The 53495-nt window shown below is 34.1% G+C and overlaps 1 protein-coding gene across 2 annotated transcripts; it reads left to right on the forward strand.

Annotated features, from left to right (window-relative positions):
• Positions 1 to 7338: 7338 nt before the first annotated feature.
• Positions 7339 to 38978, forward strand: LOC148941136 (uncharacterized). Of its 2 annotated transcripts, none has more exons than XM_089104304.1 (3): positions 7339 to 7619; positions 13078 to 13280; positions 38809 to 38978. In XM_089104304.1, the coding sequence occupies exons 1-3, from the start codon at positions 7453 to 7455 to the stop codon at positions 38961 to 38963; spliced, it is 525 nt and encodes a 174-aa protein (XP_088960430.1). In that variant the 5' UTR covers positions 7339 to 7452; the 3' UTR covers positions 38964 to 38978. The 2 variants fall into 2 exon arrangements, with proteins under 2 accessions (XP_088960430.1, XP_088960431.1); XM_089104305.1 differs by having other exon boundaries at positions 7361 to 7619; positions 13135 to 13280.
• Positions 38979 to 53495: the final 14517 nt, after the last annotated feature.

A 53495-nucleotide genomic window follows, 5' to 3' on the forward strand; every position in this document is an offset into this window, starting at 1 on the left:
ACCGGAAAGCTCCAGCTTTTGCGAGGCTATATTCAGAATGGTCGACTTCAAGTCAACATCCGGCTGCTGTTTAATACCATGAAAAACTAGAGTTCCAAGCTGTTTTTCTTGCTCATAATCATAAATTTTCACTTCTAATTTTGCAATACGGTTCTCTAAATTTTCAATCAGTCCTTTGATATTCTTTACTGATACCAACAATTGCTCTAGCTTCGGATTAAACTCAAGCGACACTGACGAGTATATTTCACTCACGATAGTCTCAACAGAAGTTTTCAGAGTTCGGTCGTTTCCGCATTTATCTTGAACTTGCCTAGTAATCGCGCTCATCATTGATTCTTTTGTCTTAGCGATTTCTTCCTCAGTTGCGACTATTTTAACTTGTAAATACGCGGTAGATGGTTCAGAAGAAACTGTTCTCAGCGATGCGAAAGTTTTGGAAGCCGTCTTATAAATGTCTGGGTTTTGGTTAACCTCTTTAAACGCACTTCCAACATTTTTATCAGTTTTTGTAGACGCTTCGCGGTAATTGTCCTCAAACGAGATGAGACTATTCTCCGTTAGGCGTGACTCTGTGTGATCTCCATACGCAAAAACTAAGTAGTTGAAGATTCCTTTTTTATCCTTTGAAACTTGGATAATTCTTACGGGCCATAGCGGGAATCTTTTGAAATTCGCTAACGCAAGCTGGAACTGTTGAAATTTTGACATTTCTTCGCTACTTCGAGAAAAACCAAAAAAGAAAAAAAAAATCAACTTATCTTTCAGTGGGCAGGCCCACGGCAGCAGTGGCAATCAGCAATTGACGGCTGGCCCGGTGGTCCGCGGAACCTGCTTTGTTATTCACCACCGTACTCTGGCATCCTTAATCAGCTAATCCAAAGTAATACGAACACCACACAAATAATAGGATAATCTGTTGATTGCTACCGTAATATAAGTCCTTTTTCTTTTCACAAAACGTGAATTAATTCACTTATTGCGAAACTGTCCACTGTAATTAATTCTAAATTTAATCCGGCTTAAAAATAAAACTGATGTTTACAGGTACTCTTGAGATAGAAACAATAGAATTTAAAAATGTTTTATAATTGAATTTTTTCTTAATAACTCTCCCTAAATACAACCAGTACTTACGTATTAGCCAGAAAACACGCGAGTGGTGGAGTTTGGTTAATGCTAATGAAGTAAATCAAAATATGATGAAAATACAATAGCTTAGAAACAAATTTGGGCTATACATTTGCACATAGGTGGGGTGGGGTTGGGGGTAAAGCATAGCATGAATCAAATACATAACCTAACCTAGGTACCTTTTTTTTGCCCCAAAACCCCAACAAACTAAAGTTTAAATATTGTTCACGGAGTGAGAAACCCTTTTTGCCTAGAGCGCCCAAGGAATTCTCTTGATAAAGAAGCTGCTTAACTAGTTTTGTTGTATCATGTTCCCTATACAATTTCTCGTGTGTTTTCTGGCTAATGCGTAAGTACCATACAATTTTCTAACCGTAAATATCAAAAAAGTTTTTTATCATCTGAAAATAGGCCTAAGGAGCAACATTAAAACGAACAAGAATTATTACATATATCAGAGGGGGGGGGGGTCGTTGTCTCCTCTTTAAAACCAAGTTATTTAATCTAAATTTTTAATTTTGTGCCTATTATGTTAGAACGATTACTGAAACACAACTGTTATTTAATTAGAACAATAATAAGCTTTTTTAAAAGTACTAAAAATCTTAGCGTGAATAGTCAGGTGTTTAAAGGTTCATTTCTATTCGTTTTAAGTTTTAATGCTGCTCCTTAATTTCAGGTGAAAAAACTATTTTTTTTTATTTAATTCCTGGTATTTTAATGTACGCTTGCCGAAGAATATTCATTGATTCGCAGAAATCGTTGCAGATGTTATTAAAAGCCCTGATGGCTTTGATTAATGGCACCTACATTACTTATTTGCTAGTTTGCTGTTTTCTATAAAAATTAGTTCCATTTAAATCAAAATCATTCCTTGCTCAAACAAAACCCTAACTCCAAATTACTAATGAGGCAGTTTTAATAGATGTATTTTCTTTATTTTTAGAAAAATGTATGTCTGTAAGTTTTTTGAATCAAAAAATATAAAAAGGCTAAGTTTGAGAAAACCTCGCCTCCAGAAAATAAAAAAAGATCTGCAGTTGCCTGATTTAGATGTCTCGTCATCAACAGCCAAAGAAACTGTAATGGAACAACCTTCAACTTCAAGAAGATTTGTTGAGTTTCAGCAATCCTTACAATCCAAAAACACGAATGTTAATGACAGTGCGGTTGAAAGTGTTGATTTAGGGAGCTTTTTGGAAAAGCCAGGTATTTCTGATTGTAAAAAATAGAAATTACTGACAAACCCGAGTGTAAACTGTTATTCTCATGATTTCAAGAAAGATGTTTCTATTATTGGTAAAGATACCCATAAATTTAAGGAAAGCTGGTTGTATGCTTATCCATGGTTAGTGTATTCGACTTCACTAAAAGGCAGGCTTTGTAAATATTGTGTGTTATTTACCAGCCTTGAAGAGAGGTATTTTTGGCTCTTTCGTGATAAAAGCTCACAAGGACTTCAAACATTTTCATGAAGACGCACGGAATCATGCCAAATCCAAGTGGCACCACGAAGCTGTAATTGATGCTAATAACTTCTTTGATTCAATGACGATGAAGAAAAACGACACCAAAGAACTACTGCATTCTGCTGTATCTGATCTTATACAGATAAACCGAAGTAAACTTACATTAATTTTAAAAGCAATCATAGTTTGTGGTACTCACGACATTGCTCTTCGTGGAAATCATCCAAAGAGAGGAAACTTTCAAGACCTGCTTCGTTTTCGCATTGAAGCAGGAGATCAAGTCCTTAAAGACCACATAACGACATATTCAGGAAAAGCTAAATATACATCTCATAGAGTCCAAAACGAGGTAATAAATATTTGTGGTACTATACTACAAGATACAATAGTCAAAGCAGTAAATGATAGCCAAGCATTCTCTTTGCTAACAGATGAGACTGCTGATAGAAGTGGGAAAGAACAGATGTCAATAGGGGTACGTTACATAAAACGGATTCAAACGTTGGATGGGTGATCAAAGAAGAATTTGTGGGGTTTGCCGAACTTGAAAAATTAGATGCAGGAAGTATTGCTGATGCAATTTTGCATTTCACAGACAAGATAGAACTAGACATGGCAAAGCTAATTGGTTTAGGATTTGATGGATGTTCAACGATGGCCGGGAAAGATACTGGAGTTCAACGAAGAATCTGGGAAAAATATCCAAAAGCTGTGTATTTTCACTGTGCCTCTCATAGACTAAATTTAGTTGTCAATGACCTCAATATTGTACCAGAAATTAGAAACACAATAGGCACAATAAAAAAATGATCCAATTCTTCAGGGAGAGCACTCTTAGAAGGAAAAAGATCCCGAAAATTCCTATTCTGTGTGAAACAAGGTGGTCTGAGAAGTACAGATGCATACGCAAATTTCAAACAATTTTAGTGCCATCAAGGAAGCTTTGAGTCAACTTTCCACTGACAATGAGGCGAACCAAGAAACGCGTTCACAAACTTTTTAGTTGGAGATTGCAACATCATCAGCAGTTTTTATGGTATGTCCAAAAATCATTTCCAGATACTCTTCATACCTTGAGCCAGTTGTAAACAAAATGCAGTCCGTAGATTTTAACCTACATGCTGTACATATGCACGTAAAAGAGAAATTGTTAAGGGTTTTTCAAAAGCACAGAGTAGATGCAGTCATGGAATTTGAAGGAATTTTCACGGAATTACAAGAAACCTGTGATTTAACTGGAAATTGAAATCAAAACATCTAGGACAACCGCAAGACAAACTCATCGCTCAAACATTTCTATGACTAATCCAATAGATTACTATTGGTTAGCTGTTTTTATTCCTTATTTGGACTCGTTAATTGTGTCACTTGAATCGAGATTCAATGACCACAACAAAACCCCGTCCAAAGGAATTCTTATTCATCCCAACATTTTAAAAACCACGGAGAAGGATACATTTGTTAATGCTATGAAAGATCTATTTAAGTTCTATGACAATGAAAATTTAGAAGTGGAAGCAAGAACGTGGTACGATGTGTAGAAAAACAAAGACTGTGGTGAGGAAGTGAAGCTCATAGATCTCTTCTCTGAAACTACATTTTTCCCTTCAATTATGAGAGCCCTTGTTAACTATCGAAACAACCCACCAACAACATGCACTGTGGAGAGACCCTTTAGCACCCTGAGGCGAGTTAAAACATGGCTGAGGAGCACTATGAGTGAAGAACGCCTATCATGTTTGAGCTTATTAATCATTCACAAATGTAGAGTAAAAGAGCTCAATTTGAAAGAGCTGGCTATAGACAAATTTTCCAAACAGAAGCGAAATCTACAATTTGCTTTTTCTGAAAAGTTATAATTTTGTGATTTTAAGATTTTATGTAAGTTTCTTTTCATGAGTTAAATCAATTTTTTTGAGATTTAGATAAATCAAAATCTTAAATCCGTTTTTTATTTTTTGAATTTTTAATGATTAAAAATTTGTGATTATGTTCCGAACTCTAGTTTCACTCATTTCACTTTCATGTGGTTCATTTCATTTCACTCATGTGGTTCACAACAGAGAATTTTGCTAAGAGGGCAAATGTGATCTTTAGCAGAACCCAACCGATGTTGACAAAATTTTCTGCCACCATTATGTTTTTTGTCTGTTTTTGTTGGTTTTGAAAGCAAGGCCAATATAAAAACTACATTTTAAATTTTAAAAGATAAAATGATTTTTTTGTAAAATAAGGGGCTCTCGACTTAAATTGTAATAATATACGGACATTAAAAGATATAGATTCTATTTCAATATTTTGCCCCCCCCCCCCCTAAAATTAATCATATTGGCACCCAAGGGAGGGGGGGTACAAAAGGAACATGAAAAAACACAACAAAAACATTTTATAATGTTTTAGAGGTAATTACTAGGCTAAAAAAAGAAAAACAAAGAGGAAAGAGAGAGAAGAAGAAAATAACTGTCATCCTAATCCAGTAATTGAGATAAATATGTACTTGAACGAGGTTTTAACCTTACTGATCTATCCAATTACCTAGGACAAAACAGTATAACTGAACCGTCATCCAAATCAAAATTTCCAAATCCATGTTGTCATCAATAAATGTAAGCCGTTGTAAATTTACAAGCAAAAGCACCTTAAATCTAACGAAATATTTCCAAGTAGTAACCTTTCATTAGGGCTCATCAGAAGAATACCACCTGCCTTAATGGGTTTCGACGCTTTACTTATTTGATACGTTTTTACAAGCTGGACAAAAATTTTTGGGGATGGGAGAGTCGAACCCTCTAGTCCCTCCCCCTGGATACAGTCTTGCTATATTCCCTTTCAAATAATTGAGTGATTATGTTTTGTATTTTTATTATATTTTACATTTAATTAGAAAATCCAGAAAAAAGTTGGGAATTCTTCAAAAAATTTTATTCACCCTTAGAAATCAAACGAAATCAAAAGTTTGGCTACTGACAATCATTGGCAATCCTGCGAAATGAAAGTTCAATACCCTATTAGGATTTTTTTTATTGATTATTAATTTCAATTTGTTGAGAATCAAATCTGTTTTATTTCCATACCCATTCTTAAATTGAATGTGAACCTGCAAAACCCAGAGGAATTGACACTTAAGAGAGCCAAGGATAGAAGGTAAGTCAAGATCATCCCTGTAACCTCTTCACAATTTTTCAACTTTAATATTTTACGGTTTAAAGTAAGTTTCTTAATTTTTAAGATATTTTTTCTTACTTCTGGCTAAGTTTGAACAAATCATAGTAGGCTCGATGGACCAATTATTTGAAAGCATAAATATATAGATAGTGCTTATTCACAGTGATGTTTAAGGCTCAGTACCATGATGTTCAATTTCATATTTGTACTGTTAAATAATGAAGAAGATCACGAGGATAATGAAAAATTAAAATATGAAGAAGCAAGCAAAAATTTATTAATGTCTTTATTTTTATGTTTCGTAACCCTGTCTAACTGAGTCCCGTGCAACTGAGCCCTCGGGCAATTATACCCCCGTTTAACTGAACTCTCGTGTAACTTAACACCTGTTTAACCGCACCCCATGCAATTCAATCCTCGTTCAATTCAATATCCGTTCAACTCAACCCCCTTTCAAGTCAACCCTCTGACTGAAAGAGTCCTTCCTCGGTAGGCCTGTTTATCATATTTTGGGCTTTCTATTTAGAGAAAATAGAAAGCCCAATATTTTGGGCTTTGTTGGGCTTTCTGTTAGGCTTTCTATTTGAGCGAGCGTATTCGATGTCAGTAATAGTTAATTTTTACACTGAGATGGCAACACGATCACCTTCCTTCAATCCTGTTTTTGCGTTCAAATCAATAATATAGTTGAAAAGAATGGGTGACAGCGGCATTTTTTGACTGTTCAGTAAGGGTTCAGCTGGTAGTGGCATCAGGGCTAACACCGGTGACATAAGAATTAGTACACTGGTGGCAGCGGTGGTGCTGAAAGCACTTAGTGTTTTTATTGCTAGGTATATTATACAATGTCCATAAGAGTTTTTTGTTCTTTTTTGTTGTTTAATTTTTTCCATGCCCCGAAGAGACTTTAAGAGCAATAAATATCTATCTATATATCTATCCATCTATGGTAATGAATTAAGAAATAACCTATTGGAAAAACCAAGGTTTTTCTTCTTTGTTTTTATTTAGTGGGGGAGGAGGAGCAGGGATTCGTAACCTGGTGCTTATGGTATTCTAAGGTATTGTTCATTCTAAGGTTGAGTTCATTACATTATTTGCTTGCTTGCATATTGAATTTCCTACAACAAAACTGTTTATCTTCTTACATAGTGTTACCTGGTGTCTGGGCCGTATCAAAAATTCTGTTTGGGGGGTGGTGGGTTACAAATTGATTTTTCGAGGGTATTCAAAAAAAAAAAAAAAAAAAACGCATAAAAAATTATTTTATATTCATTTTTTTTACGTTTTTACGAGTCGGACAAACATTTGTTTTGGGGAGGGCATTCAAACCCCTTAGACCCCCTGGATATGGCCTAACTTGGTGCTTATGGTATTCTAAGGTATTGTCCATTCTAATGTTGAGTTCATTACATTATTTGCTTGCTTGCATAATGAATTTCCTACAACAAAACCGTTTATCTTTTTCCAAATAAATCTGTCAAGAAACAAGTAGGCTTAGTGGTGTTGTACTTTATCATAAAGAAAACGAGCCAAGATTTATTTTTTTCAAAGGAAAGATAAGCGTTTTCAGCAACATAAAACAAGGTTCCATCATATTAGAGCAAGAATCTTGAGAGATTGAAAACACTTATAGCAACACATTTGCGTTCTTTCTTAGCATACGCATTCACTAAGTGTTATTATGACGCAAGAATATAAAAAGGAAAAAGATGGAATTATATATGAGATTGCAAAGCCTGAACATTTTGAGGACATGAGACGATTGTTCTTACATGATTTTATGGATCGTGAGCCACTTTCGATGGCTGCTGGCCATAATAACGAATTCAAAACGGACGAAGAAAGAGAGTAAGTGAATCAGTAACTTTTCTTTGCCTATCTAATTAAACCCAAACTTTCTCTCACTCTTTCATTTGTCTCTATCTTACTACCCCTGCCCTTTCTCAACCATTCTCTCCATTTTAACCGATTCAAATGAAATTCCAGTTTAGATAGCCTACACTATTAGCATAATTGGCTTTAAATAATATGATATAATTTCCATTGAAAAATCCGAGGACCATACAAAAGTCGTTATTACATACCTCTAACAGCAAACGCATTAAAGTCGAAACAAAACTCTGTTTACGTCTAATTACAAAGTTCCGCCTCAACTCCATCGTCCTCGACACCAAATTTTCCACCATAACAATCGTTTGCGTAATTCGTTGATGTAAGAAGACCAAGAAGAAGCTCATCAAAATTTTCCTCCTACCAATTGACCCTAATTTGAGAAAGCTCACGGCACCCCAGGGGAAATGGGTCTAATCCATCGTCCTTCACATGGCTGAGTGGGCAATTTTTCTTCGTTTAAGTTCTTCCCCTAAATTTTCAAAAGCAACTTCCTCCCAAAAGGACGAATTTTTTGACGCATTGTAGAACCGGTCTTTTTCGTTAGTTTCTTTCAGCTCAGCGTGAGACAAGACAGAGAAGTGACAAAATAGATGGGAAATATATAATTTAGGCTATATATTTGCAGATTAGGAGGGGGGATAATTATTTGGACAGTGTGAAGCTAGGAAACAATTCTTACTTCATAATTCTGCGGAATAATTCTGCGGAATAATTGTACCTAACAGCATGCAGACCCGCTATACTTTACCAGACCCTAGTGTGCAAATATATAGCCCAAATTTGTTTCTAAAATATTATTAAAATAAAATTAAAATTAAAAATAAAATTAAGGTAATTCAGAATTACGTGATAAAACTAGAGCTCCTGGATCAAGAATGGGCCCACCTTCTCAAATAGTTGTGTTATTATGTAGTTCTTTCTGTTTGTATTTGTTTTTCTTGCCACTTTTTGCTTTTTCTATCTTTTCTAGTTTGTGCTCTGTCTTTTTCTGTTTATTGTAAGACAGGTTAATAATAAAATTCATTCATTATATTTTTATCTTACTTAGGTATATTTCACAAGGATTGAGCGTCAAAGAAACAGGTTCTACTTAGATGAAGAATATTAGGTCGGTGCTACATCATACAAGTACCTCATGTCCTTATAAATATTCTCTGAAAATCCAACTTACAGGAAACCTCCATTCCGTATTAAGAAATAACTTGTCTATATAACACTAAAGTCTTCGAAAAATCTAATTCACACCACTACTTCTAGGATTTTTGCTATTCTAGTTTTACTCTAAAGATTTTCAACAGATAAGTTACATCATCTCATGGATTCGTAATATCATTCCATAAATACGAAAAACCTGCCCCATCAAGCAGCTTTTCAACACAGAATGGCTAAGGTACATGTTTTCTCATGCTTAGTAATTCTTCAAACTCTGCACTAGCTAATTTATCGTCTCGTAGCTTTATTGCTTTAAGCCCATTTGATATTACTTGGAAAGCAATATAAAAGGAATATGAAAGCATTTTATATTTTTTATTTTTTTTTTCAACTTAATGGAATATTTACCTAGGTTTCATTTGAGTATTAACATTGGTGCTGTCGTATGGAGACCAAGTGCTCTCTTAAAGAGCACTTGCACTCCAATTGCTCTTTATTAATTCCACATTAGCTCAAACGTTACCTTGTGCAAGGTGATAAAAAAATATACATTTTATTCAAAAAAAGGAGAAAAAGATAGGATATCAACAATTACAGGAGTTTGAGTGAGTCTGTATAACGGACAGTGAAGAAAATTTTGGAAGGTTGATTATTCGTTTTTATTTGAATGTGACAATAAATCTGGTTCAAAATATATCAATATTTTTTGGTAGTTTTGAAAAGTATTAGTCTCCTTAAGGAGATTGATCTTACTTGTATTAACAATATGTACATGCTAAAATATTTCTTATTCCATGTAAAATATTCTGTTAGCTCGTTCATATTAATTCTTATTGTTAAGGTATATCCTTATAACTGTCTGCATTTGGACTAAAATCTGGAGAATATCATAAATTGACCTCTAAAAGGCTAATATTATTGTTATATCGTTCTCAAGTTAGCCATTTTATTAATAACGTATAGTAGAGCACAATATATAAGAAAAAACTCACATGGTGATGGCCACACAATCCCGAAAGAAAAAAAATACAATTTTTTTTTTAAAACATCAATTAAACAAATGTTTAAAAATAAGCGAAAACATGAATATTAAAATAAACATTCTAGAACACCCTTCCAGTGGGTCATGCTCACACGAATAAACCACGCCATAATATTAATAATTAACATCTAATCCCAATATCTCATTCTTTATGCATATGATTTCTTCAACCCCAACCAAACGGTACTGGCGTTTGAGAAAAATTTCTCAATTTCGGATCGAGAAAATTAAAGATAAATCTTAGTGGTACTTGTAAGATAAACCCCCTACCGCTAAAGTTGTTCATGCAATGACGCTCTGTAAACCAGTTTTTGTTGTTAGTTTCTTTCAGCTTTGCGTGAGACAAGACAAAAAGAAGCGACAGAATAAATGAGAAATACATAATTTGGGCTATATATTTGCACATTAGGGGGTGGGGTGGGGAGTTGGTAAAGTATTTCGACTGCGTGAATTTAGAAAACAATTCTTACTACATTGTAGAATATGCAGAATATTTGTACCTAACACATTAGGCGTGCAGACCCACTATGCTTTACCCCTCCTCCCCCCCCCCGTAATGTGCAAATATATAGTACAAATTTGTTTCTAAAGTATTATGTTTTTATCATACTTAGGTATATTTCATTAGGATTGAGCATCAGAGAAACATATTAGATGAAAATTAGGTAGGGGTGCATCATACAAGTGCCATTTGGTTTAATGCCCGTGCCACATCATAGTCACATTTATCGATAAACAATGCCAAATATCATGAATGACATGGCTATTTTCTTGATTTTAGCGTCACACTTGTATTTAAAAAGCAAACAATTAAAATTGCACGAAATTAGTTTAAAGAGTTTGTACCAACAGTAATTTGTATCCAACTGTTCTCTGCTAATACTAAGTCTTCTTAACTTTTGTCAGATTCCTCTCACAGATAGAAAAACCGCTGTTCTAAGTTTCCATCTTTTCTAGTTTTAAAAATTATGCCTTAAACAATGACTCTGATTGGTCAGTCAAGAAATTTATGTTTGAAAGTTGAACGACGTTCAACTTGAGAAATTCCGAACGGAGAACGTAATTGGTGCTATAGTCGTGCGTAATTTTGATTTTATCGACAAGTGTGAATATAATGTGGCACGGGCATAAAGCTGAAAAGTCGGAAGTTGTACTATTCAACTGGGGCCCAGTTCCTGAAGGATATTGGATCTTGATGTAGTATCGATTGTTCCTAAGCCTGAAATGTAATATCAGCCTCCCAAACGATGACTCTCTTAAAGCAATTTTAAAACTCCTTATCCATCATTTCCAACGCTAGACGTCCAGTACCTGCGTCAGCATAGTATCTAATAAACTTTGTTTCAATCGCCATCTACGTCCTACCTAAACTGGATAACTCATGTGCACTTCATAATCTTTTATACCTTTCACCTTTTTGGCGTACTTTCGGCAATTGAAATAAAAAATGCGGCAAATTCATTTCCGGTATGCTAAATATCTCCTCGGCCTCCCATCTTGGGAAGCGGAAGCCTAATGCTGCCATTTGCAGATGCATTAAACCTTATAATAAAGGAATCAATCTACACTTATGGTGTTCCCTTTTAAAACAGTAAATGTGTAGTATTTTTTCGTAATTATTGTGCTTGCTATGCGTATTGTGTTTGTGTAATTGTCTGGGCAAATATTGCGCTTGTGTACTTACTTTATCAATTTTAATTTTGTTTTATTTGTAATTTTTTGTCTTTCTTCTCTTATACTCCATTTGTTTATTGCAATTACAAGGGGCCGTAACAAATTCATTTGTATTCTTTAAAACACGAATTCCCCAGGAGTTTTTTCACCCACAAGCCTTCCCCCTCCTTCACTCTACAAATTTTATTTCTAAAATCACTGAACCCTTCACACTTACCAAGAAAACGCAACAGATTTTCCTCCCTCTCTCCATACATCGAACAACTGTAAGGACCACTCCTAGTTCTAACCCTTTCGAAACATCTCCTTTTCCTAAGTAGCATAAAATTATCTTACCAAGGTTAAAAAATACTACTACTACTAATAACTCACCGCAGCACCAAGCCACCTGAGGCCAACACAGCTACGCACGATCCTCCTCCATCCCAATCTATTCAAAGCCTCCCTTTTTACACTCGCCCACGAAGTTCCCATTTCCTTTAAATATTTCTTTATGACGTCCTTCCACCCCAGACGGGAACGATCTGCTTTCCGTTTAGCCCTAGATGGTTGCCGAAAAAAACAACCTTTGGCAATCTGTAATCCTTCATCCGCAAAACGTGCTCTAGCCATCTCAACCTTTTTTTCATTATTGCCCTAGAGAGTGGTATTGAACCACATTTTTTGTACAGCCTATTGTTTGAAATACGGTCAGTCAACCGGGTAAACAGAACAATCCTTAAGCAATTTCTCTGGAAAACATGTAGCAAATCTTAATCTGCTTTTCGGAGCGTCCATGCTTCAGAGCCATATTTGACCACTGTCATCACTGTAGCTTCTAATATTCTAATCTTGGTTTGCAGACTTATCTTCCTATTCTTCCAGACTTTTTTTAACTGTGAAAAAACACCCTGAGCCTTGGCTATTCTACTTTTAACATCTTCACTGCTCCCACCATCTTTACTAATAATTCTACCAAGGTAAGTGAAGCTAGTAAAAATTCGGCAGAAACGCTAACTATTCAAATGCAGAAAATAAAATGTGAACTTTATTGAAACCGTAATCATACACTATTTAAAAATATTTTTTTGATGCTTGTTAATTATTCGGAACACACCCAAGAAGGAAGGTACATCCTAATGAAATATACCAGAATACGATGAAAATATAATACTTTAGAAACAAAAATTACGGAAACTACGACAAAGAATTATGGAAAACAGGCCACCCAGAACGCGTTATAGTAAATACCTAACCTAACATAACCTAACCTATCTAACCAAAATACCAATTCTTGAATATTTAATTAAAATATACAAACAACGTAGTTTTTCCACTGCGCTTAATCCAATTGTCTCCAAATACAGATAGCTAACCGGTTTTTGTCAGATCTTGCAGAACAAAATTCTTGAGTGCGTTCCAAATAATTAACAAGAACTCATTTTCCTCTAATTTCCTTTCTTAAGCCTTTTCTCTCTTTTTTTGATCTTTTATCATCTATAGTTTATTTTAGGAGGGAGGGATTGCATAAACATGTTTTGGTTTGCATAAACTTGCATCTTTTAGTTTTATCTTTGGTTCATTTACATCATTGGCGGTTTTCCATCAATTTACATCTTTTAGAAGTGAGATCATGGGGATGTGGTTGACTCCACTGCATGAAAGTCAGCTATCAATACTTGCGAAAGATGCAAATACGAACGAAATTATTGGACTCAGAACTTGCAAAATCTTAAAGAAGGGATGCATGAAGGAATCGAAGATAGAAGGTAACTTAAGATCATTTCACTAGCATTCTCTTTAGTACATTTTCGCAGTTTCTTACGTTTAACGTAGTTTAGTGTGGTCGCATATATAGTTTATTGTTTAACGTATAACATGACTTTATTATCGTACAACTTACGTTATTTTGTCAAAATTACCAACACTGTAAAACGAAAATTCTGCAATTCGATTTAAGTCCCTTGCAATATTCATCGATAAAAATTGGTATTATACCGGCTGAAAATTGTTGAAATGCTAAAATAATGGAATGAATAGTCAGATTATTTGCCCCCAACCAAGCATTGCATTCCGCCCGAAGGCACTGAATGAGGACATCGGTACCTCACTGTAGACTGTAGCGTCTTCTTTTTCCAAACATGAAACAAATTTGATACCGTGCGTACTGACCCTGGGAATATACGTCAGAACCTTAGTTTAGTTGCTAGTGGTCGGACCAAAAAAAACAGGTTTTTCCATAGGCTTCTCGTGATGTGAACATTAGTATCGCGCGTGCGCGAAGTCAGAGTATGAGTCTTGTGTGGTTTTAAATATGTTCCATTACTTTTTTTTACGGAGAGTATAGCTTTTGCCGACACTGTAAGTAGTGATAGTGTATAAGGTTTCAGGACAGATCGTATAAGGCAACCAAGCACTCTATATTATAGAGCTACAAAGCGATCAAACACGTTATATTTGGAACTAGGGACGAGATTGTATAATGCAATCAGACTGGTTTAGACGATACATGCTTTAGCAAGTTCATTCAAAAACATGTTATGATGATAGCATCATAACATATTTTTTTTTTCCTGCATGTTTCTGAGCGAAAAATTTTGATCGTCACATTACGTATTCAAAAGGTTTTTTGCGCCTTCTGTAAAAAATACTGGTTTCAGTCATAGGGTAAGAAAATCATGATTTCGTATAAATAATGATTTTTACTAAAGACACAACCAAGCCGTGCATGGTTCTGATTCAAAAATTGTCAAACACTAATAACCTCTAGGCTGAACGTACCTTTCATCTTGTCTAGAATTGATTGGCATATGGTGTTAAATCATTTACAAAAAAATAACTCTATTTGCGAAAAAGGGTACAGCATTTGCGAATTGGACTGTATAAACAATTTTAATTGAATAATAGGGAAAAAACAAAGCTAGATAACATTTGCGAATTGGATCGTATGAAGGTGGTAAAAAATAGTCAAATTGATTAGCAGTTAAGGTAACCCCGAGGGGGCTGTTAACTCATAGCTTATATATTATAAATTCGGCATACCATTAATCTATGGAAATGGCTAACGATGATAAAATGGTCTTTTGAGTTGACCTACCTTTACTTCTCCGATGTGTTCTGTATAATACACAAGTACCGTTTGAACAGTGTTGTCAATATAAAATATGGTCTACCGTTATAGTATACTAAAAAGTTGATACTAATAGAGATGTAGATGTCAAGAAAAGAATTTTAATAATGAAATTCAGAACAACCCTTAGAAATCCTTGCAAATCATGTAGTGAGGTGTATATGAGTATGAACCGTAAAGGATCATAAGCACCATTGACCCTAACCACCAAGGAGCTCAACCTCCAAAGGTCCTTTATCCCCAGCCTCCAAGGGACCCCTCCCACCCAACTTTTTTAAGGCCCCTCCCCCCATTTTTTATTGTTTTTTTTGTAGTTTTTTAACTTTTTTTAACATGGTATTTTTCAACTTTTTTTTACATGTCTTCAAATGAGATGAAACATACTTAAAACATTAAAACTTTACATTTAATATTTTCCAAACTAAAAATGAGAGTGATATAGATATTTTAGTCATGACCTTTACTATTAAAAAATAATGTTTTTAGTAGCAATTTTTTTTATTGGACTAAATTTTTTATGCACTTAGAAATTATTCAAATTTTTTTACGTATCTTAGACATGAAATATGCTTATGGCTCTAAGAATTATGCACTATGCTTGCTCAGAGACACGATGTGGCTTTCCCACTGGTACTCTATGGCCGAATACCGAAACTACCTAGTTTATTGAATGCAATAAATCAGTGTTTCTTACGCAATGGAACGATAAACACATAACAAACACGTCTAAAAAAGTGAAAATGAAGCATTTTAAGAAAGTGTGTTCACATGATAGTGTTATTGTAGCATTGAATTCTGACAAGGAGAAGTATTTAAATTATGAAATAAGTACAAGTGGTAGCACTATCGGAAGCGTATGCGTGCGTTGTCATGACAGTAAGGAATTGAATTTCTTTGGAGTACCAAAAAAATTCAACTCTTATGAGTGCGGATATGTGAGATTGAGATCTCCGGAGATGATTGCACTAAAAAAGAATGCCAACATAAAAATAATAGTTGATGAAGAGGGGCATCTTCTTGCTAGTGCTTGTGGTAACATGTTACCCAGTGTTAAACCATACCGTTAGCTTTCGGGTATTAGCATTCAAATGAAAGTAAAGACGAAAAGAAAGGCCAACTCTTCTACTAATATCATAAACCATATCTTGTCTACGTGCCAGAACTGTTACCTGTGTAAAAATAGTCTGATAATAGACAGTGCAATTGCCAGAAAAATAAAAAGGGTATTGGCAAAAAATATCACTAAGGAATATAAAGATGAATCGATGAAAAACGAAGTACCGGCAAACTTTATTACCATTGATCAAACAGTCAATGAACCAAATAATACCAAAGCCGAAAAGCATATTGAGCCTGTCGATGACACACCTGTAAAAATTGTGTATGACTCAAAATGGAATAATGATTATTCTACTGATTACGAACTAAGAGAAGACAATAGCTACAGTATCAAGAGAGAACATGGTGAACTATTTTATGGAACAGATTCAAAATGTCCACAGTTGTTCATTGATATTAATAATGTATAATAATATATATTATTGTATTAATATTCTACATGACATTATTTCATTAAAAATATATTATGCATTATATTGTTATGTGTTAATTATTTTTAGAGTAAGGTACCGTATCAAACGTTTAGAATGTTTATTAAAACATCGGAGATGTAAGAAAAGGAATTTGCATACATCATATGTAGGATAGATAGGTTAACATAGAGAAAATCTAAGTATAAGAATGAATAAATTCTCTATCAACATCTATTGACAGATAGTCGGGATAGCTTTGATAGAATCTAAGTATAAGAGTGAATAAATTCTTTATCAATGTCTTTTGACAGATACGTTTGATAACACTGACATAATTTAAGTATAAAATTGAACAAATTCTTTATTAACATTCTTTATCAATATCATTTGTCGGGTACGTCGGATAACATTAACAAATCTATCTACTAGAATGAATGAATTCTTTATCATAATCTGTTGTCAGATTTGTCATAATGACAGAATTGTAAGTAAGTAAGTAACAAACTCTTTCTTGAATTCACCTCTTGGATACACAATACAGAAATTAAAAAAAAATTGTAATTTCCAGAATTCATTTGCATGCAATAGATACCGAGAGTTCTATGACTCCTCCCCGTAATGAATTCTAAGGGTCTGATGACTCCTCCCCACAATGAATTCAGATGGTATTAGGACTCATCCCCCTAGCCATAACTCCATTCAACCGTGAACGGAGGTATAAAAGTTTGATGAAGTACTTCTCTACTTAACAACTACATTAATAGCTTCCAAGATGATAGGACTGTATGAAACAGAATTTATCGGTTTGAAAAAAACATCTTGTGGTGTTATATTTGAATGTGCATTTTTATTATTGTCTATGGAAATCGAAGAAATTGAATGTTATCATTGAATATTGAACTATAATATGTTTGAGTACGATAAAAGCTAGTTGTGTACTACATTATGTCGTATAAAGAGACTGGGATTCTACGATTGAGTGATTACACCGCTTAATAATAATGGTCAGGAACTGAGAAATATTAAGGAGGAAGTCAGTGAAATTTGTAGCTTTTTCGGGGTTGAAGCACTCTACGTAAAGGGTAATGTACCTACAGTTAAAGTTTTAATTCAAAAGTGTGACCCTAGGATTCTACCTTTCAATCCAGAAGAGTTTAAATATCCTAAATTTGAAGGAGCTTATCACCGTCCTAAATACGAGGTTAGACTATTCGCTCAGTGGATACCTAAGGACATACCTAATCGCGATATGAGTCCATGAGACATTGTAAAAACTATTTTATATCATGGGATTCTCGTTTCTGGATGTTTAAGAGTGAACTTTAAGTACTATTTTTATGTAAATCTATGTTTTTTCTCAAACAATTTATTAATATGTTTAAGCAACAAATATCTTTAAGCTTAACCCGTCTTTATTCTTTAGAATAGTTCTATTCATTTCATTAAATTATGAAGAAATTGTAAGTAAGTAACAATCGCTTTCTTGAATTCACCTCTTGTATACACAATATGAAAATTTCATTCAAGAAATTATGAAAAAATACCAATTAATTAACAAACTCTTTATTGTTTTCACCTATTGGATACACAATACGGAAATTTAATTCACAAAATTATGAAAAAATGTAAGTAAGTAACAAACTCTTTCTTGAATTCGCCGTTTGGATGTACAGTACAGACATTTAATTCAGGAAATTATGAAAAAAAATGTAAACAAACTCTTTGTTGAATTCGCTTCCTGGATACACAATACAGCAATTTCACTCAAAAAATTATGAAAAAAATGTAAGTAAGTAACCAACTCTTTCCTGAATTCGCCTCCTGGATACACAATACAGACATTTCATTCAAGAAATTATGACAAAATTCTAAGTAAGTAACAAACTCTTTCTTGAATTCACCTCTTGGATACACAATATGGAAATTTCACTCAAGAAATTATGAAAAAAAATTGGAAGTAAGTAACAAACTCTTTCTTGACTTCTCCTCCTGGATACAAAATTCAGGCATTTCATTCAAGAAATTATAAGACAAATTGTAAGTAAGTAACAAACTCTTTATTGTTTCACCTCTTGGATACACAATACAAATATTTCATTCAAGAAATTATGAAAAAATCACAAGTAAGTACCAAACTCTTTGTTGTTTTCATCTCTTGAATACACAATAGGGAAATTTCCTTAAAGAAATTATGAGAAATTGCAAGTAAGTAACAAACTTTTTCTTGAAGTCACTTCTTAGATACACAATGCAGAAATTTCATTCAATAAATTATGAAAAAATTGTAAGTTAGTAACAAATTCTTTCTTGAATTCGCCTCCTGGATACACAATACAGACATTTCATTCATGAAATTATGACAAAATTCTAAGTAAGTAACAAACTCTTTCTTGAATTCGTCGTTTGAATGCACAATACAGAAATTTAATTCAGGAAATTATAAAAAAATTGTAAACAAACTTTTCTTTAATTTACCTCTTGGATGAACAATATGGAAATTTCATTCAAGAAATTATGACAAAATTCTAAGTAAGTAACAAACTGTTTCTTGAATTTGCCGTTTGAATGCACAATACAGAAATTCAATTCAGGAAATTATGAAAAAAATTGTTAACAAACCCTTTCTTGAATTCACTTCTTGGATACACAACATGGAAATTTCACACAAGAACTTATGAAAAAAATTGTAAGTAAGTAAAAAACTCTTTCTTGAATTATCCTCCGGGATACACAATACAGATATTTCATTCAAAAAATTATAAAAACAAATTGTAAGTAAGTAGCAAACTCTTTATTGATTTCACCTCTAGGATAGACAATACAGATATTTCATTCAAGAAATTATGAAAAAATCGCAAGTAAATAACAAACTCTTTATTGTTTTCACCTCTTGGGTGAAAACAATAAAGACATTAGGGAAATTTCATTCAAGAAATTATGAGACATTGTAAGTCAGTAACAAACTCTTTCTTGAACTCACCTCTTGGATACACAATGCAGAAATTTCATTCAAGAGATTACGAAAAAATTGTAAGTAAGTAACAAACTCTTTATTGATTTCACCACTTGAATACACAATACAGATATTTCATTCAAGAAATTATGAAAAAATCACAAGTAAGTACCAAAATCTTTGTTGTTTTCACCTCTTGAATACACAATAGGGAAATTTCCTTAAAGAAATTATGAAAAATTGTAAGTAAGTAACAAATTTTTTCCGGAAGTCACCTCTTAGATATGCATTTCAAAAATTTCATTCAATAAATTATGAAAAAATTGTAAGTAAGTAAAAAACTCTTTCTTGAATTCGCCTCCTGGATACACAATAAACATATATCAATCAAGAAATTATTACAAAACTCTAAGTGAATAACAAACTCTTTCTAGAATTTACTGTTTGGATTCAAAATACAGAAATTTAATTCAGGAAATTATAAAAAAAATTGTAAACAAACTTTTCTTTAATTTACCTCTTGGATGAACAATATGGAAATTTCATTCAAGAAATTATGACAAAATTCTAAGTAAGTAACAAACTGTTTCTTGAATTTGCCGTTTGAATGCACAATACAGAAATTCAATTCAGGAAATTATGAAAAAAATTGTTAACAAACCCTTTCTTGAATTCACTTCTTGGATACACAACATGGAAATTTCACACAAGAACTTATGAAAAAAATTGTAAGTAAGTAACAAACTCTTTCTTGAATTATCCTCCGGGATACACAATACAGACATTTCATTCAAAAAATTATAAAAACAAATTGTAAGTAAGTAACAAACTCTTTATTGATTTCACCTCTTGGATAGACAATGCAGGTGTTTCATTCAATAAGTTATGAACAAATCGCAATTAAGTAACAAACTCTTTATTGTTTTCATCTATTGGATGAAAACAATAAAGACATTAGGGAAATTTCATTCAAGAAATTATGAGACATTGTAAGTAAGTAACAAACTCTTTCTTGAACTCAACTCTTGGATATAGAATGCAGATACTTTATTCTAGAGAATATGAAAAAACTGTAAGTAAGTAAAAAATTTTTTCTTGAAACGCCTTCCTGAATACATAATACGGACAATTAATTCAAGAAATAATGACAAAATTGTGAGTAATCAACAAACACTTTCCAGAATTCGCCGTTGGAATACACAATGCATAATTTAATTCAGGAAATTATAAAAAAATTGTAAACAAACTCTTTCTTGAATTTGTTTCCTGGACATACAATATGGTAATTTCGTTAAAGAAATTGTTAAAACAATCGTAAACAAACTCTTTCTTGATTTCTTCTCAAAGATACATAATGAAGATATTTCATTTCAAGAAATTATAAAAAATTGCAAGTAAGTAACAAACTCTTTCTTGATTTCTCCTCAAGGATAAACAATACGGACATTTCATTCAAGAAATTATGAAAAAATTGTAAGTAAGTAACAAACTCTTTCTTGAATTTGCCTCATTGATACACAACACAAAAATTTCATTTAAGAAATTATGAAAACATTGTAAGTAAGTACAAAACTCCTTCTTGAATTCACCTCTTGAATACACATTACAGACATTTCATTCAAGAAATTATGAAAAAATGTAAGTTAATCCAAGTTCTATTCATTTTGACTTCATGCGTCGTTTCGTTGAATTTAGGTTAGACCGGTTATAGATGGCAGCACACCCGCTCAGACACACAGTCATAGTGAGAGAGATATGCAAAAAGTTAGGTTAATTCAGGTTCACTTAAAGTGGCGCCACTCTAAGTGAACCTGAGTTAACCCAACTTTTTGCATATCTTTCTTAAGTACTTAAAGTACTTAAAGTTAAAGTACTTAAAGTATAGTACTTAAAGTTCACTCTTAAACATCCAGAACCGAGGATCCCATGATATAGAATAGTTTTTACCGTGTTTTATGCATTTATCACGATCAGGTATGTCCGTAGTATCCACTGCGCGAAGAACCTAGCCTTGTCTTCAGGACGGTGATAAGTCGCTTCATATTTAGGACACTTAAATTCTTCTAGATTTAAAAGTGGAATCCACTTTTGAATTAAAACTTTATCTCTAGGTACAATACCCTTTAAGTAGAGTGCTTCAACCCCGAAAAAGCTGCAAATTTCACTGACTTTCTCCTGAACATTTCTCAGTTCCTGACCACTATTATTAAGTGGTGTAATCACTTTATCGTAGAATCACAGTCTGTTTATATAACGTAATGTAGTACTCCACAAGCTTTTATCATACTCAAACATATTATAGTTCACTATCCAATGATAACAGTCAATTTCTTCGAGTTCCATAGACAATAATAAAAATGCACATTCAAGTAAAACACCACAAGATGATTTTTTCAAAATAATAAATTCTGTGTCATAAAGTCCTATCATCTTGGAAGCTATTAATGTAGTTGTTAAGTAGAGAAGTACTTCATCAAACTTTTATGCCTTCGCTCAATGTAGAATGGAGTTATGGCTAGGGGTATGAGTCCTAAAACCATCTGAATTCATTGTGGGTGGGAGTCATAAAACCCTTAGAATTCATTGAGGGGAGAAGTCATAGAACTCTCGGTATCTATTGCATGCAAATGAAGTCTGGAAATTATAAATTTTTTTTATAATTTTTGTATTGTGTATACAGAAATTATGGCATTCTCTTTGAGTGCAATCATCTCCGGAGATCTCAATCTCGCATATCCACCATAAGAGTTGAATTGTTTTGGTACTCCAAAGAAATTCAATTCCTTACTGTCATGACAATGCACGCATACGTTTCCGATAGTGCTACCACTTGTACTTATTTCATAGTTTAAATAATTCTCCTTGTCAGCATTCAATGCTACAATAACACTATCATGTGAACACACTTTCTTAAAATGCTTCATCTTCACTTTTTATAGGTATTTGTTGTGTTCATCTTTCGAACGCGTATGCAATACTGATTTAATATATGCAATATACTAGGTAATGTCGATAATCAGCGACGGAGTACCATTAAGAAGGCTACATTATGTCTCCGGGCAAGCATAGAATATAATTGTTAGCGCCATAAGCATATTTCATGTCATTTTAAGATACGTAAAGAAAATTTCAATAATTTCTAAGTGCATAAAAAAATTCAGTCCAAAAAAAAGTGCTACTACAAACATTATTTTTCTAATAGTAAACGTCATAACTAACATATCTATACCATTCTCATTTTTAGTTTGGAAAATATTAAAAGTAAAGTTTTAATGTTTTAGGTATGTTTCATCTGATTTGAAGACATGTAAAAAAAAAGTTGAAAAATACCATGTAAAAAAAAAAGTTTAAAAAAACCTCAAAAAAAAGTATAAAAAATGGGGGGAGGGGCCTACAAAAGTTGGGTGGGAGGGGTCCCTTGGAGGTTGGGGATAAAGGGCCTCTGGAGGTTGAGGTCCTTGGTGGTTAGGGTCATTGGTGCTTATGATCCTTGACGGTTCGCAATTCTCAAATTTTATCTAGCTCTGTTTTTTTCCTATTATTCAATTAAGATCGTTCATACAGTCCAATTCGCAAATGCTATACCCTTTTTCGCAAATAGAGTTATTTTTTTCGGTAAATGATTTAACACCATATGCCAATCAATTCTAGACAAGATGCAAGGTACGTTCAGCCTAGAGTCTATAAGTGTTTGACAACTTTTGAATTATAACCATGTACAGCTTGGTTGTGTCCTTAGTAAAAATCATTATTTATACGAAATCATGATTTTCTTACCCTATGACTGAAACCAGTATTTTTTACAGAAGGCGCAATAAACCTTTTGAATACGTAATGTGACGATCAAAAGTTTTGGCTCAGAAACATGCAGGAAAAAAAACATTTTATGATGATAGATGAATGAACTTGCTAAAGCATGTATCGTCTAAACCAGTCTGATTGCATTACACAATCTCGTCCCTAGTTCCAAATATAACGTGTTTGATCAATTTGTAGCTCTATAATATAGAGGACTTGGTTGCCTTATACGATCTGTCCTGAAACCTTATACACTATCACTACTACTGTGTATTCTGTCTACTGTGTAGGTACCTACACAACGCAGACCATTGGTCAGCATGTGAACAAGCTGATGTTGTCGTGGATGTTGTATTCTAATTAGTGGAAAATAAATAAGTTGGATATCAGCTGTCCTCATTATTGGTTCCCTTAAATGAGATACGGGAGAAAATTATTTGATCCCCATTTATAATGTAATAATTAATTCAGATTTTTCTCTTCTTTATTATAATATTCGGCAACCCAGCCTAATGGTCGATGATAATAGGTCTGGTAAGCGAATGTCTGCTAAAAAGCATTAAGTAAAGTGAACCCTGATTTAATTTCTTGAATTGCCATTCATTTTTTACTTTTTTATTCAGTTACCCTTTCACTGCTGCTTAGGAAGGGTCTTACTTTAAGTTCATTGGCTATTTTTACGGTTTGATTATTATTTATTTTAGTGGTTGCTTTTCTAAGGTTCTTTTTTTCTATTGTTTGACTGAGGACGGTCGACCGGAGGACTCGACTGAAACATTTGCATTATATTTTCATTTTCACTAGCTATAAAGCCCCCTCTTCTTGCCCTTTTAGATGATCCTCTTTACATTGATGGAAGCATTAAAAACAACATTTTACTCAAAAGAGCCACAAAGTCTAATATCTTTGCCTCCGTATATGATATGTCCCCACAGCCCCCAGGGCAAGGATTGTAAATCATCCAAAGGATTATAAATCATCCAATTTTTCAATATTTAACGTGCAGGAGTTATCATCGAGAAGCTCGGGAACGTGTGATCTTGGGGAATCTTGGGGCAAAGACTAAGGGTATTGAGGTGAAGTCTTGGGGAATAATTAGGGGTATGCTGAGCTAATCAAAAGACTTCATCCGTATCCAAGCTATTAAAAAGGCGTATCTGCACTATTCTAGGAGAGCGTATGGGTGTTTAACCAATATCTTTGGCAATAAAAAACAAACAGAAATTGAATAAAAACAACTTTCTGAAAAAAGAAGTTTTTCAATGAAAAGTAAAAAGCAACATGAAACTTAGGGAGTAATTTTCTATGGATCAGGGGGTCCATTGTCCCTTCATATCCAAGTTTGCCCCCCAGATCTCAGTTTGACCCCCAGCTGAAATTTAGTTTCTGCAATAAATCTTATCTAAATTAAGATAAGCCTCCATAATTCAAGTTTCCAGAGAAACAGGTCAGTTTTCTTTAGGTCAGTATATCTTTGCCTTTATGGTAATATACGACTCATTTTCCAGTTTTCACTGTCATTTCCACTTGATTTGAAAAAAAAATGAATCCAACTTCCCTCCCTCCCTCAGGATTTTGACGAAGTTACACAACTGCATTAAACCTAAGACTAGCAGAAATAAATTCTTAATATAATTCAAACTCAAAACAACCAAAACTTACTATTAAAGAATAAATAAAACTCAAAAATGTTCAGAAATTTAAATAAACGATCATAGAAAACAAAGGGTTAGCAGATACTGATACAGATCAAGGAGGCACACTTGTGCCTCTATAAAGAGGCGACTCACCACAATGTTAAGCGATTTCAGGTCCTAGAGGTCGCAGAGAGACGGCGGTAATTGCATTTTGTAGCCCAAGCTCAAACTAAGAAACTTGCAAAATTTCATCCTCCTCCGACTTTATCTTCATGGGGTAAACTGGGCCGGAAGTTTGGACCCTCCCACCACAGCCCCCCTTTAACGTTGTCCGACTGGGCTAAAATTTAGAGGTTAAGCTTTCCTAGGGCCCGGGAGCTTATCCTCGAAATTTCAGCTCAATCCGATCACTCCTTCCCTGTTTTCAAAAAACCAAATATAGCCACTTAAAATTCATTTCTTTTTTTTTTCTTAGCCACGCCTACAGGCCACAGTTGGCAACGGATCCGGTTGAATGAGGACTCATTCGAAGCAGAATTCGACCTGTTAGGGCCTTTTGATATTTTCAGACCGAAAAAATTATCCCCCGAATTTACATTTACGAAAAACCTCGTTTTCATATATTATCCCATGTTAATTTTTCCCTCCACAACCCCCCCTTTAACGTTGTCTGATCGGGCTGAAATTTATAGGATAAGCTTTCCTGTGGCCTGGGAGCTTATCGTCAAAATTTCAGCTCAATCTGATCACTCCTTCCCTGTTTTCCAAAAACCACATATCAAGATTTTTGGGAATTTGCTTGCGTCGAAAATACCTTCTATTTGCTAAACAACAATTACTATTGTGTTTGTATAGTCCAGCGGCTGAGACTTCAGACTTTCAGGCGGAAAACTCGGGTTCGATTCACCATCAGAGCAACTTTTTTATATACTTTGAAAAGAAACTCAGTTTCTTTTTTAAATTATTTGAAAAAAATTACGTTTTCTAAAGAGTTAAAGAGGCTGAGTTACAAGGTCGACCCTTAAAACGTACAGGGATTAGGAGGCACAGTTGGGGGGCTGTTAAAGAGGCTGAGTCACAAGTTCGAACCTTAAAACGTACAGGGATTAGGAGGCACCCTGTACGACGTGATTTGAGTATTCAGGAATTAAAAGCCTTAACACAAGAATGTTCAAGAGCGGGGGTTTGGGGGCGGCAGCCCCCCAACTTTAACTCCTGACACGATCAGCTAACAGTTAGTCAAGCAATAATAAGTAATAAACTGTACAAAAACGTGCAGAAATTATTTGAAAAAAACTACGTTTTCTAAAGAGTTAAAGAGGCTGAGTTACAAGGTCGAACCTTAAAACGTACAGGGATTAGGAGGCACAGTTGGGGGCTACCACCCCCAAACCCCCGCTTTCGCAGCCTTTAAATATAAAAAAAATTTCTTTAAACTGAAAGTAAGGAGCGACATTAAAACTTAAAAAGAACAGAAATTATTCCGTATATGAAAGAGGCTGTGCCCTCCTCAACGCCTCGCTCTTTACGCTAAAGTTTTTATTGTTTAAAAAAAGAGTTGTGAGAAAGTCAAACTTTAGCGTAAAGAGCGAGGCGTTGAGGAGGGCACAGCCTCTTTCATATACGGAATAATTTCTGTTCTTTTTAAGTTTTAATGTCGCTCCTTACTTTCAGTTTAAAGAAATTTTTTTTTTATATTTAAAGGCTGCGAAAGCGGGGGGTTTGGGGGTGGTAGCCCCCCAACTGTGCCTCCTAATCCCTGTACGTTTTAAGGTTCGACCTTGTAACTCAGCCTCTTTAACTCTTTAGAAAACGTAGTTTTTTTCAAATAATATGTAAATAAATCTTAAATAGAGCAGAAATCAAATTGATTTTTCAAGTAAAACTTAAAACGAACAAAAATTACTTCAAACAGGAGTTTGGCTACTGCATATTTTCCCCTTCGTTAATCGTTAAAATCTAATGGTTGTTGCATAATTTTCGCTTTACTTAAAACAAAGTATACTGCAAATAATTTCTTTTATATTTACAACATTATGACATGTATGAAATATTCAGTTTATTTACTTTAGGTTTTTCAGTCATCATATTTATTATGCTGATTTCGTATTTATTTTCGTTGATATTTTGAAAAACAAAACCTTATTGTTCAAAATACATATAGTTTTCAATAAAACCCGAATAACGCAATAGGCCTTAGACTTTTAAGGTTAGGGAAGGGGGAAAAGGGCAGTACTCAAACTCATGCTTGTAGTGATTAATTAAAAAAAAACTTTCCGATAAAGATTTTTTGCAAAGAAAAGTAAAGGCCATATTAAACTTAAGATCAGGAGATAATTGTACAATATTTCAAACTCAAAACGACCAGAAATTACTACCAAAGAATAAATGAAACCCGAAACGAATAGAAATTAAAAAAAAAACAATTATAGCAAAAAAATACAACAGATACTAATATAAATGAATGAATAAATCTTAAAACAAGTAAAACTTACATTGACTATGCAAATCAAACTTAAAGCAAACAAAAAATCATTCATTATTAAATAAGAAATAAAACCCAAAACACACAAAAATTAAATGTTGTAAATTGTATTTTATGGTATTTGGGGTTGGTAGTCGTAGTTGCGTTTATTCTCCCTTTATAGGGGAGATAAAATCTGGCCCTTAGGTAATTTAACTTTGGTAGCGTGCCTTAAGCTATGACCGGACTAATGAGGCGTACTGACTGGGTATGTTCGAGGGGCTAAAGGTAGATCGTAGAGAGGTTGTCTAAAATACAATAATTTTATTCAATTTACATATAATAATTCCAGATATAGATATTCTACTGGGACTGGCTGTCCCAAGTAGACCCAAAGTCTCAGAAATTACTATAATATATAATAAGATACAGAAACATGTAAAGATTTGACAATATTCCAAGGTATTTCTAAAAACAATGGACCAGAGGTCAATCCGGCATGAAGTTAACATCGGTCTAAATCGGCCTCTTCCCATAAAATCTATCTTTTATACATTTCATCAACCACACCTTCCTTTAACCAACCGACGCAAATAGCTAGGAAGTGGTATTTCTCAATTTACCATTAAGCAGAAACTTGGCAGGATAGATTCCTTATCTTAACAAAAAGTGGTATTTCTAAACTTCGTATTTGCGTCTTATATATTTTTACTAAATTAATAATTAACTAAATTAGAAAGCTTTACCACAATACTACCCATTTAAAGAAGAATTGTCCCAATTCTCAATATTTTACTTTTAAAACAACTTAATCTTGTTTACAGCTATTATGCTGCCATCTTTGGGTCATTATGTGCATATAACCTCAATGGGTTTTCTTAGGGTCATGTTTCTGGTCCAATATAGGCCATCTTATTTTTTTGTCGAATGATTTCAATTTGAAATTCATCCTTGTTTCTCTTTTACTCTGTCTCTAGGATTGAAAAATACTCTTTTACCCTTCTTCATATGCATCTTCTGTTTTAACTTGACCCCAAGCAGCTTAAACATTATATTAGTGCTATTACTTAAGTTAGCTTTCAAGTTACATTAGAAATTCTAATCAATTATTCGAGTTTAAATTTAAGTCCCATTAATAATTTAATATCTGTGTGATATGCTTGATATATCGTTTATTTTTCGTTTCAGAAATACCTTGGATAAATTACACATAACATTTTTGTTTTTTGAATTTTTACATATTTTTCCAGCACAAAGCATTTTCACATATTTCAATAACATATGCCATTGGGCTATGTAGCACATTTTCTAGGCCTAAATTAAGTTCTGATTTTATCTCACTTTCTGATGAACTTGTAGTAAAGTCTGTAATACTGCTATAGTTTCCAAAATATCAGTTGATCAAGTATGGTTTGGTTTCTGATGGTATGAGATGATAGTATCAGGATATCTTTGAAGTGGCTTCAAAATTTGCTACTCTCCAAAAATGTGTCAAAATATGATTGAAAGAAAAATGGATCCGAAAGGATGGTACGAAAAATTTGATTTCCAAAAAAAATTGCTAAGGCTGTATCTAAAATAAGTATTCACATTAGTATACACATAAGGCATAATTTGTTACCTATGTATAGTAAAAAGAAACACTCAAAATTTGTATATATCACTGCATTCTTTTTTTTAACGAAAGTTAATTACTTTTAATTACTTTCTCCTCTTTTTTAATTACTCCAAAAATAATATCCCGCTTAAATCGAAACATTATGTTTCTTGCTGGATTATTCTTTCAAACTTAATACTTAACGGATTATTTCACAATAAAAGTATTTATACGTTGACTCAAAGTCAAACCTTTACATATACATTAAATCACTAGTTAAAACTTAAAGTAAGTTAAAACGGAGCATATATATACAAGCAATGTGTAATAACTTACGCAAGTATTGTTTTTAATCGCAAAACTAGATAGGATATTTAACTACTGGTTAAAACTTAAATCATTTAAAAAACAATAAAACACAGTATAGACTAGCATTGGAATTAATTCCAATTATTGTTTTATGAATTGCTTATGAAGTATTAATGTAGAATACTTCTTGAATGATATAAAAATAAAAAACACAAATACTCAACATATTAATTCACTGTATTTGCATGGATAGTTTAGGTTATATATATATATATATATATATATATATATATATATATATATATATATATATATATATATATATATATATATATATATATATATATATATATATATATATATATATATATATATATATATATATATATATATATATATATATATATATTAACAGAAGTTATGTTGATACATAACTTAATTGTTAAAAAAAAAATAATAATTATGTACTCTAATAATTTATTTAATCACTGCAATATATATTCTTTGAACAACTTTTAAATAAGTCTGTCAATACTTTTATATGATACGTCCTAACTGCAATTAAAATATTTACAAAACAATAGCAACTTCAACAAATAGATTTATGCACTATAATTGATAACTGTGATTAGCCTCTACACAAGAGTTTGACAATAGTTCACATAACTTGACTTTGCTCAAACTTTTCAGACTTTTGAATCCTCTAATTCTTTTTGAATTTTTGGTAATTGATACATTTTTATAACATTTTTGTCTGTAATCTCTCTTCTTTCAGCTTTAATGTCCTTTTTTTTATAAGGCTCCCTTTACAGCTTAGATCTGATAAGCTAAAAAATTTTGTTGTTCACCTTATACCTCTTATGCCATTATCAAATGACTCTTGCCTGTACTCTGAAGAATTGCTTACCGGGACTACCTTCTGGTAGCTCCTTATAACGTTTCCAGGTCCTCTTGTCATGAGATACAGCTAAAAGGACTATTCTGAACCTGCACACACAATAATTAATTATCTATAGTATTGCCACACTTTTTTTTGTGGCCACAGTTACCTCTTGGGCTATTATTTTATCAGAAAAGTGGCCCTTCTGCAGAAAAATGCCGTGGGTTCTTTTAATTTTTCATGCCATGTTAGTCATTTTTCTGAAAACGACTCCCACATAAGATAGCAACATTTTTTCCTGTCTACTTGGAACATTTCCTCAATATTTCTATTAATCTCGGCCCGCGTTAACCACTGTAACGGTGGCTCCGTAGAATTAATGCTACTTATTTTGTACCTATTTAGTATAATTTTCATACTAGTTTCCTTCGGTCAGTTCATTATGTGCGCATAACAGAGTTTAATTGACTCCATTCAGTTTCTTCTCTTGTAATTTTGTCTGACAATATTTTCAACTTGAACCCTTCTCTTTTTTTCGTTTCTTTATTTTAATGAGGCCTTAGGGTTTTTTTCAAGTCTTTTCTCGCTTTTTCAGTAAAATAGGTCTTTTTTTTTTTAATCATTTATTTATATGTTTTATGTTTTTTTTTCAATAAACTTAACACGTTTTTATGCTGATTGCCCTTCTATGGTCAATTCAGTATCTCCTTATTTTTAAGTGGTGGGGGGGGGGTGTCTATTGTTGCAACCTGTATTTTTTTGAAATTATTTAAATTTCTCTGTCCGAAAGTGTTTATGTTAGAAAAGTACTGTATTTTTCAGCTGATTTTTGGAACACTTTTAATTAAGTTTTGCCCCGCATTTGCTAGTTCTCATTTCTTCCTAAAAATGCAATTTTTACGATATACTGGTTACTGATTTTATCCCAGCTTTAATTACTATTTTATTTGCCAAAAAAAAGGATGCAATAATTCCCTTGCAAGGCTAAATAACTCTGAATTCGGTGCTCATTATCTGTAGTTTATTGATAAGCTTGAATCTGGGAGAATTACAAGAATGAATTTCTATTCATTACTACGAGTTTTTTGTTGTGTAATGTTATATTTTTTTTCAAAGAAAAGTGGATACGTTTAGTTTCTGTTAGGATTCAACGGCTTTGGATTTGGGTGTTTGGGTTGGCACAGGTGAAAACCAATTGTTTAAACTAGGATTCTCCTGTGCCAATTCGTTTTCTCAGATCCAACACATCGCTAGAGTTAAAATTATTATCTTGAACTATGAATTGTGGCTTGCTTGTGACGATGGGGTTAATTTTTTTGCTTATTTTTAATGGATTTTGTCGTTGGCTTACTCCTCCTGGTAAGTTTTAGGTTATAACATATTTTTATATTACTTTCGGTTCTTTTCACTTAGCACCCATTTTTTCCTTCTAAGCTTATTCTAAGTTTCGCTGAAATCTTTATAGAGCTTAATTATTGTCTTTAAATTTTTTTTTCACCTAGTGTAACTAATAAAAAAATTACTATATTATACTATAACTAATTTTAATAAGACTACAGCTAGCTTGTACATGTATTGCGTAGATAATGTAAACTCTTGCTGTTTTCCTATTATAATTATTTTAAAATTCTTCAAAAACAATTTTTGTTTAAATTCTACTGGAAGTGCAATCTCAGAGAGTCAAAGGTCAGTAGATGCATTGCATGTACTTAACAACGAGAGACCAGCAGTGATTGAGCTTGCTCCAAATTTGCTAGCTTCCAGTGACCCTATTTCCTTTGTCAAGCCTCCTTGGTTTTTTTTTTCACAACCCCATATTTTTTTAAAATATACATATCAAAAGAATTGTCTTTTAATGCTGATTCTAAATATATAGTGTTTAAAAAGTTTACCCTAACCCGTATAAAGTTAGGAATTTGAACGTTAATTATTGTAATATAAACTGTACCGCTCTGTGTAATTGTATCCGTAATATTATTTCTATTTAGTTCCTGGATACAATCTACTTGTAGGCTAATTTGAATATAAGAGACTATTGGCTTCACTCTATTTGATTTCTACTATCAGACCGTGTTTTATCTGATATACAATCTATCTGATATTCGACTAAACTTTACTGATTTATAATTAGACTAGACTTGAGGATGATTCGTCATTGAGTAACCGTAAGAGCGGACCAGAGTTATCAATATTAGCTATCCCAAAAGGATGCATTGCCTTCTCTGTTTGTCCTAAAGTGGCTTATATTCTATGTAAACAAGCATAACAGTTTTCATACACTGGTAGCTTTACATCCACATGGCTCGAAAGCAGCCATGGCTTAAAATTCGAATAAGAACTTTCTTCGGACGCATTTTATGCGGCTAATTCAGAATTTGAACTTTTTCTAACACCATTATTCAGATGAAGGTCCTCTGTGTAGGTAAAGGAGACCCTTTTAAGACCTATATCCATGCCTCCATTTTCTGTGATTGACGGTTTCTTTCACCGAATTTCTCGCCTTATGCAGAGTTCCCATCAGAGCTGGGTAACAACTCTTTTTTTTGCTTCCTTCGGCGACTTTTTCTAAGCTTCCACATTTGTTTTCTTACTTATAAGGTTACTTTTCTCGTTTTTTTCCATTCCTTTCCTCAAGTAATCTAATTATATGTTTATAAATCTTTTCCTTCCCTTTGCTTATGAAACTACACAACTAACCTAGTATTTGTTAGCTTTAACAAAGTTAATTCTATTGCTTATTACGTCGTAAGATGCCATATTTTCGAAGCATCTCTACTCCTAAAACACTCAAAAATGGCAGCTTCTAACCTATAATTGCTCGGACCACAATTTATGAGCTTCCTTTGCTAAATTTCTGCAGTGTTATCATTGAACAATGAGTCTATGGCCTGTATTTGTAGTAAGGCTGACTTAGGACCCTATTTGCTACTTTTATGCCAAAAGTTCTTTTGTTTCTACTAACGTTTCATCGGTCCAGCTAGATTTGTTTTTCTTTACATATTATCTTTTATTTTATTCTTTTGACTCAAGATACAAATACTTTATTATTTAGTAATATACAGCACTAATACATTGCATTTATTACCAACACTAAAAAAAACTGCTAATTATACACTTACTTCTACTTTTTGAAACCTGGATACTGAATTTTTTTTTCTATTTTGCAATTCTTGATTGAGCCTTTTTTCCATTTTTTCTATTGTACCCAAATATTTGAGCGGATACAAATCTATTTCTAATACCCAAAGTTCGAGCAAAGCTGCTCTAAGTTTTACTAATTCGAGCGCCACTAAACGTGAAGTTACATTTACAGTCCTCCTCTAATACAGTCATTTCGATTTTTTTTTGAATTTTGCAACCTTATTTAGTCTCCCCGACCCAGTTTTTCCAACAGCCATCAGTTGTTGTAAATCATATTTTATGGTATTTGAGTGGTGTAGTCGTAGGGGCCTGTATTCTCCCTTTATAGGGGAGATAAACTATGGCCCTAAGATAATTTAACTTTAGTAGCGTGCCTTAGGCTATGACCGGACTAATGAGGCGTACCGACTGGGTATGTTCAAGGGGCTAAAGGTATATCGTAGAGAGGTTGTCTAAAATACAATACTTTTATTCAATTTACTTATAACAATTCCAGATATAGATATTCTACTGGGACTGGCTGTCCCAAGTAGACCACAAGTCTCAGAAATTACAATAATATTTAATAAGATACAGACACATACAATGATCTGACAAGATTCCAAGATATTTCTAAAAACAATGGACCAGAGGTCAGTCCGGCATAAAGTTAGTATCAGTCTAAATCTGCCCCTTCCCATAAAATGTATCTTTTATACAAGCACATTTAGCACATTTTCTAGGCCTAAATTAAGTTCTGATAAATTAAGTTATAATAAGTACAAAAGAAAATAGTTATAAAATAAATTTTTTCAGTAAAGCGCCAATGATGCCATAGGCTTTATACTTCTGCCTTTAGGGAAGGGGATAGCTGCCAAACTCTTGTTTAACGAGATTTTTATTCGTTTTAACCTTGATTTGCATATTCAATTTAAGTTTTACTTGTTTCAAGATTTATTTATTCATTTATGTTCTACCTGTTGTTTGTTTTTTTACTAAGATTATTTAAAGTTTGTTTGTTTACTAGGATTCCCTAACGGCAGAAGTATAAAGCCTATGGCATCATTGGCGGTTTACTGAAAAAATTTATTTTGCAACTATTTTCTTTTGTACTTATTATAAAATTGAAAATAAAATGTACATTACAGTGAAATAAAATCTTGAACTTATGAGCTTTCAGCAACTAATAATTATTATCTATCAAAGATTCAGTTTAATTTTATTAGTTCTCTCTAAGACTGTTCAAGAGAAATATTTTTTTTCACTAAAACAAGAGTTTGGCTACTGCCCGTTTCCCTAACTGTAAAAGTCTAAAGCCTCGCCTAGATACATAGGCATAGAGAGTTAGAGAGACAAAACACTTACACACACATAGATTTAGACATACAAACAGACAAAGTCAGACACTGGAACAAGCAAACACCCCCCCCCCCCCAGACACGCAGGCGCAGAAAGAGAGAGAGAGAGAGAGAGAGAGAGAGAGAGAGAGAGTGAGATACAGATAAAGAGAGAGGGAGAACAAAAAAACATACAAACACACAAATTCAGACATACAAACAGACAAAGACAGACACTGGGACAAGCAAACACCCGCGCAAATAAATATACAGGCAAAGAGAGTGAGAGAGACAAATACACATACAATTACACAGGTTCAAACATTCAAACATATAAAAACAGACACTGGGAAAAGAAAACGGGAGAAAAAATCGTGGTGTGCCACGCTAAGTGAACCTAAATTAACCTAACTTGAATGAAGTTATTTGGAAATGAAAAGTGAGGATTGTAGCTTGGCTGCAGGCATCCGGGTTCAGGTAGAAATTTCCTGGCTATTTGCTTGTCTCTCTCACTGTGCCTGTGTGTTAGGTTGGCTGCAGGTACCCGAGTTCAGGTAGACATTGACTGGCCGTTTGCTTGTCTCCCTCACTGGGCATGTGTGTCTGAGCATGTGTTTGCATGTCCCAGTGTCTGTCTTTGTCTGTTTGTATTTCTGAATCTATGTATTTATGTCTGTTTTTGCCGCTCCTACTCTCTAAGTCTATGTGTCTGGATGAGTGTTTGCTTTTCCTAGTGTCGGTCTTTGTCTGTTTGTGTGTCTGAATCTATTTGTTTGTATGTGGTTTGTCTCTCAAAATCTTTTTGCCTGTGTGTCTGGGCGGGTGTTTGCTTGTCCCAGTGTCTGTCTTTGTCTGTTTGTATGTCTGAATCTATGTGTTTATATGTGTTTTTGTCTATCTTAATCTCTGTGCCTTTGTGTCTGGGCGGGTGTTTGCTTGTACCAGTGTCTGTCTTTGTCTGTATGTATATCTGAATCTGTATGTTTGTATTTGTTTTTGTCTCTCTGAGCGGGTGTTTGCTTGTCTCAGTGTCTGTCTTTTTCGGTTTGTGCGTCTGAGTTTATGTGTTTGTATGCATTTTTCTCTCTCTCACTCTCTGGTGTTTTTGGGTGGATGTTTGCTTGTTTGAGTGTCTGTCTTTGTGTGTTTATATGTCTGAATGTGTTTGTTTGTATGTGTTTTTGTCTCTCTCACTCTCTGTGTATATGTGTCTTGGCGAGATGTTTCCTTGTCCAAGTGTGTCTGGGCCGGTGTTTTCTTGTCTCAGTGTCTTTCTTCATGGGGGCCCATACGGGGGGGGGGCCGGGGGCGCCCCCCTGGCTGAACGATGCTGCCTTATTTTTATATTTTTGTTCTGAGATTTCTATTATATAGCATTAAAAGTGCCAATTAGACGAGGTTTGCCCCCCTGGAATTCAGCTTATGGGCGCTTACATCTAGTTTCGTCTAATTATATGTCTGAATCTCTGTGTTTGTAAGTGTTTTTTTTGTCTTTCTCACTCTCTTTGCCTGTATGTCTGGGTGGGATGTTTCCTTGTCCCAGTGTCTGTCTTTGTCTGTTTGTATATCTGAATCTGTGTGTTTGTATGTGTTTTAGTCTCTTTCACTCTCTAAGCCTGTGTGTCTTGGCGGGAGTTTGCTTGTCCCAGTGTTCGTTTGTATGTCTGAATCAGTGTATTTGTATGTGTTTTTGTCTCTCTCACTCTCTCTGCCTGTGTGTCTGGACGGGTGTTCGTCTGTCCCAGTTTCGGTCTTTGTCTCTTTCTATGTCTGAATCTATGTATTTGTTGGTGTTTTTATCTCTCTCACTCTCTGTGCCTGTGTGTCTGGGCGGGTTTTTGCTTGTCTCAGTGAATATCTTTGTCTGTTTGTATGTCTGAATATGTGAGTTTTTATGTTTTTTTGTCTTTCTTACTCTCTGTGCCTGTATGTCTGTGCAGGTGTTTTCTTGTCCCTGTGTATGTAATTTGTATATTTGTATGTCTGAACCTGCGTGTTTTTATGCGTTTTTATGTCTCTCACTCTCTGTGCCTATGTGTCTGGGTGGGTGTTTGCTTGTCCAAGTGTCTGTCTTTCTTTGTCTGTTTCTATGTCTGAATCTGTGTGTTTGTTTTGTTTTTGTATCTCTTACTCTCTGTGTCTGTGTGTGTGGATGGGTGTTTGCTTGCCCAAGTGTATGTCTTTATCTGTTCGTATTTCTGAATCTGTGGGTTTGTATGTGTTTTTGTCTCTCTCGCTATCTGTGCCTGTGTGTTAGGGCAGGTGTTTGCTTGTCCCAACGTCTGTCTTTGTCTGTTTGTATATCTGAATCTGTGCGTTTGTATGTATTTTTGTCTCTCTCACTCTCTTTGTCTGTGTGTCTGGGAGGGTGTTTGCTTATCCCCAGTGAAATTACTTGTCTCTTTGTATGGCTGAATCTATGTGTTTTGTTGTTTTTTGTCTCTCTCACTCTCTAAGCCTTTGTGTTTGGCGGGTGTTTGATTTTCCAAGTGCTTGTCTTTGTCGGTTTGCTTGTCTGAATGTATGTATTTGTGTGTGTTTTTGTCTCTATCACTCTCTTTGCCTGTGTGTCTGGGCGGGTGTTTGCCTGTCCCAGTGTCTTTCTTTGTAGGTTTATACGTATGAATCTATGTGTTTGTATGTGTTTTTGTGTCTCTCACTCTCTGTGCCTATGTGTCTGGGCGGGATGTTTCCTTGTCCCAGTGTCTGTCTTTGTCTGTTTGTACGTCTCAACCTATGTGTTTCTGTCTCTATCATTATCTCTGCCTGTGTGTCTGGGCGAATATTTGCTTTTCCCAGTGTCTGTCTTTTAACTCTCTGTACCTGTGTATCTGGGTGGGTGTCTGCTTGTCCCAGTGTCTGTCTTTGTCTGTTTGTATGTCTGAATCTATGTGTTTGTATGTGTTTTGTCTCTCTCACTCTCTGTGCCTATGTGTCTGGGCACGTGTTTGTTTGTCCCCGTGTCTGTCCTTTTCTGTTTGTATGTCCTAATCTATGTGTTTGTATGCATTTTTGTCTCTCAAATTATCTAAGCCTGTGTGTCTGGGCGGGTGTTTGCTGCTTGTCCCAGTGTCTGCCTTTGTCAGTTTGAATTTCTGAATCTGTGTGTTAGTATGTGTCTTTCTCTCTCACTCTCTGTGTCTATTTGTTTGGGCGGGTGTTTGCATGTCCCAGTGCTTGTCTTTTTCTGTTTGTATATTTGAATCTGTGTGTTTGTAAGTGTTTTGTCTCTCTCACTCTCTTTGCCTGTGTGACTGGGCAGATGTTTGCTTGTCCGAGTGTTGTTTGGTCTGTCTGTCTGCTTGTCCGGTTGTTTGTCAGGTTGTTTGTTTGCTTGTCTGGGTGTTTTCTTGTCCAATTGTCGGGTGTTTGCTTGGTGGCAAACAAGAAGACATAATTTTAAATAGCATTACTACTACCCAATGAACCTCTGTGCTACTGAGACTTTTATCTGGCTTATATAGATGATCTCTGTGTTATTAATGTTTTATTCGGAAGCTTGTGTTTCGTCGCAGCTAAGGGAAGCGTTTTGGTGGATTGTTGCCCTATATGCGTTTTAACTTCCCCCACTCCTCCTCATTCTTTATCAATTTCATAAAATTGAAGGTTCATAGCAAACTGGACTTTACCCAGACCTAGCTTTGGTTGTTACTACAGGCTGCAAATGTTTGGCCATGGGCCAAGTTTATTTGCCTTCTGGTCCTAATTCTCCCTTCACCTAACTCTTCCTCAGGTTTTTGAGCCTCAAACAATTCTCTTGACTTAAAATATTTGGTTTCATCTTCATCAATTAAAAAAGTGTAGAAGTGACATCACATCTGATCACACTTGCTGGTATTTACTCAATCAGGATTTTTTGCCTCTCATTTTCAAATACAACCCCCAAAAACTCCAAAAAACTAAAAAGTTAGAGCAGCAGACTTTCCAGATTCAGGGTCAGCACATGTTTTTAGTGATCAGCATATATTTTTTGCTGATATTTTGCAGAACATATTTTGGATCAGCACATATATTTTGCAGCACCTATTTTTGGCGGTCAGATTCAAGGTCAGCACACATTAATGAAGCAATCGTTTGAATTGGAATTTGTTTAAAGCTGACCACTTTTTCTCTTGCTTAGAGATTTTTGCTCTTCCTTAGAGATTTAAGCCACAAACAATTATCTTGACTTCAAATTTTTAGTTTCATGTCCATCAGGATAAAAAGTGTAGAAATGGCATATCTGATCAGATTTGCTGTTATGTACTCAGTCAACATTTTGGTGTTCTAAGCTTTCATTAGGCCTATTATAGGAATTAATTTTTTCTCATCTTAAGTTTTAAAATGGCTATTACTCTTTACTTTCATCTGAAACACACCTTTATTTTACTTGATTAATCATCCACAAAACGGGGGAAATTTATAAAAAAAGGAAAAGTCAATACCCTTCTAGATAAAATAAACTACGGGTGTAATTGCATCACACATATCCTGCGCTTTCGAAGCTAATTCATTTTGGCGCCTGTGATATTAAAGTTTTATATTTTATTGATTGTTTTAGGGAGCATATCCTCATACCTAGAAGATTTAAAGAATTTTGACCTTTTTGAGAAGTATGGTGTTGAAGAAATTATCGAGTTCACGTTTCTCGTCGTTAAACACACACATACAAGACGAGGAATTGCAAAGGTAATTATTTTTGTGTGTTTGACATAATGCTTTTTTTTTAGTAAGGGAACTTACAGTGCAGTAGGCAGCGCAATAATGTCACCAAAGTAAAGAACAAAGACTCTATGCATTATTTTTTCACCAAGCTAAAGGTTCAATGCATTATTTTTTCACCAAGCTACTTCGTACTGAAGGAGTAGTTGTAGAAACCACAAAAGGGACTCACTCGATTGGAAATTGGAAGTTCTAGTGCTTATTTTAAGAGTCAAAAGTTATTGGAGGGTATCCAGGCCCCCTCCAAAGCAAATTTTTCCCATGGAAATCTGATTAAAATTTTGAGGTAGCCATTTTTAAAACATGGATGAAATGCTCCATAGCTATGCCTTTGAAGATGGCATGGCCTCAAATCCCCTGGGGAAAGGGCAATACTATTGAAACATTATTTGACTTGTTTTCTGCTAGGCTTTGGTTAAATTTAGATCTTTATTTTTCTTTGAAAAATTTGTTTTGTGGAAAATGCTTTTTAAAATTAATACATAAAACAGCCAGGGCTAAGGCTTTGTAGTTCCCTCAAACTAGAAATTAAACCGTAATCTCTGATAGGCTATAAGTATTTATCAATATTACCATTTCTTATGTATAAAGCTCCCTTTTTGGGAGACAGAATTCTTTTAAATTGTCAATATTCAGTGGGTTCCCCTTAGCCCAAGGACTTCAAGACTTCCCTTAGCCCTTATCCAAGGATATCAGCTTCCAGCCCATCGTGAATTTTTCTCTTTTAGGTGCTAAATGTTGGGGAGGGGGTGCCACGAAACAAGTTTTGTACACTAGATTCTTTTGGCAACAGGACTTACGGCTGTAAATTCAAAATAAATTTGAGACATAAAAAGGCTTTTGACCCGGTTTTGGACACATAGCCCCCCTCTTAGAAGAAAATGTGAAATACTTTTACCCAGAGGTACGGTTCCTGGACATCCAAAATCAAACATACTCCACTTTTTACGCTATAAAACTGTTGGCAATTTTCAGAATTTTCATCACTTTTCCCTGGGGCTGTAGAGGTCATGTCATTCCTGGAGGCAGTTTTGCCTGACCTCTTAGCTATTTTCCATAGAATTCTCATCTTAAAATATTTGCCAGGTGCATTGGGGGTTATGGGGGGACTGGGTGGCAAAAAGGGCTGGAGGGCTGCTAGCTCCCCTTCCACACTTTAATTTTTTTTAAAATCACTAGAATTATAGATTTTCAATCGAGTCAACACGCTCTAAAGTTTCTACAACCACCCTTTCCATACAAAGTGGCTGGAAAATAAACAATTACAAAAGCACGTGAAAAGTACACTTTTGCAATAGACATACTGTACTTTACTTAAGCTGCTACAATGCTGCCTCTTATAAAAACCACCTGTGAACCATGTTAACTTATGGGCTATTTTATGACTAAATGCGGTATTGGTTATAGTTAGATTGTATTACCTACAAAAATTGTAGCAGTCTATAACCATTACTATTTTCTTGCCATAGCCCAAATTTACCTAGGCTAGATACTATCTACCCTTGTTTTCACCAACCTGAGCATTAAAATACACAAAAAAACAATTTTTTTTACCTGGGATCCTGTCTATGCGTCCATTTAGGTGTAAGTAAACTTTATCTGAGCCACTAGAGTCAGTCAGTTCTTCAGGGGCGTAAATGGCTATGACTAATGGCTTGCACCTTTAAAATGAGCAACTAGCATTCTATTATTAATACCTTAACAGCCTAAGCAACCAACCAAAGCAAGCAGCTTCTATATTCGTCATAAAGTCCTACTCCTTGCTTGTGCCCCCCATCCTTCCCGCCTGAATAAAAATAATCTATATCGTTTAATTTATTATATATCATTTAATATTACCTAATTTCATGTTTCCTAGCCCTGGAACATCATAACAAGTCCAGTTGAAAACTTTGAATTCTTCAGTCAAAATAGCAATACAATAGTTATTTTCTAACGTTGTAGTAACAATGCCAACTGCAATCTTAATATTATTTAAATGGACACTTGGTGCGGTCGTGAAACCATCTTAGACGCAGCATGGTTTTCCACATTTGGCGATGCTCTTCAATGTAAATGAATCGAAATCCTGCACATGCAATCACAAGGGCAGATCTGCCATGCTTCTGGAACAGAAGAGGTAATTAAGACAAAAATTCCAAGGGCTAAATCAAAACAAGCTGTATACATTCACATTGTCAAAAGGGTATAAATGCAAAATCTCAGGAGTGGCCGAGGGTATTAATTTGTTTGACGGGGAAATTGAAATCTATCAAAAGACACGTTGTGCATCCGACGGGCTTATCTGCAATATCTACTTAGGAACCTAAGAGTGTTAAGTTGAGACTTTTTGGCCATGTCGATGGGAATATTAAACTAAATAAAAAAAACCATGTGGAACAAGGTCGTCAAAAGGGCGCGTATTGAATATATCAGGAACAGCTGAGAGTATTAATTTGAAATTCTTAGGGTATGTATCAAAACACACCATGTAAATCCTGATTGTCAAAATGTCGCATATTCTATACCTCAGGAATAGCTAAGAGTATTTATTTTAGACCTTTAGGGCGTACTGATAGTGATGTTGAGCAAAATCAAAAGAAACCATGTACATCCCTTGGGTCTCATAGGGCTCCCATCTAATATAGATAAATATCACCCTCCCTCTATCGTAAATTCTTTGTTTATACTTTTGATATGTTTTTAAACGATGTTTGATTGTATTGAAATTCTGTCTGCCAATTCGTAAGATTGATTCGCCCATTGTTTAAGTTTCATTTAGTTATTTTGACAAAACAGAGTTCAATCTTTCTCCGCGTGTGTGCAGGAAACGTGACAAAAAAACAATCCGTGAAAAAAAGATTTTCGCCAATCAGAATTTGTTTGAATTTGGAGTTTTAACCTGATAGGTCACATAACTTGAAGCACTATTGAGTTCTAACAAGGTTTATTTCTGGGATATTGAGTTTTTTTTTATCCCGTTATTTTCCAGACGGCTATGGCTAAGATCCAGCCTTTGCGCTAGTCACTACACGGATCATATATGCCACTACAGGGATTTTCACTTATCGTAATACGTTGGGACAGCCCTTACTCGTACCGTAACTACCCCACTTGTGCCTTTATACTTTCACGGTAACATTGAACGGCCAAATTGAACGTTTAAGGATAGCCTGCAGACACTACTAAATCGTCCACGAATTTTAAACTATTTTTTTATTTGGGAACTGATGACTAGGTCAAAAAATACTACCATAGTAGTATAAAATTCTAGTAAAAAAATTCTAAATAAAATTTCTAGTTTCTAGTCTAAATTCTAATTTCTAATTTCTAGTGTAGTTTCTAGTCTATAATTTCTAGAAATTCTAAAAAAAATCTAAAAAAAAATCTAGTATAAAATTCTAGTAGTAAAAAATACTACCATAGTAGTATAAAATTCAACTAGGGAAATTGCATTGGGTAAATTAGGAAGACTTAATGTCGGAAATCAAAGAGGAGAACAGAGACAGGCCAAACAAAGAGAACAGGAGACCAAAAGAAGACGTGGCTTGCAACAGTTCCATCTGGAGCCAATTGAGGGTTCAGAAAATACGTCCATCGTTGGGATCATCAGTGGCTGAAGATCGTTGAGCCTGCCACCCCCGAGAAAACCTTTGGAAGAGGACTTTTCGTCGTCTGCTGGGCGCCACGATGAGCCTGGATGCGGCTTGAACGTGCAACAAGTACAAGTAAGAAAGTAATGTCGAAAATATAGTGTTTTTGCAGAGGGGGTGTAAAATTTCAGTGATTGAGTGAATTTATTACCTTTTTGGCCACAAGAGTTTGCTCAACATCCTTCTCAACATTCCCTGAAAGTTCCAAATCAATAATTTTAGACGTTTCTGAAGTTTTGTAGATACGCTTTTTTGACAACCTTATCGTACATAGTGTCTTTTCATCTAGTTTAACAGGCTCTGAAGGTTTCAAGCTAATAGATTTAGTTGTTTCTGAAATACAACAGTTACGCTTTTTTGACAGCAGGGATGCATATAGTTTCTTTAGATTTAGTCCATATTCTCCTTAATATACCTTAAAAGTTTCAACTTAATATACTTTGCTATTCCTGAGACAGTGCGGATACACCCATTTCGGTGGACATACAAAATGTCTTTTGATATAGCTTGATAGCCCTTGGACATTTCCCAAAATTTTCCATTTAATTCCCTACGCCGTTTCTTTGATATAGTGGATGAGCCTTTTTGTCAACCAGGATGCAAATTGCGTCTTTGGTTTTGTTCAACACATACATAAGATTTCCTGAAATTTTCCACCTAACGCTCTTATGCGTTCCTGAGATTTTGCACGTGTTCCCTGTTGACAACCTGGATGCAAATAATTTCTCTTGGTTTAATTCAACATCCCCCTCACCTTTCCTTGAAAGTATCAACTGTATACTCTTAGGTATCCCTAGGATATTACCGATACGCTCTTTCGTCAACCCGGATGTGCAAAGTATCTTTTGATTTAGTTCAGAATTCACTGAAATTCTCAATTTAATAGCCATAGCAGTAGAGGGGACCCTAAAGCCCCCATCCCTCACCCCTGCTGCCACCTACAACTTTTTTTGCACCCCATATAAGGGCAAAGCCCCCCTAGGGAGAATGATTGCGTAATGGGGTCAATGACCTCTTTTTCCAAGGTCGATTTATTTGATGTTTCTATGTGTAATAACTCCGGGGCGAAGGTTGCACATGCGCATTGAATTCTAACGGGAACAATGTTATTGATCTAGGGCTCGAGGGGGAAGTGAATTTCCGAGAACTCGATTGCGTAATCGAAGGGGAAGTGGATTTCCGAGAACTTGATTGCGTAATCAAAGTGTGTCAACAACAACAACATCGACCTTGACATTCGCTGAGAGCATGCACTTACAACAACATCGACCTTGGAACATCTGTGCAGTCGACCTCAATTCACCTATCGTGAATCAATAATTCCCCTTAGAAACAACACATTAATTTCCCCTTCTTGACAGATCAATCAATCAATGACATCATCTGTCAGACTTTAAAAATTTCCGCCTAGAAACATTTCTCCAGGAATAGATCCATATCATTAATGTCTTTGCCTCGGGAACAACTCTTTTGGTCGAACTCCAAAGGATATTAATAACCAAAGGCCATGGAAACAATTAGGCAAGAAACATCTTAGCGATGAATTGTTTTAGCGCGCGAGAAGGTTTCCTATTAATTTGAAATGCGTTAGCACAGAGCTGCCAATAACAAAGGAACACGCTGAATTTACGTTTAGTGATTATTTGGGCGAAACCGTTTTAGACAGGTTATGGAACTATTTCGGCGAAACAGATAGAGACATTTTAAAAGAAGATTTTTGAAGAGATTTTGGAGGAGGTTTTGAGTGTGGTCCTTATAATACACAAGTTTCATTTGAACAGTGTTGTGAGGTCCTCTAACCCAACCCCAAAGGGTTCCGATCCTCCTACCCCGACCCCGAAGGAAGCCCCCGGTCCTCAAAGCCCCCCAAGCTCCCAAAGGGCCACCGGCGCCCCCAAAGGCCCACCCAGACCCCCAAAGGCCATCCCCAGGCCCCAAATGTCCCCCAACTGGCCCCCGGACCCCCAAAGGCCCTCCCTGTGCCCCAAAGGTCCTCCACCGGTCCCCAAAGGCCCATCGAGCACCCAAAGGACCAACGGGGTCCCAAAGGCCCTCCACCCGCCCCCAACAGCCCCAAATGCCCTCCCATGGTCCTCAAAGGTCCCCCGGGCTCCCAAAGGGCCACCGGTGCCCCAAAGACCATCCACCGGTCCCCCGGCGCCCCCAAGGCCCACCCCCACCCCCCACAGCCAACTCCGGACCCCAAAGCCCAACCCCGTAGTGGTTGGTTGTGGTTTACCTTGTCACAGTTACATTTTATTGATTTTTCGAAGTTCATTCTGAATTTCTTTCGTTGAAATGCAAGAGTTGAAATATTTCAGTAGAGTTAGGTTGTGGTTTACCTTGTCACAGTTACATTTTCTTGATTTTTCAAAGTTCATTCTGAATTTCTTTCATTGAAATGCAAGAGTTCGAATATTTCAGTAGTGTTTGGTTGTGGTTTACCTTGTAAAAGTTAAATTATCTTGATGTTACAATGTTCAATTTGAATTTCTTTCGTTGAAATGCAAGAGTAGGAATATTTCAGTAGTGTTTGGTAGTGGTTTACCTTGTCACAGTTACATTTTCTTGATTTTTCAAATTTCATTTCGAATTTCTTTCGTTGAAATGCAAGAGTTGGAATATTTCACTAGAGTTAGGCTGTGGTTTACCTTGTCAAAGTTACATTTTCTTGATTTTTCAACGCTTATTTTGAATTTCCTTTGTTGAAATGCAAGAGTTGGAATATTTCAGTAGTGTTTGGTTGTGGTTTACCTTGTCACAGTTACATTTTCTTGATTTTCCAAAGCTCATTTTGAATTTCCTTTGTTGAAATGCAAGAGTTGGACTATTTCAGTAGTGTTTGGTTATGGTTTACCTTGTCACAGTTAAATTTTCTTGATTTTTCAAAGTTCATATTCAACTAATTTCGTTGAAATGCAATAGTTGGAATATTTCAGTAGTGTTTGGTTGTGGTTTACCTTGTCACAGTTACATTTTCTTGATTTTGCAAAGTTCATTTGAATTTCTTTTGTTGAAATGCAAGAGTTGGACTATTTCAGTAGCGTTCGGTTGTGGTTTACCTTGTCAAAGTTACATTTTCTTGATTTTTCAAAGTTCATTTTGAATTTCCTTTGTTGAAATGCAAGAGTTGGAATATTTCAGTAGTGTTTGGTTGTGGTTTACCTTATCACAGTTACATTTTCATGATTTTTCAAAGTTCATTTGAATTTCTTTCATTGAAATGCAAGAGTTGGAATATTTCAGTAGTGTTTGGTTGTGGTTTACCTTGTCACAGTTAAATTTTCATGATTTTTCAAAGTTCATTTTGAATTTCTTTCGTTGAAATGCAAGAGTTGGACTATTTCAGTAGTGTATGGTTGTGGTTTAGCTTGTCACAGTTTCATTTTCTTGATTTTTCAAAGGTCATTTTGAATTTCTTTCTTTGTAATGCAAGAGTTGGACTATTTCAGTAGTGTTTGCTTATGGTTTACCTTGTCACAGTTACATTTTCAAGATTTTTCAAAGTTCATTTTGAATTTCTTTCTTTGAAATGCAAGAGTTGTACTATTTCAGTAGTGTTTGGTTAGGGTTTACATTGTCACATTTACATTTTCTTGATTTTTCAAAGCTCATTTTGAATTTCTATCGTTGAAATGCAAGAGTTGGAATATTTCAGTAGTGTTTGGTTGTGGTTTACCTTGTCACAGTTAAATTTTCTTGATTTTTCAAAGATCATTTAGAATTTCTTTCTTTGAATTGCAAGAGTTGGAATATTTCAGTAGTGTTTGGTTTTGGTTTACCTTGTCACAGTTACATTTTCCTGATTTTTCAAAGTTCATTTAGAATTTCTTTCGTTTAAATGCAAGAGTTGGAATATTTCAGTGGTGTTTGGTTATGGTTTACATCGTCACAGTTACATTTTCCTGATTTTTCAAAGATCATTTTGAATTTCTTTCGTTGAAGTGCAAGAGTTGGAATATTTCAATAGTGTTTGGCTATGGTTTACCTTGTCACAGTTACATTTTCTTGATTTTTCATAGTTGATTTTAAATTTCTTTCGTTGAAATGCAAGAGTTGGACTATTTCAGTAGTGTTTGTTTATGTTTTACAATGTCAAACTTAAATTTTAATTATTTTTCAATGATCATTTTGAATTGCTTTATTTGAAATTATAGAGTTGTACTATTTAAGTAGTTGTTGTTAGTGGTTGACATTTTCAAAGTTTAATTTTCGTGATTTTTCAATGTTCATTTTTAATTTCATTCGTTGAAATGCAAGAGTTGGAATATTTCAGCAGTGTTTGTTTGTGGTTTACCTTTTCACAGTTACATTTTCTTGATTTTTCAAAGTTCATTTTGAATTTCTTTCGTTGAAATGAAAGAGTTGGAATATTTCACTAGTGTTTGGTCGTGGTTTACCTTGTCACAGTTACATTTTCTTGATTTTTCATAGTTCATTCTGAATTTCTTTCGTTGAAATGCAAGAGTTGGAATATTTCAGTAGCGTTCGGTTGTGGTTTAACTTGTCACAGTTACATTTTCTTGATTTTTCAAAGTTCATTTTGAATTTCTTTTGTTGAAATGCAAGAGTTGGAATATTTCAGTAGTGTTTGGTTGTGGTTTACCTTGTCACAGTTACATTTTCTTGATTTTTCAAAGTTCATTTTGAATTTCTGTCGTTGAAAAGCAAGAGTTGGAATATTTCAGTAGTGTTTGGCTGTGGTTTACCTTGTCACAGTTACATTTTATTGATTTTTCAAATTTCATTGAATTTATTTCATTGAAATTAAAGAGTTGGAATATTTAAGAAGTGTTTTGTTGTGGTTTACCTTGTCACAGTTACATTTTCATGATTTTTAAAAGTTCATTTTGAATTTCTTTCGTTGAAAAGCAAGACTTGGACTATTTCAGTAGTGTTTGGTTGTGGTTTACCTTGTCACAGTTACATTTTCTTGATTTTTCAAAGTTCATTTTGAAATGCTTTCGTTGAAATGCAAGAGTTGGAATATTTCAGTAGTGTTTGGTTATGGTTTACCTTGTCACAGTTACATTTTCTTGATTTTTCAAAGTTCATTTTGAATTTCTTTCGTTTAAATGCAAGAGTTTGAATATTTCAGTAGTGTATGGTAGTGGCTTACCTTGTCACAGTTAAATTTTCTTGATTTTTCAAAGTTCATTTTGAATTTCTTTCATTGAAATGCAAGAGTTGGAATATTTCAGTAGTGGTTGGTTTTGGTTTAAATTGTCAAAGTAACATTTTAATTAGTTTTCATTGTTCAGTTTGAATTTATTTATTTTAAATGAGAGAGTTTGAATATTTCAGTAGTGTTTTATCATGTTTTACCTTGTCACAGTTAAATTTTCTTGATTGTTCAAAGTTCATATGGAGTTTCTTTCTTTGAAATGCAAGAGTTGGAGTATTTCACTAGTGTTTGGTTATGGTTTACCTGGTCACATTTACATTTTCTTGATTTTTAAAAGTTAATTTTTTAATTTATTTATTTTAAAAGAAAGAGTTTGAATATTTAAGTAGTGTTTGATTATGGTTTACCTTGTCACAGTTAAATTTTATTGATTTTTCAAAGTTCATTTTAATTTCTTTCGTTGAAATGCAAGAGTTGGAATATTTCAGCAGTGTTTGGTTGTGGTTTACCTTGTCACAGTTACATTTTCTTTATTTTTCAAATTTAATTTTGAATTTCTTTCCTTGAAATGCAAGAGTTGGAATATTTCAGTAGTGTTTGGTTGTGGTTTACCTTGTCACAGTTACATTTTCTTGATTTTTCAAAGTTCATTTGAATTTCTTTCGTTGAAATGCAAGAGTTGGACTATTTCAGTAGCGTTAGGTTGTGGTTTACCTTGTCACAGTTACATTTTCTTGATTTTTCAAAGTTCATTTTGAATTCCTATCGTTGAAATGCAAGAGTTGGAATATTTCAGTCGTGTTTGGTTGTGGTTTACCTTGTCAAAGTTACATTTTCTTGATTTTTCAAAGTTCATTTTGAATTTCTTTCGTGGAAAAGCAAGAGTTGGAATATTTCAGTAGTGTTTGCTTGTGGTTTACCTTTTCACAGTTACATTTTCTTGATTTTTCAAAGTTCATTTGAATTTCTTTCATTGAAATGCAAGAGGTGGAATATTTCAGAAGTGTTTGGTTGTGGTTTACCTTGCCACAGTTAAATTTTCTTGATTTTTAAAAGTTCATTTTGAATTTCTTTCGTTGAAATGAAATAGTTGGAATATTTAATTAGTGTTTGGTCGTGGTTTACCTTGTCACAGTTACATTTTCTTGATTTTTCAAAGTTCATTTTGAATTTCTTTCATTGAAATGCAAGAGTTGGACTATTTCAGTATTTTCTTTCGTTGAAATGCAAGAGTTGGAATATTTCAGTAGTGTTTGGTTATGGTTTACCTTGTCACAGTTACATTTTCTTGATTTTTCAAAGTTCATTTCGAATTTCTTTCATTGAAATGCAAGAGTTGGAATATTTCAGTGGTGTTTGGTTATGGTTCACCTTATTACAGTTACATTTTCTTGATTTTCAAATTCATTTTGAATTTTTTTCATTGAAATGCATGAGTTGGACTATTTCACTAGAGTTTGGTTCTGGTTTACCTTGCCACATTTACACACATGTATACACATGTACACACATGTGCTTATCATGAGTGCTCATGATAAGTTAACCTAACCTTTTCCGGTGAGTATGGTTAGGTTAGACTAGATTAAGTTAGGTTAGATTAGGTTAGGTTAGCCCATGTACACTTCACTTAGGTTATCTTAGGCTAGGTGAGAGACAGGCAAAAAGTTAGGTGTATGATTAGGTTAGGTTAGGTTATATTAAGTTAGGTTAGGTTAAGTTAGGTTAGGCTAGGTTAGCCTACGTACGCGCATGTACGTAGGCTAACCTAGCCTAACCTAACTTAATCTAACCTAACTTAATCTAACCTAACCTAACCTAATCATACACCTGACTTTTTGCCTATCTCTCACCTAACCTAAGCTAACCTAAGTGAAGCGTACATGGGCTAACCTAACCTAACCTAATCTAACCTAACTTAATCTAGTCTAACCTAACCATACTCACTGGAAAAGGTTAGGTTAACTTATCATGAGCACTCATGATAAGCACATGTGTGTACATGTGTATACATGTGTGTAAATGTGGCAAGGTAAACCAGAACCAAACTCTAGTGAAATATTCCAACTCATACATTTCAATGAAAGAAATTCAAAATGAATTTGAAAATCAAGAAAATGTAACTGTAATAAGGTGAACCATAAACAAACACCACTGAAATATTCCAACTCTTGCATTTCAACGAAAGAAATTCGAAATGAACTTTGAAAAATCAAGAAAATGTAACTTTGTCAAGGTAAACCATAACCAAACACTACTGAAATATTCCAACTCTTTCATTTAAACGAAAGAAATTAAAATTAACTTTTTAAAATCAATAGAATGAAACTGTGACAAGTTAAACCATACGCAAATACTACTGAATTATTTCAACTTTTGATTTTCAACGAAAGAAATTCAAATGAAGTTTGAAAAATCAAGAGAATGCAACTGTGACAAGGTAAACCATATGCAAACACTACTGAAATATTCCAACTCTTGCTTTTCAACGAAAGAAATTCAAAATGAGCTTTGAAAAATCAAGAAAATGTAACTGTGATAAGGTAAACCATAACAAAACACCACTGAAATAGTCCAACTCTTGCATTTCAACGAAAGAAATTCTAAATAAACTTTGAAAAATCAAGAAAATGTAACTGTGACAAGGTAAACCGTAACCAAACACTACTGAAATATTCCAACTCTTGCATTTCAACGAAAGAAATTAAAAATGAACTTTGAAAAATCAAGAAAATGTAACTGTGACAATGTAAACCAAAAGCAAACACTACTGAAATATTCCAACTCTTGCATTTCAACGAAAGAAATTCAAAATGATCTTTGAATAATCATGAAAATTTAACTGTGACAATGTAAACCACAACCAAACACTACTGAAATATTCCAACTATTGCATTTCAATGAAAGAAATTCAAAATGAACTTTGAAAAATCAAGAAAATGTAACTGTGACAAGGTAAACCACGACCAAACATTACTGAAATATTCCAACTATTGCATTTCAAAGAAAGAAATTCAAAATTAACTTTGAAAAATCAATAAAATTTAACTGTGTCAAGGTAAACCACAACCAAACACTTCTGAAATGTTCCACCTCTTGCATTACAATGAAAGAAATTCAAATGAACTTTGGAAAACCAAGAAAATGTAACTGTGACAAGGTAAACCATAACCAAACACTACTGAAATATTCCAACTCTTGCTTTTCAACGAAAGAAATTCAAAATGAACTTTGAAAAATCAAGAAAATGTAACTTTGACAAGTTAAACCACAACCAAACACTACTGAAATATTCCAGCTCTTGCATTTCAACGATAGGAATTCAAAATGAACTTTGAAAAATCAAGAAAATGTAACTGTGACAAGGTAAACCACAACCGAACGCTCCTGAAATATTCCAACTCTTGGATTTAAACGAAAGAAATTCAAATGAACTTTGAAAAATCAAGAAAATGTAACTGTGACAAGGTAAACCACAATCAAACACTACTGAAATATTCCAACTCTTGCATTTCAACGAAATAAATTCAAAATGAACTTTGAAAAATCAAGAAAATGTAACTGTGACAAGGTAAACCACAACCAAACACTACTGAAATATTCCAACTCTTGCTTTTCAACGAAGGAAATTCAAAATTAACTTTTAAAAATCAAGAAAATGTAACTGTGACAAGGTAAACCACAAGCAAACACTACTGAAATATTCCAACTCTTGCTTTTCAACGAAAGAAATTTAAAAATGAAATTTGAAAAAAAAATAAAATGTAAATGTGACAAGGTAAACCACAACCAAAAGCTGCTGAAATATTCCAACTCTTGCATTTCAATGAAAGAAATTCAAAATGAACTTTGAAAAATCAAGAAAATGTAACTGTGACAAGGTAAACCACAACCAAACACTACTGAAATATTCCAACTCTTGCATTTCAACGAAAGAAATTCAAACTGAACTTTGAAAAATCAAGATAATGTAAGTTTGACAAGGTAAAGCACCACCAAACACTACTAAAATAGTACAACTCATGCTTTTCAATGAAAGAAATTATAAATGAACTTTGAAAAATCAAGAAAATGTAACTGTGACAAGGTAAACCACGACCAAACACTATTGAAATAGTCCAACTCTTGCTTTTCAACGAAAGAAATTCCAAATGAACTTTGAAAAATCAAGAGAATGTATCTTTGATAAGGTAAACCATGAGCAGACACTAGTGAAATATTCCAACTCTTGCATTTCAATGAAAGAAATTCAAATTGAACATTTAAAAATCAAGAAAATGTATCTGTGATAATGTAAAACATGACCATACACTTCTTAAATATTCCATCTCCTGCTTTTCATCGAAAGATATTCAAATTTTTCTTTGAAAATTCATGAAATTGTATCTGTGACAAGGTAAACCACAACCAAACACTACTTAAATATTCCAACTATTACATTTCAAGGAAATAAAATCAAAATTAAATTTTAAAAATAATGATACGTGAACTTTGACGTGGTAAATCATAACCAAAACACTACTTAAATAGTCCAAGTCATTCATTTCAATGACAGAAATTAAAAATAAACATTGAAAAATCAAGAGAATCTAAATGTGACGAGGTAAACCATAAGCAAACACTAGTGAAATATTCCAACTCTTGCATTTCAACGAAAGAAATTCAAAATGAACTTTGAAAAATCAAGAAAATGTAACTGTGACAAGGTAAACCACAACCAAACACTACTGAAATATTCCAACTCTTGCATTTCAACGAAAGAAATTCAAAATGAACTTTGAAAAATCAAGAAAATGTAACTGTGACAAGGTAAACCACAACCAAACACTACTGAAATATTCCAACTCTTGCATTTCAACGAAAGAAATTCAAAATGAACTTTGAAAAATCAAGAAAATGTAACTGTGACAAGGTAAACCACAACCAAACACTACTGAAATATTCCAACTCTTGCATTTCAACGAAAGAAATTCAAAATGAACTTTGAAAAATCAAGAAAATGTAACTGTGACAAGGTAAACCACAACCAAACACTACTGAAATATTCCAACTCTTGCATTTCAACGAAAGAAATTCAAAATGAACTTTGAAAAATCAAGAAAATGTAACTGTGACAAGGTAAACCACAACCAAACACTACTGAAATATTCCAACTCTTGCATTTCAACGAAAGAAATTCAAAATGAACTTTGAAAAATCAAGAAAATGTAACTGTGACAAGTTAAACCACAACCAAACACTACTAAAATATTCCAACTCTTGCATTTCAACAAGAGAAATTCAAAATGAACTTTAAAAAATCAAGAAAATGTAACTGTGACAAGGTAAACCACAACCAAACACTACTGAAATATTCCAACTCTTGCATTTCAACGAAAGAAATTCAAAATGAACTTTGAAAAATCAAGAAAATGTAACTGTGACAAGGTAAACCACGACCAAACACTACTGAAATATTCCAACTCTTGCATTTCAACGAAAGAAATTCAAAATGAACTTTGAAAAATCAAGAAAATGTAACTGTGACAAGGTAAACCACAACCAAACACTACTGAAATATTCCAACTCTTGCATTTCAACGAAAGAAATTCAAAATGAACTTTGAAAAATCAAGAAAATGTAACTGTGACAAGGTAAACCACAACCAAACACTACTGAAATATTCCAACTCTTGCATTTCAACGAAAGAAATTCAAAATGAACTTTGAAAAATCAAGAAAATGTAACTGTGACAAGGTAAACCACAACCAAACACTACTGAAATATTCCAAC

Source organism: Artemia sp. Qi Xiang Cuo, chromosome 18 (genome assembly GCF_049724085.1).
Source record: "Artemia sp. Qi Xiang Cuo chromosome 18, ASM4972408v1, whole genome shotgun sequence".
Classification (NCBI taxonomy): Eukaryota; Metazoa; Arthropoda; class Branchiopoda; order Anostraca; family Artemiidae; genus Artemia; species Artemia sp. Qi Xiang Cuo.

Coding starts and splice junctions, on each gene's coding strand:
- LOC148941136 (XM_089104304.1), top strand. CDS start 7,453: ATGACGCAAGAATATAAAAAGGAAAAAGATGGAATTATATATGAGATT. Junction 7,620..13,077: donor AAAACGGACGAAGAAAGAGA/GTAAGTGAATCA, acceptor TGCATCTTTTAG/TTTTATCTTTGGTTCATTTA. Junction 13,281..38,808: donor GAAGGAATCGAAGATAGAAG/GTAACTTAAGAT, acceptor TGATTGTTTTAG/GGAGCATATCCTCATACCTA.